This window comes from Oryza sativa, chromosome 8, assembly GCF_034140825.1.
Source record: "Oryza sativa Japonica Group chromosome 8, ASM3414082v1".
Taxonomy (NCBI): domain Eukaryota; kingdom Viridiplantae; phylum Streptophyta; class Magnoliopsida; order Poales; family Poaceae; genus Oryza; species Oryza sativa.
The window spans coordinates 2,587,543-2,659,631 of NC_089042.1; the positions used below are offsets into that span (position 1 = coordinate 2,587,543).

Here is a 72,089-nt window from a genome sequence, read left to right on the forward strand (position 1 = left end):
CCTTCCCTCGGATGCCAACCGCCCGCCCACATCGCCTCCTTCCGGCGCCTCCTTACTCGACTACTCCACCCCGCCGCCCTCCGCCGTCGCTTTGCCGGTTGCCATCCCATGGCCGCGCCCCTCGCCGCACCTCGCTCTGTCACGCTCGGGCTCGCGCGCATGAAGAAGAAAAGGGGATCGGGGAGTGTGAGAAGAGGGAAAAGAGATACTGACATGTGGGGCCCATGTGGGTCCCACGCTGACTCAGCCGCCACGTAGACCAAAACCGGAATCAAAACCGCCGAAGGACCTCGGGTGACTGGTTTTATATAGTTAAGGGACCATGTATATCTGGTTTTGCGGTTTAAGGACGTTTTTTAATCCCGATAACAAGTTGAGGGACCTTCGGTGTACTTTTTCCAGTAGGAAAACGTTGTCATTTGGGCGGGGTTTTTAACTATTTGCCACTCTTACGAATGGTGCTTAATGATTTGCCACTAGGCCCACATGTCATAGACACATGAGGGCATACATGTCATTGATAGAGTGTGGCAAATCATTAATTGCCATGTCATAAGAGTGTCAAATAGTTAAATTTCCCCATTTGGGCTCTTGCGATCCATAGCTAGGCGCCTAAGGCCCAGGCCCATAGCATAGAGTTTCTGATGCTAAGCAAGTCTAATCATGGATTGTTTCCCTTGCTAAACCGGGTTTTAAGGGACTGTTCAGATTATAGCCAAAATAAACCTTACCAAGTTTTATTAATGTTAAAATTTTAGCAATATTGCTATCTTGCTAAAAATTTTAGCAATATTACTATCTTGCTAAAATTTTAGCAGGATTTCTTATGTATTGATCAAATTTGACAACAAACTAAACGTTGATATATATATATATATATATTTTTGACAACTTTGCTAAAAATTGGTATGGTTAAAAATGACATCAAAGTGAACAAGCCCTAAGATAGGGATTAGAAACAGGCAAGGGATTCAAACCCCACAGGGATTTGGTGATATGGGAGGGATTCACTCAACTCCCCCGATAGGTTTCCCTTGGGGATTAATTCTCAAGCAAACAAACAAGCCCTTAGGACTAAAACAGCCCCGACTGGTATATATGCCGTTACTGGTTTTTAATACTGATGACACATACATAGCCCACCCACACTACATGGACTGATGGACACATGCGTACATACCTTGCTACACTAGAGAGAGTGGGAGATCCAAGACCTCCAGTCCGGTGTACAATGTACATAAGTACTGTACTTCTAATAATGAGATATGTAACATGTCAACGGTAGAAATTGAAATGGACGTGTGAGTACAAACACCCTAACAAAATTACTAGGCAGCAGCTGCATACTTCTACATGCCTGAGCTAATGAACGTCATTCCATAAAAAGATGCCTCTCCGAACACAATCATTGATGCAAAAGGCGTGCCCATTTCTTCCGCTTGTCATGAAAAAATGTCGTCACATTTAGCCTTTTTTTTAATCTTTGGGCAATGATGGTAACAAGGAAAGGGAGGAACTAGGAATTTAGTTTTAACTTCATATATAGCACTTAATTTGACAATTTGACCCTTTCCGAAAACTAGTTTCGCAAATGAACCGCGGCTAAAACTTATTTTAAAAATGACTCTTTTGTTCAGCGCCATATCGTATGACACTGAACTTAGACATATCAGCGCCAAATAGCACGGCGCTGAATGCACGTTGGCACGCCGACTCAGCCTCCCATCCACGGTGGCACTGTAATCAGCGCCAGTTGACGTGGTGCTGAGGTGTTTAGGTTCAACGCCATATGATTTGGCGCTAAACAAAAGGGACATTTTTGAAATAAATTTTGGCCGCGGTTCATTTGCGAAATTAGTTTTCGGAACGGGTGAAATTGTCAAATTTTGTGTCATATATAGAGCTATTGCTAGTAGCTTGTCAACATATAGGTTTAGAAGACTGCCATTTCATTAAACAAGGATTGCACATTCTTCGATAATGTCACATATCCTCCATGGTCAGTCATATTACTAGGTGACAATGCAGCACCTTTTTAAGTCACCCTCAATCAACCTACATTCCAAAACATTAATTTGTCAGTTCCACAAAATATTTTTTTGATCCCCAATAAGTAAATGCCTTGCAATATCCAAATCAAATAGTTCTTAGATTGAGTCATCCAGCTAGCTATGCCAAAAATAAATGCATACAAATTAAATGGTTGTTTGATTATCTGCTTAGATATCACATTATTATACTCTGAATTATAGATCTAGCTCCATCTGCTGATAATAAAACTAATAATGTTTACAACTATATAAAGCCATACCACAAAACTTACCAGGCATGCATAACTTTCGTGTGCCTATGATGCAACTAATTAACCACACGGGTTGAGGATAAAAATTGGGAATAAAAAATAGCAAGGCAAGGGATTATACTACAATAGCTCAAGTACTTACCCACTTAGAAGCATCAGAGAATTGTACAGGGAAAGTAATGTTTTCCCTAAATGAGTCAACAAGATTATGAACTTCAACCTGCATAGAAAAAAACAAAATAGGAGTTCAACCTTTTTTTCTTTTACGTTTCAATCTACCCTATAGTTCAACAAATGGTTTTACTCATTCACTCATTCACTCATTCTTTCATTCCTCACTCAACGGTCGAGATCATCCCGGTGAAATCCCAATGGTCCAGATCGCTCCCACCTCCCACCTCCCACCTCCCTCGCGGTCCAGATCGATCGATCCCTCGATTGCATGCTCCTCTCCGCTCCGTCTCAAACGCTCTCACGCGCCGCCGCCCCTCCCCTCCCCAACCCTAATCGCTCCCTTTCACGCCGTCGTCGCTGCCGCCCTCGACTGCCGCCGATCCCCGTCGTCGCATCAATCCTCTCGCCGCCACCGATCCCCGCCGCCGGCTCGCCCTCAACCCGATCCCCATCGCCGTCGTCGCATCCGTCGTCGTCCAGGATTCCCGTCGATGCGATCTGCTCCTTGCCGCCACCGATCCCCGACGTGCCTCTACCCTATCATACCCCTGGCCACAGACCATACTCAAGAGCAGGCGACATGCGCGGCGAGACCACGGTGGACGAAGCCGGGTGGTGCTCACCGAGGGGCTCGGCAGAGGCGGCGCGTCCACGCCGGGCTGCGACGGAGCGGAGTTGATGACGGCGTGGTGGCCGGCGTAATGATTGGATTGGAGCACCACATCTTCTCGGCCGTCTCGCCCCTGACCTCTATTTGCAACGCCGTGCCCTGTGCCCCTGTCTACCCACGCCATTTCCAACCTCGACAGCGGCCATCGCGCCCGCACTGGCCTGGGTGAGACACCCATACCAGCAGGCCACAAGCAATGAGGTACCTCTTGGTCTTGATATGCACATGCGCAATGTGATGGAAGTATCTGGTGGATGAATATATCTTGTTTACTTGAATCATTCACACTTGTTTATGGTTCATGCTCACTTTCTTCTCTCTCTCTAATTCGGTTTGATGGTAGCGTCTTCTCCCTTGATGCTTCCAGATTAGGACTGTTGAAGAGATTGTATACAACCAGATTAGGAGTGTTGAAGAGATTGGATACATGTCCAGAGGACAAATATAGGAGTGAGGAGTCATCATTTTTATATGGATCATATTTCTGAATTGATGAATTGATATGAGCACTTGCATAATCTGGTTTTAGAATGTTAAAACAGTTTTTATTCAACAAAAACAGATTTATTTGAGCTCATTCTCTTCAAGTTTGTTTGCACATGTAAATGAAATTAATTATGGTGGGATTGTTAAATCTCTTTGGCATACACACTTTATTTATTGATTTAACTGTAACCACATGCAACGACAGAAAAAGTTAATAATGAAGGATACAAATTTTTTAGGCAATCGATGCTTTGGTCCATAATCTGGGCAAACATGCTCATGGTCCCATAAGATCATATTAACCAATCGACACGGTTTTACATTTTGTCTATTCGAGTTTGATTCCAGGCTAGCTACTGTGATTTTGGGGTGTATGGAATGAGATGTATTGTGTCATCCCTTTTCTTTCAATATCAACATAATTCAAATTTACATGATCAATGAACTATTCATTAACTGTATTTTTCCTCTACAGGAAATCCAACGATACTGAAGCTTTTTTAAGAGGAATTTTATAGTACTTGAGAAGGCACCAAGTACCAAATCTCAGCTGTTGATTTCTTAAGATCCTATGGAATGTGTCATATTGAAATTATGTATTATGAATTATTTTTGAAATGTTGCAGCAAGATCAGCCTCTAAAATATGATCATATGATTGCAATCAGATAGTGATGAGCACATCAGTCAAGACATGAAGAAGATCATGAGATAAATTTGCCTGTTAAGAGAGCCTAAGTGGTAAAGCTCATTCAACCAAAGATGCGGCAAACATGGATGATGTTTTTTTAGGTTGATTTCAATAACTACATGCTGAAGTGCAAATCCGTATATGTGTCCTATAATCATATTCTTAAATGAGGAGATGGTCAGGGTACATTTTAAAGCAAAGGTGAGTAGAAGCTGAAAGTTAATTTCCCCTCCTTTGATGTTTGAGGGAGAAGATCCCTGTTGATGCATAAAATGGATGCATCAGAAGAAAAACGATGGTTGTTGTCTGGTGAAAAAGACCTCACATGCCTTAATTTTGGTTTGTTTCTTGTACAGACATGCTCAAGCGAAGAAAATATATGGTGTTGGAGGAAGAGCAAGATACGCGCTGAACGACATGATCGAACTGTAGCTCTTGCTCAGGTGTTCATCCTAATCCTTTTATATTTTTTATTTCTCATGTGCAAAATATTTTCTTAGATGAAATTGCTACTCCTTATGGCATTTAAATCTGATCATAGTTGCTAAATGTTTCAGCGAGTACAAAAGCCTAAGAAGGATTCGAGCAGGCAGCGCCAAACTTCTGAGATCAAACATGCTGAGAAATGTGAAAAAACAACACCCACAAACTTCTGACAAGAACAGACGAAAATTTGAAAGTGAAGTGGTTGTTGTGGAAATTTTAGTACTTACAAGTTCCCCCTAATGCTTGATTGCCATATGCGAACTTCTATAGGTGAAATCATATGGTGTCTCAAGCCATTGATGTTTTCCCTTTTTGCCGATGTGTTGTAAAGTGGCAGGGTTATGTAATTCTATAGGTTAGGTTAAAATTGACATCTCATTACTGTAATGCTGCAATTTCAGTGAGTGGAATATCAATTATTTGGGTTATTTAGAAAGATAAATACAGCTGATGGGTACACGATGTGATTTTGTATAAAGACAATTTGTTTCTTTCTCCTTTTGTCATAATGGTTAAAATTCATATTTGCGTATGTGCACATGCATCTTCTTGGTTACCGTAGCGTTAGCACGGGCATGCTACTAGTATTACAGAAACAAACAACATATTTTTTTGTTTTAGCACATATAGCTTTTAACATACCTTGAGATCTACTGTCAAACTTTTCCCCTGCAGGTATCCCCAGCCAAGAGAAAGAAGGTAGTCTTCTAACTGTTCACAAAATATAATTACATATAAACAATACTGTATTTGTAGTAAATTGATCAATAAAGACTAGACTTTTTATCACCTGAGGTAAAGTAGAACAACAACTATCCTGAAAAACAATCACATCCCCTCGTCTAATACCAAGCCTCTCCGCAATAGAATCAACTTTCACCTATGAAACCAAAAGAGTCAAATACTACGAGAAAAATATCTGGACAGAATAATGTTATACCAGATTCACAATGAAACCGCTGGTGATATTGTTGTCAAGACAGAGTTCCTCCAGTTTAGAGACATCCAGTAGTTCCACCGCCTTCAATTGCATGCCAAGTATGGGGCGAGCAACACGGCTAAAAATGAGTTGGATTTAGTGCATCAGTACCAGAAGATAAACTACACAATATTTGTTTGACTAATCCATGTACAACTGCTCCATAAGAAAACAGTACCACACCATCCTGGATTAAAAGACACATTGCTATAAGGATGTATTTTGTCTGTTCCATACTCCTACCAGCAATTCTTTTTTTTTTCAGTGTAGGAATGGGGTAATTGCCTCCATACCATCAAATTTGTTGCATCTTGTAAATATATATACCACCCAATCCTCCCTTTATCCATAATACCATTCACTATGAACTAACAGGTTAAAAAATGAATCAATCACCCATGATGGCTAGAACACAAAGTAATTAAGAGAGACATGCTCCTAGCAGTCAAAGATTGCTAGCATTCAAACAACATCAAAATCACATAATTGATACACTCTTGTGCCGTGAGCATTCCACCATGCTAGACATACTCTGCCACAACCATTCCTGTATTTCATAATTCATGCCCGCAAGACATTGCAATGACCAATGAGCAAGCAGGATCACGCTCAAATGATTGCCATGATGAGCTTTACTAGAGAGACCAGAAACATCATCAAACATTTTCTAGTGCTCGAAATAGTGCAACTTAACTGATGGGATGTTGACAGAGCGGCAAAAGGTGAAAATGTGTTGTTAACAATAATAACTGCCCATGAAATTTTTATTTAGATGACAACAGAAAAAAAAAAAGGAAAACAAACCTAAACTGATGCCACATCTCAACGCAAGTTCTGATTGTAGTGATAGAGGTTACTACCGGACCCGGGTTATTGTCAAATACAATCCCAATGATATTACCATCATGGTCAATCACTGGCCCTCCTGAACCACCCTGCATTAGAGAGATACCATAAAATTAAATGGGAAAATAACAATGCCATAAAATTAAATGGGAAAAATAACAATGCATTAAAATGATAACATAATAATGCATCAATACCTCAGGAATATCACAACTCAGAAACATATAGTGGTTGTTCAATAACATGGGACATTCCAGCCATGAGATTTTTCCATGCCTAACCATTAAGCACATGTTTTCATCCCTAGCCAATGCAAATACGTCCTGACCATAGGTTGTACTCGAGCCAAAAGAAGGGACCTGCAACTGGAAGTCTCCCATGACCTCTAAAAGAGCAACATCATAGTGAACATTGAAGGACAACAACCGTCCTTCTGTGATAGTGTTATCTGGCAGATGAACAGATAGCTGAAAAGTTGAGATTTGGTCAACTATACTTAACTTATATTAAAAAGAAAATAATGGACGAATAGGAAATCATAAAAACTAGCATAGATAAGTACCTTCAAGAAACACTAGGTGGGCAACGATAATAGAAATATGAGAAAAGGATATTTAAAAATAAATATCGTAAAGAATGACAAGCAAGAGGCATGCAACACATAATATCTATATTCTGTAACAGCAGCACATCTCTAAAGAAAAAGGCAGAAATAAGTGCATACTAAGATCTTAAAATATGTGTTTAGATGGTACTAAAAGGGTGCCTTCAAGAACACTCAAACAACACGCGACATTAACAAAATAACTGCAAAGGGACCACAAAGAGACATAAAGAAAATCAGTATCATAACCATCAAGACACCCTTTTACAATAGAACATAAACACCTTGTTGAGTTACTTGCCTTTCACAAGAAACAATACTAATACATGCGAGCTGAAAGTGCTACCAAAGCTCATTAACTTGATAAGGACAATGAACACCTTGTGCTACATTTAAATAAAGGGATGGCTGAGGCGCATGAAAATCGTAGAAAGAAACTGAAACTGAGTAATTGATTTTGAAAAGGCTTAAAATTATGATTAGGTGAATTATTCACTTTTGAGAAGTCCTGAGGATGAAGGGCTTTACTTCATTGTGCATTTGCAGCATAAAAGTAATTAACATGTTGGCAGATGAGTTTGGAGAACTGATATGTCAGTGGAAGGAGTTAGTTTTTGTATCAAGGTTATTTCCTGTTGCCCCAATTGCTGCTTGATGTCGTTCTTGATATATCATAATTTGGTATGTAGATCAAAAGCAACGGGCAGAATTTCTGGTGTGGCCTCGCATTAAGTGGAAACAGGCCTTTGGAATGCATATTGCATAGTGGCCAAGTGGGCAATATAACCAGATTTATTTTGCCAAACAGTCCAATATTCTACCAAAATACCTCGGGATTGATATTCAATTTCTAGAATTCAGCAAGTTCGGCTAAAATGAGCAATTTACTTCCCTACTTAACAATGATGTCAATGGAACTGACATGATAGACAGAGAGGAGTTAGATAGCAGCAATTTCTATGTTAGCTCAAACATGGTTGTGTTAAGGCGGTAAGGCGACCTGAGGTGACCCACCCATGCCTTACCGCTATAGCGGTAAAGTGCTAAGGTGTGGCGACGCCATAATATACGTGATTAGCAGCGATTAGAAGAGGGAGAGAAAAAATTAGCTTACCAGGCCAGCCCACAAAAGCCCAATAACCTTCATGCCAGCCAAAGGTCAAAGAAACAACCCTAACACCCACACCAGGTGCGTCTCTCCTGTCACAGCGCCACCTCCGATGTCGCTTCTTCCTCAAGCCTGCACATCGCTTCTTCCTCGCGCCAACTCTTCTTCCCATGCTAGCTCTGCTCCTCTATCTGTGCTCCTTTCTCCCCAGATTCAGAATGAATCCAGCAGTGCATCTATCTGTATGTACTCCTCTTGGGTAGATCTGGCGCTGCTCCCTAGAGTCAAAATGAATCTGGCACAGGGGAGAGAAGAAGAGAGTGGAAACCAGAGCTGAGGAGTAAGATGGCAATGACATGGATCAGAGAACAGGGAAAAGGGTGTAGTTGCTGCCACCTTCACCCCTCTCTTTCTCTTTATCTGGGTTATGGCGCTAAGCCGTTAAGGCTCAGGGATGCCTTGACCCCTCGGCACGCCCTAGCGCCAAAGCAACGCCTTAACAACCATGAGGTCAAATAATTAAAGCACTTGCAGACATGATCAACTACAACAAGGAGATGCAACATATAACATAGATTATACACAGAGCGCAATTCAAGGAGCAATTATGTACCTTGAGTGTTGGGTCATGTAATTCACCCTTGAAGTCACAGACGACAGAAGAAGAGGTCAGGATCTTGGCGCACTTGTTAGCCCCATCCCAACCAAAGACGATGCCAGTGCACTGGAAAATCAATCCCCCATCTGCTAGTCATCCAATCTCATTTATCAACAACTAGGAGAAATCGATCATATGAATAGCAATACCAATATGACTTTACCAGGCGTTATGGATGAAACACTGACAACGGAGCGAGCCACGCGTAGCACCATGGCCTTGTCTTGCGAACTGACCACGGCATCAGCGGTGAGGGGATCCCTAGGCTCATCCCTGAGAGTGGGGATATCTTTGCGATGAGGTAAAGAGAAGGAAGGCCGGTAGGCATGGATCAGCATTTTTGGAGTACGAACACTAAATGAAAAACTAGAAGGGAAAAAGAAAGGTTGGGCAAGAAGGTGAGGGATTAAACCTCGTTGGTCGAGTTTGGTGCATTGCCCCGGCGGTAAGCTGGGACAAGGCGGGTTTCTTCTTTTCCTGCCCGCCGCCGTTGTCTTCCTCGGAACCGGACCTGCCGACGTCGACGCCGATACGCCCTTTCTCTTCTTCGGAGCCGCTCCTGCCGGCGCTTTGCGGTCAGTCCTGCCCCCGCCGCCAGCAGAATCCGACACTCTAGGGTGGTCGGTAGTATCGAACCCTAGATCCCTCGCTCGAGCTCGTGTCCACCTTCCGCTAGCAGCCGGACTCGTTTCCGATGATTTAGAGCCAGTATGGCCTTCTTCTCCATTCGTGGCGGGGGATCGTGCCGCCGCCCCCGTCGACCTCTTCCGCAGTTTGGGTGGCATCGCCGCCGCTCGAGTGGCGGCGGAGCAGCGGAGGTGTCGCCTCGGGTTCCACAGGTCCTCAGGCGGGCCGCGCGAGCGGCGCAGGGTACCGGACTATTGGGCCTATAGGCTTACCGCCCCAACTTCTGAATTTAGCGCTAGAGTACAGAGTAGAGTTCTGCAACAGCCTAAAAGTCAAAATGGGATTAAGAAATAATATTCCACCCTCTATAAGGCAATATTGTATCCTAGCTATTCATTCTTCGCACCTCATTCAATCCTAAGCATTCATTTATTTCTCTTTCCCAATCCCACCTCCCATATCCCATTTGCCAAACACACCCTTTAGGTGGAATTGAAACTATTTGGCTGCGTGGAGCTGGAGCTGTGCCAAGCAGACCCTTAAGCTATTGGGTTGAACTGGTGGTGCATACAACTCAGGGCCTATTTGGCACAGCTCCACCTCCACCTCCACCTCTCTTGGAGCTGGAGATCAGCCAAACAGTTTCAGCTCCACCAAAAATAGGAGCGAAACTGAGTGGAGCTCTCTCACAAAATGAACTAGAGAGGTAGAGCTGGGTTTAGACAGCTTCACAACTCCACTCCAAGCCCAACTTCTGGAGCTAAATTTAGGAGTTGGAGCTCTACCAAACAGGCCCTCAATATGGTATAGGTTTTGAGTTCGAATCCTGGTTGGCACAATTAAATAAAAATCGTAGCCCACTCCTATTCCACGTTAGAGGCTTAAAGGGCCCTCGCGTGAGGGGGGTGTTCAAATATAAAGTGAATTGTCCGTTTTTCCTTATCAGCTAAGCTTTTAGGTTGAATTGGTCGGTGCATGCAACTCAATATAGTCGTCGACCAACTCCCCAAGCACCAGCCCCATCACCTCCATCAGCCCACCGCCCCGCCCTGTGCGCAGCAAAACCCACGTGAGTGGTGAGCAATGAAACACTAATTACCGGCGACGGCGAGGAGGGGACTAACCGTGCTTAAGCATCTTGAGGAGTCAGCGACGGAGGCCGGTGCGGGATGGAGGTGGTGGGAGCCTGGATTTGTAGGTGGATGAAGATGGAGATGGGATGGTGAGGTCGGGAAGGTGGGTCGGCGGGCCATCAACGGCGATGAGGGTGAGGCGGCGTGGGTCGTTGACGGCGATGAGGGTGATGCACCGTCACCGCCGAAGACTACACATGCCCCGTCGATCTTCGCGCGGCTCTGCCTGCGCAATAAGATCTCTGCCGCCATCGTTGGAGGGTGTGCCGCCTCATCTCCAGCGATGCCGCCCCGGATGCCTCAGCATGCTAGCCGTCGTGACCTCCTACTCCTCGCCGCCTAGCCAGCTCGCCCCCGATGCATGTGCTGCTTCACTCTACCTATGCTAGGGTTTGGGGATGGGGGCTGTGTGCGGAGGAAGAGCGGTGACAGTGAAACACGTTTGGGAGGGAGGGCGGTGCCGGAGCCGATGACCGTGGGAGGGAAGAGGGAACAGGGAGAAAGGGAGAGAAAATTGCTACTGTAGTATAAAATTGGCTTTGCTAAAATACCATCTATATCTATACTAATATAAAAGAGTAAAGTGTACGGGCGGTCCTTAAATTTGTAGGGGTGTGTCATTTAGGTCCCTAAACTCTAAAATGCATATCCAAGTCCCAGAACTTGTCGTAGTGTGTCATCTAGGTTCCAAATCGTCACAACCCCTTTAGGATCCTACGTGGCATTGATGTGGCATGCCACACGGACATGACATGGCATCATTTATTTTGATTGACAAATAGGACACATTTAAAATTTTTCCTTTTTCTATTTTCTTCTCTTTTTTCCCCTTTCTTCTCCTTTCTTTGTGACCCGAGCAGAAAAAAAAAGAAGAATAAGAAGAAAACAAAAAAGAAAAAGAAAAGAAGAAAAAAAGAAAAGGACATGTCATGTCCATGTGGCATGCCACATCAGCGCCACATAGATCCTAGAGGGGATGTGTCGATTTGGGACCTAGATGATACACTTTGACAAGTTCTGGAAACTGGATATGCATTTTGAGATTTTAATGACCTATATGACACAACCCTACAATTTTAAGGACCACCAATGCACTTTACTCAATATAAAGGCAGGAGTTTTGTCTTGCAATTCAACAAGTCAAATCGTTTATACCCAAGCCCCATCTCATTGATCGGTCAGGATCGTCTCACTTAGATTCAACGCCTCAACTCGCTCCCACCTTTCCCGTCCCCGCATCTCCCCAAATCGCACCGCCAGTATGTGTAACGCCCCACTTTTCGCGAGACGTTAAAAACTATTTAAATAAAATCCTATTCACGAAAATTCTGTTTTTTGTGTGCGAGTCTAAGTTGTGCCGTGGATCTCGGTTCCAATCTCCTTGTTCCCTCTCGTCAAAATCGAAATTCTCCACCTCAAAATTCCTAAGCCAAAATCGAGTTCCAAAATTCAACCTCTTCCTTTGAATCCTCGCCAAATACTTGTCCCCATTTCCCAAAAAATATCAATTCCCATTTTGAATCCCTTACTTGACTCCACCTTATGTTCCTGAGTCCAAGTACCAAATTCGAAATCCAAATCCAAACTCCAATTCAAATTCTCTCCAAATCAGTCCTCTTTGTAAAAGTCTACTTCACCTCCCTCATTCTCCCTTCCCTGGCCCATCTTCCCCTCTCGGCCCAGCTCCCTCCTGCGCGTGCGCCGCACGTGCTCGAGAGAGAGGCATCTCTCTTTCCTCTCGTTCTTGCTCGCTCTCTCTCCTCCCTTCACCGCTTCCCGATAGCGCCGATCAAACCGCGGCTGCCGCCCGTTGGCTTCCCGCGCGCCTGCGCATCATGGCCGACCGAGAAGGACGTCGTCGTCACCCTCTGGCCCTTTAGATCAAGATATCAATATAAGCTAGATATACTAAGCAAGGATTAATCAAATATTAAGATGCCTTAATAGATTAATAACAAGCTTAATATATTTCATATGATGATATCTTAACGTAAAGGGCAAATTTAGCATATCAATGAAGCATATAGTAAGTTAAATAACTAAATCAGATAAGATCGGCTAAAACCCCGATTCTATCTCTAGTGATGATCACGAGACAAGTTAGATATTATAACTATGGATATTACTTAATAGATGGAACTCAACCGATGCAGCATTAAGCATAAAGATAAAAATAAGATCTAAACAAGTTGATGAAAATCCCTATGAGATGGAGGATATACCCTATAATCTAAATTAACAGCAAAATCTAACTCTATCGGCTATCTTCCAATGATGGATATTGGCCGGTTTAGGGTTAGATTACGATACTAACAAAGATTATGAGGCATATATGATAACTCGACGATTTACATAAACAAAATTAGAGTGTCATAAAGATGTAAGCACTAATCTCGAGAACACAAGCCACCATAACAAGTTTTACCTCGTGTTGAAGATCGAAATCGATGCAGCTCAACCCAACAGCAAGAACTCGTCGAAACAAAGAGAATAGAGAAAAGGTGGCGATGGGCCGAAGGTGTTATTGAAGTGTGTTCTTTAAATTACATGGGATTGGGTTATATTTATACCCGAGATACATGACTAGTCCTTGCCGGACACGACTCTTATCTCGAACAAACTCTAAGATTCGGGTAAATCTTTACAACAGACTCTTGCCGAAACATATCTCTGAAGAAACTATTTCAAATATCATAATTAATAGATACAATTGCCTATTTGTGAGCTTATCTCCATCGTGGCAATCTTTGTGTAGCACGTTGATCGATCCCGAAAACAGTTACACAACCATCTCAACGAAATCGGCTACATCGGCTATATCGGCTATCTTCTGTTTGATTCATCTCAGCCGATATAGTCTTCAGCTGATGCCTTTCGTAGCCGATGCGCACTCTGTTCTTGGAAGATGACTTTCTGCTAAATCCGCTTCGATCCCGATGTTGAACCTGGTTTATATCTTACCAAATTTGGTTGTTAAGAGTACCCACCTTACTTTGCCGCCTGGATCGGTCCCACGCCTGCCTGAGTTGGCGCCGTGAGACCGAGGCTTGGCTCGGCTCCACCCTCAGCCGCACCGAGGAGGAGAACCATGGCAGTGGAGCGGATCACCAACCTCTGCCCACCGCCATCACCTTGGCATGTTGGCCCTAAGTGCGCATGGGCACCCGGCTCGGGTAGACTTGGGGACGTCGAATCATGGTGCACCGTCGGCTTGATCTCCACTGGAGCGGTGCGCGACCTAAGCCTGCCACGCACGAGCACGCCGTCATCGCTACTCTGCCGAATCGCCGTTGTCGCCTCCCTCACTCACGCCGGAGAAATCGGGGAAAATAGGAGAAAAAACCTAGGGTTAGGGTTTTGCAGCTAGAAGGTGTTTTCTCCCAGTCTCACAAAATCTCAGTCGTCTGATCAAGATCCTATGGACATCATCGATCACGTTGACTCACATCACCGCAAGCAATCGTGGACGTTGATTATGATCCAACGGCACAGACTAATGGGCTTGCGGGTGGTAACTGGGCTGCATGTGCTTGTTTGCGTTTGGGCCGCTCGCGCTCGCCCGTGGCCTGCTCGGCTGCCCGCACGCGCTATGGGCCGCGCACGCCTCCGTGCGTGATCAAGGGCCTACTCGCTTAACGGGCCGTACCGGCCGAGCCTCATGCCTTATTGGGCCAGCGCGCGTTGTTTTTGGGCCGTCGTCAGGTTTTAGGCCTTATCATTTGCCCTTTATTTTTTTTCACCCAATTTAATATTTACATAACTAATTTTTGATCAATGAGCCATCATTTTTAGATATAAAATTGATGTAAATTTTGTATTTGCCTTCTAATTTATGTCTAAGTAAATGGAACCAAGTAGAAGAACCCAATTTATGTCTAAGTAAGGCTTCCGGTAAAAGTTTTTTTTTTCTGCAATCATCTGTTTCTTTTTTGGGTAATCACATCCTTTTCCAAATCTGCAAAGCGGTATAAAATTTGGAGATATTTATGAGGTATGTACAAATTTGATATATTAAGGGATTTCCCGTTGGAACGCACGGGTATTTTTTCTAGTAGATTTCAAAATTAAAAACTGACAAAAAAAGTTTACAATCTCTTGAGGTGGTGAGGTGGTGCATTTACTGAAAATTGTGAGGTGGTGCATTCTAGTTGCTAACAAAACACATACTGTAGCTTACAAAACTACACAAACTCATGGGCCTCTCAGATTGATTCGAAACATAATTACCTACAAGCGCAAACACAAAATGGACAAAACTTAAAAGTATCATGATTATGCATGACTAATTTTAATTTGGCAAAGAAAACTTGTAGGTGATATTGGGCACGAGGGTATCATGTTTAAAGGGAGGAGGACAGCCCTAAACCCACGTGGCCCCCCCCCCCCCCGAGGAGGGTCGGGCCTGGGGTGGTGTGGCAGCTGCCCCCTCATTGCCCTAGGGTATTAAGACTTGAGGGAGGAGGCTGCCCCCGATACCCACGTGGCACTCCCCCGAAGGGAGTCGGGCCCGGGGTGGAGGGGCGGCCAGGTGGTTAGGGGGAGTTATGCGAATGGTCTTGTCACAATCACTCGACATGGTGACGTGTCTAGCTAGGCACGGTAACATGCCGGTGGACTGTATTCGAATAGCCGTGCCCGCGGTTATGGGTGATCGACCAACTCACCATGATTAGATTCATTCTATTAATTAATTTGACTTAATGAAGTACTTAATGAAGTTATGGGCGATCGACCAGCTCACCATGATTAGATTCATCCTATTAATTAGTTCAGGTGGTTTGGTTGGGCCTGTTCAACATGGATTTAGCATTGTTTAGTGGAGATTTAATATTTCTTTAATTAATCAACAGTTTTACTGTTTTCAACTACAAATGTTTGCAACCGCCTTTATGCAAATAGCAACAAACCCCTCTTTGTCTCCCCTTGCAACATGGATTTAGCGTTGTTCAGTAGAGATTTAATATTTCTTTAATTAATCAACAGCTTTACTGTTTTCAACTACAAATGTTTGCAACTGCCTTTATACAAATAGCCACAAACCCCTCTTTGTCTCCCCGTGCATGAATGCATTGTTGGTGTGGCTTGCTGAGTACGATAGGCCTTACTTTTTCAGGTTTACTTATTTGACCCTACTTTTCGAAATTGAAGTTTCCGTTTGACCCTTATTTGACCCTACTTTTCGAAATTGAAGTTTCCGTTTGACCCTACTTTGCCTTCGCTGTTAGAAATTCATCAAGGAAAAAGAAAAAAATAAATTTACTACCCTAAAGTGACCAAAATACCCCCTATTACTAATTAACCCTATCCCCATTCCATTCCCCATCTCTTCAAGCCACACAGTAAATATGCAAGGGCTCATTTGCAAAAGCAGCACTTAACAAATATTTGAGAATATAAAACAGTAGAGTAATTAATCAATGTTAATCAACACTGAACAGCACACCCATGCTGCTCAGGCTCAACCATGCTGAACAACCAAACCTGTCTGTACAGGTCTATCTCCAAAGCAGGAATGTACCATTCCAAACCAGGAGCTAAATTAATTACCACAATTATCACATTATTATTAATGAGCAGTGTAGGACTAATCACGAAAAACATTGTTAAACCCGCCCATAACCACGGGCACGGCTATTCGAATAGTTTTACTCTGGCCAGAGATGTACCACTGTACCCACAAGACACAACCCCACAACATGTCACCATGCACCTCGATACCACTACGGTACCTCGGAAAGGAGCTGTGACAGTACCCCTCGCATAACACAAACCACCACAGCGCACCGTTCCTGGATTATAATCACCCCCTTATAAAACAAGGCATGGACTACTCAGCGACCCTCGTGGGCTTATCTCCGCCACTTCTCAGTCTGGTGCCCCACAATGAACCATGCTATACAAAAGATAAAGTCGTTGCCCATGCTGGCTTGTGGTTGGCACGGTTAATGTTTCACAACCGAAACTCGTGAACCGGTTCTTAATTGTCATGAGCACGACCATCAAAACCATGTGCTCACAACCCACTATTATCAAGTTTTAATTTGCAATTAATTAATTAACCAATCACGATTGACCATCGTGAGCTATAATTAAATATCCATCATTGAGTAATTGTGAAAAATTAGTTATCCCAATCGTGTGCTAATGTTTATAAGCATGACTAAGCAATTATATCTAATACATCTAGTTGAACAAATATATAAATCCAACTAATCAAATTATAACCCGAAGTAATCAAGAAATATGGTAATCAATGCAAATTGGCCATAACAAAGGAATAGGTTCACACCACCTGGTGACATTCGAAAATAAATGCACAGTTGAAATAAATAGAGAATATAAATATAGGATCAACATGTTCAAAGGAATTGTGTTTGGGATCCATCTGACTTGCCTTTCAATAATGGGTCTTCAATTAATCTTCTTGAATACATCCGGCGCACTCGCAAACCTTCGAAACGACAGAAACGACAAGCTAACATGCAAAACAAGAAAAAAGACTAAAAAAACCAAATAAACAGTACATATAAAGTAAACAAACATGTAGATCATAATTTTAGATGAATTTAGAAACTTGAACGGCCTCATTCCGACTTCATATAAATTAATTACGAATTTTACTAGATTTAATCCAATTAAACCTATTAAAGAAAAGCCTATTCCAAATTAATTAAACCATTTACAAATGATTTATAACTAAGATAAAAGATTAAAACATCCTTCGGAAATAGATTAGATCATATTTGGTAAATGCTATTTATTAAAAAGAAATAATATGCCAATGAAAAGGGATAACACGACGACTTATATTGAGATTAATTTTAACCGAGAGTTGACCAAGATCCAACGGATTAGATTAAATCCAATATAGGGTTTAGGTAGACGTGGCAATGACAAGACAGCCACGCGAGATCATCGGACAGCGGACACGGGAACGACGATCACCAGTGAACTACGGAGCGATGGCGAAAAGGGAGAACACCGGGAAAAAGAGCACGAGACGACGGTCCTTACCAACACTTACGCGATGATGGACAACGACGGAAGATGGCCGGCGACGAGCTTCGAAGGGCGGCGAGGTACTATCTACAGCGGCGACGACTTTCCGGCGATCTTCGGCAGATGACAGATGGCGGACGGGCTTCTCCTCGCAGCTGCGAATCCAACGGAGGTGGCAGTGAAGCTTGGCTATGACGGAAGGAGCAGCAGGGCCTAGCTGGAGATCAAAATGCGGCGGCGAGCTCGGTCTTCACGGCGACGATGGAGCTCCGGTGGATTTCGGCTTCGGGAAAGTGGAGGCCGCTCTTCCTCTCTTCGCTGCGGTCCCACTGGTGATGACGGCGCTGACAGGAGATGGCGGAGTCGACGCCTACAGCCGGCTGGAACTGCTACCGGCGACGGAAAGAGAACGCACTCGCGGGGAGAAGGTTTCCGGCGATGGCGGAGAACGGGACTTGAGGGGATAGGTAGAGGACGACTAGGGGGTCCTTTATATAGGCACGGGAGCTCGGGTCCGGGCCCAAATCGACGGGAAAAACTCCGGGAAATTCTAGGGTTCTCGCCGGAAAAGAAAAGATTGATCCGCGAAATTGGAAAGGATTTCCATAGAAACTTTTGGGGATTTCTTGGGGAAATTGTAGATAATATTGAGAGGATTCCATTCCCGCAACTAATTTGGAAAGAAGAGCAACGGGGAGGCCGGATTTGGAAGGAGAGTCGGCGGCAACTGTGCACGGGCACGGGTGATCGGCTCAGGCTGGAGGTTGAAGATGTACTGTAGTGACAGGGAAGAGAAACAGACTTCCGGTTGGGCTTCTATTCCTTGGCCCGATTGAAGGAGAACAAAATGTAGACTTTGGAAAGAAAAGGCCGTCCAGAGAGAGGAAGGAAGGATGGGCCGAGGACTGAAAGAGAACTTTTCCTATTTCGGCCCGAAAAGGAAAAGGGGATTTAATTTACTTTTTCAATTAAATTAATCACCGAAATGATCTTTGAATTGTTAAAAATATTTCCAATGCTCAAATAATTTCAAGAAAAAACCTGAAAATAATTGGACACTCAAGTTATTTAAATAACTTGAAACCAGATCATTTAATGATTAATTTAATATGTGAATAATTGCTGTAATGCTCTTTGTATTATTAAAATTAGTAGTTGAGCTCTGAAAAATCCGAGAAAATTCCAGACAGTATAATTAATCATGGATAATTTAATAAAAATTAAATCCAACCATGCTTTATGTTTAGGAAATTTTATTTCCCACATTTATCTTCACTTGTAAATTGTCACACCCTGAAAATCGCTAAATTATAAATCGTTGTGAAAAATGAATTTTTAGAAATTATTTAATGATTAAAGTAAGTGTGTGAATAAAATCTATGAAAATTTTGAACATTAAATTGAGATAGATAAAATTTTATTAAATATTTTTAATATCCAAGTATTTTCTGGATTTTTCCCAGAATTATTTGAGCATTGGAAGTATTTTTAATAAATAAAAGATCATTTCAGTGATTATTTAAAATAAAAGGTTAATTAAAATTCCTCTTCTTTGTCTGGGCCGAATTCAGCCCACTCCTCTCCTCTCTCTCTTCCTTAGCCCGCAGCAGCCCACTCTTCCTCTCTTAGCCGAAGTCTAGTTGTTATCCCTCTAGGAATCAGACCTAGTAAAGAATAGGAAGCCCGAAAAGAAGTCTGTTTTGCTTCCCTCTGCTACAGTGTCGCCCCTAACCTCCAGCCGGTCGGTCTCCTCACGGCCGTGCCCGTGTACAGCGCCACCTCCCCACCAAATTCATCCTCTCCGTTGCTCCTCTTTCCAAATTAGTTGTGGGAACGGATTCCCCTCGATCTCCTCTACCTTATCCCTAAGAAATCCCTTTGGATACCGTTGTATATTGCGTGAATTCGACGCGGTTTCGAGCTCCGTTTTTCCGGCGAACCTAACTAATCCGTCACCGATTCTTCCCGAATCCGAGCCGATCTCCTCCTCCTTTGGCTATAAATAGCAGCCCCTCGGCCTCCTCTTCCGTTTCCCTCTTTTTCCCGAAGTTTTCCCTAACATTAGCCGCCTCCCCACGCTCGTCTTCTCTCTCCGCCGCCGGCAGCCGCTCCAGCCGCCGTTTGTAGCCGCCTCGGCCGTCGCCCTCCTGTTCCGCCACCTCTCTCGTCTCCGACAGGTCAAGAGAAAGCCCGGCAGCCGGTTCCTTTGCGCCGAAGACCCCGGGAAGCCCGTCGTCGCCATCAACCCGAAGCTCGCCGTTGTGTTTTGATCTCCGGCGAGGCTATGCTGCTCCTCCCGTCATCGCCAAGCTTCTCCGCCGCCTCCATTGGATTAGCAGCTGCGAAGTGAAGCCCGGCCACCCCTCCGTTGCCGCTGCTCGTCGCCGAAAGACCGTCGCCGCCGTGGACAGTACTTCGCCGCCGTTCGGAGCTCGTCGCCGGCCGTCTCCCGTCGTCATTCGTCGTCGTGCCGCCCTCAGTGAGTTCCCCGCGTCGTGCTCGTCGCGTTGGTGTCCTCCGTTCTCGCCGCCGTGACCTAGATCGCCGGTGACCGTGATGTCCCGAGCCTCTCACCGGTGATGACGTCATCGATGATGTCATAAAGCCCTTTTCCCTTCTAAAAATAAATCTTAAAATCAGTTTAATCTTGTAAAATTCATAACTAATTCATATGAAGTCGGAATGAGGCCGTTCAAGTATCTAAATTCATCTTAAATCATGATCTACATGTTTGTTTATTTTATGTACTGTTTATTTGGTTTTTATTAGTCTTTTTCTTTGTTTTGCGTGTTAGCTTATCGTTTCAGTCGTTGCGAATGTTCGTGAGTGCGTCGGAAGTGTTCAAGAAGATTAATTGAAGACCGATTATTGCAAGGCAAGTCACACAGATCCCAAACAACCCTTTGAGCATGTTGAACCCGTTTAAAGCTAATGTTTTATTTCAACTTATGCATTATTTTAGAATGTCATCGGTGGTGAGCCTTTCATATTTAATTATGGCCGAAGATGATTTTATTTTCCTATGGGTTATAATTTGACTAGCATGGACCTTATATATTGGATTGGTTCGGCTTGATGTTATTTATAGTTGTTTAGCGGTGCTTAGAAACATTAGCTCATTAATGGGATAAATTATGCTTCACTATTATTTATGGTTATATTTAATGGTAGTTCACGATGGGCAATCGTGTTATGATAATTAATTGATAATTAAAATATGATTAATGGTGGGTTGTGAGCACATGGTTTTGAAGGTCGTGCTCATGACAATTAAGGACCGGTTCGCGAGCTACTGTTGTAAAACATTAACCGTGCCAACCACAAGCCAGCGTGGGCAACGGCTTTACCTTTTGTATAGCATGGTTTATTATGGGGTGCCAGACTGAGAAGCGGCGAGAAATCCGTGGGGGTCGCTGGGGAGTCCATGCCTCTGGTTTTTTGAGGGGGTGATTATCATCCAGGAATGGTGCACTGTGGTGAGTTGTGTTGTGCGAAGGGTACTGTCACGATTTCCCCCTTTGCAGGTACTTCGGGGCATGGCAACATGTGTGGAATCGTGTCTTGTGGGTACAGTGGTACATCTCTGGCCAGAGTAAAACTATTCGAATAGCCGTGCCCATGGTTATGGGCGGGTCTAACAATGTTTTTTTGTGATTAGTCCTACGCTACTCTTTAATGATAATAATGTGATAATTAATTTGACTCCTGGTTTGGAGTGGATAATTCCTGGTTTGGAGGTTTGATCTGTACGACCGGGGTTGGTTGTTCAGGTTTGGTTGGGCCTGTGCAGCATGGGTGTGCTGTTCAATGTTGATTAATATTGATGATTAATTACTCTACTGTTTTACTATTCTTAAATCTTTGCTAAATGCTGCTTTCGCAAATGAACCCTATATTATGCCATCCTTTGGTATCCTTGTGCACTTGCATACTTGCTGTGTGGCTTGCGGAGTATTCCATGTACTCACCTTGCAATAATCATCAAACCTCAGTTGAAGAAAAAGGATCCGGAAGGAGAAGACCTTTGGCTTAGATCCCAGTTGAGCTGCCTGTGCGCGTGGAGCTGAAGCTTCGCTAGATTTTATTTTCCGCTACAGTTTTCTTCATGCTGAGGACTAAGTGCCTCTTATGTAAGTATTTATTGTTTTATTTATTTTGATGAATCTGTATATTCCTCGGCTGATTCCTGGACGAGGGTTTTAATGCACAAATTAGTTCGGAAATTACTTGTGAATTTCTGGGCGTGACATAAATTAATGAACTTTTAATATAAATTCTATTAATAATTTATTAAATAATTTATAAATCCTGAAACGAAAATTCAGGGTGTGACAATGTGCAAGACCACCCCCACACTTGTCTTTGTGTATGGGACTTTATTGGACAAAAATGAAAACAAAGACAAAAGTAAAGCAAAAAGGACTCACTTGGTTGGAAGACCAAGGAGCCAACTTATTTTATTTTATTATATTTTTATTATGTTAGGCACATTATAAGAATAGAATGAAATGAAATAAATAATCTAAACAACCTAGACCTAAGCGTGCCTATTAGAACCTAGACCTAAGATAATTAGAGGGAGGCCTAAGGACTCGTGACATTGAAAACTAACGGATCAAGGGGGACCTAAAGACTCCGGGTAGAAGCTAAAAGAGACTTGATCAACTTCTATCGGATCAAGGAAAACTTTTAAATGATGGCCATTTACCTTAAAGATGTTACCTTCGTTGTCGCGCAGCGTGACGGCTCCATGTGATGAAGCGTCGATGACGGTATATGGACCCATCCATTTACTCCGAAGTTTTCCATGTCCGAAAAGCTTCACCCAGCAATTGAACAGCAGCACCTTGTCCCCAGCCTTGAATTTTTTGAGCTTGATCCGCTTGTCATGCCATCTTTTTGTTCTGTCCTTATAGATCTTAGCATTGTGGTAGGCCTTGTCCCTCCATTCCTCCAGCTCAGAGAGTTGCATTTTCCTGTGCTGTCCGGCTCCCTTTAAGTCTATGTTCCAAGTCCGGATAGCACAGTGCGCCCTGTGTTCCAGCTCTATCGGAAGGTGACAAGTCTTCCCATAGACAAGTTGGTATGGTGACATGCCGATGGGCGTCTCATAAGCAGTCCTATATGCCCAAAGTGCATCAGGTAGCTTGTTCTTCCATGCCTTTCCCATCTCGTTGACAATTTTCTGCAGAATATTCTTGATTTGTTTGTTACTTGTTTCTGCCTGTCCACTTGTCTAGGGACGATACGGAGTGGCAATGTTGTGCTGAGCCCCAAGTTCTTGCAAAAAGTTTCGGAAGGTCTTATCGATGAAATGAGACCCTTAGTCACTTATCATCATCCGCGGAGTTCCAAAACGAGGAAGATAATCTCATGGAACATCCGGCGGGCGTGCTTGGTGTCTGCGGCCCTGCATGGCATTGCCTCTACCCACTTGGACACATAGTCAACGACCACTATGATATACTCGCAGTCATAGGACTTTGGGAAAGGTCCCATGAAGTCGATGCCCCACACATCAAATAGCTCGACTTGAAGGTTGTATATCAGTGGCATCGCATCTCGAGCAGTGATCCCTCCATGCTTCTGGCATCTAGTGCATATTCGAATGAATTCCTTTGTGTCATCATACATTGATGGCCAAAAGAATCCACTCTGTCAGATCTTTGCGTGTGTCCTGAATTCTCCATAGTGACCTCCATATGGGGCAACATGACACTTTTCAATGATCTTGATGCCTTCGTCTGCCGAAACGCATCTCCGTAGTAGGCCGTCTGAACAGACTCTGTAAAGGTAAGGTGCATCCCACAAATGACTACGGCTCTCGTAGATCAACCTCTTCTTATTTTCTCTCGGTGGTACATGCCCCGCGACCATGAAGTTGACAATGGTTACATACCACGGGTCAAAGTCTCTGACTTTCAACAGCATGTCGTCTCGCAGATAGTCATTTATCGGTAGCTCCTTCATGTTAGTGATTTGCATACGCGACAAATGATCTGCAACAGAATTCTCTACTCCCTTTTTATCCTTAATTTCTATGTCAAATTCTTCGAGTAAAAGAATCCACCTAATTAGCTGAGATTTTGCATCTTTCTTAGTGAGAAGGTATTTTAGTGCAGCATGGTCAGTGTAAACTATTACCTTAGCTCCCACAAATATGACCTGAACTTATCAATGGCAAACACTACGACTAGGAGCTCTTTTTCAGTTGTGGCATAATTAAGCTGAGCTCTAGTCATAGTTTTACTAGCATATGCGATAGCATGGTGTTTTCTATCCTTAGTTTGCCCAAAAACAGCTCCCATAGCAAAATCACTAGTATCGCACATGATTTCAAACGGCAGCAACCAATCAGGGGGTTGGATGATTGGTGCTGAGATGAATGATTCCTTAAGGAGTTTAAAGGATTTCAGACACTCATCATCAAAGTCAAACGGAACATCCTTAGCTAGCAAGGCAGTTAAGGGTCTAGTGATTTTAGAGAAATCCTTTATGAAGCGCCTATAGAACCCCGCATGACCCAAGAAACTACAGACTCCCTTGACATTGACAGGAGGTGGAAGCTTTCAAATTACTTCGATTTTTGCTCTGTCCACCTCAACTCCCCAGGACTATTCCTTCACAAACCATGAAGTGGCACTTTTCCCAATTAAGTACCAAGTCATTTTCTTGACATCTTTGTAAGACCCTGTCTAAGTTCTCCAAACAATAATTGAAAGATTTACCATAGACTGAAAAATCATCCATGAAGACTTCCATGATATCCTCGATCATGTCAGAGAAAATAGACATCATGCATCTTTGAAATGACACGGGTGCATTGCACAACCCAAACGACATTCTTCGATACGCATACGTTCCGTATGGGCATGTGAACATGGTCTTACTTTGATCATCGGGATGGATGGGGATTTGGTGATAACCAGAATACCCATCAAGGAAGCAAAAGAAGGAATGATTCGCTAGCCGCTCAAGCATTTCATCAATGAAAGGCAGCGGAAAGTGATCCTTCTTAGTAGCCTTGTTGAGTTTCCTATAGTCAATGCACATCCTCCATCCCGTGACGGTTCATTGTGGGATCAACTCGTTGTTCGAGTTTTCAACGACCGTCATGCCTCCCTTCTAAGGCACTACTTGGACAGGGCTAACCCACTCACTATATGGCACGGGATAGATAATCCCCGCATGTAGGAGTTTCAAGATTTCCTTTTTGACGACCTCCCTCATCGCATTGTTTAGCCTCCTCTGAGGTTCCCTAGATGGTGTGCAAGACGGGTCTAAGGGAATGCGATGAGTGCAGAGGGTCGGCTGATGCCTTTTAAGTCTTGGAGGGAATAGCCAAAAGCAGCACGATGCTTTTCTAAAACGGCAATAAGTCGGGTCGTCTCCCTCTCGGAGAGTTTGTCACTTATAATGACTGGAGATTCCGCATCGCCGTTTAGAAAGGCATAACGTAGGCCTGAAGGTAAGGGCTTTAGCTCAATTGGGGCTCGTGACGGTAGATCCTTTTTTTGGCGAATCAATAGTTTCTCCAGATTCATCCTCCCCTTCATTGAATTCTTCGATGAATTCATCGAGATTAGACTCTGGGGGCTCGAATGGAGAAAGGGCCATCACTTCCTTAATTAGCTCAGGAATAGGAAGAGGCTCCGTCAAAGAATTGGTTGATTGCAACAAAGGGACGGAGGTGGCGATTCTTCCTATTTTCAGGTTGAGGACACCGGTTTCGAGCACATCTAAGAGTTTCTCTATGGGATGGCCTATGAGTATGTCGAAATCAGAGATATCGAACACATGGAAATCTAAGATGACCTCAACGTTATTGTGCTGTGCGGGCACTCCAGAGATAATCCCTAAACCTATGATAGTAGAGTTTGTGGAAATTTGGAAGGTTTTGACGGTTGGTTCCAATGGTCTGCCCCCTAAGCAATCAAATGCAAAGGTTGCAGACATAATGTTGGTACCAACAGAGGGATTATAGAGAGCACGGACCAAATTTCCTCCAATGAGACATGTAACGGTTGAGGAGGGGCATCGGATCTGAATTGCTTCAGATAAGAGCTCTCATTCGCTCCACCATTCGTTACTCATGATGGTGGTCAACTTCTTCACCGTCTCTTTAAGCATAGCTTTATCGAGAGGTTCATTAGAATTTACCTTGGTCGGTGGTCTCTTCTCGCAGGAATAATTGGAGGTGTTCCCATAATCTTCGAAAAGATCCTCCTCGAATTGGAATGGAATTTTCGGAGGATGAATTTCTTCTTCCTCCGGCTCCTGCGACTGGGATGAGGATTCGGCAGTTGAGTCGGGTTCCGACTCCACGTGCAGAGGTTCCTCATGGATAATCTCGACCTTTGGGATGGCTTTGCTTCGGCCGAAAGAATCATTCTCTAAGATCAGATCTAAGAGTTCTCTTCCTTCGGTGGTTGTTTTGTGCGCCAACGATACTCCGGCGGAAATATCGAGATTTTCGGCAGACTCCTTGTCTAACCCGTATCGAAAATGTTGTAACAACACATGGTCGGGTAAAGACAAGTCTGGGCCAGACTGAGTTAACAGTGAGAACCTAGCCCAGGCTGCACCGAGAGATTCCTTCTCGTTTTGTCGGAAAGAGAGGATGTCTAATCGAAGATTGATTACACAAGTTAATGGAAAGAAAGTAAGGCACAAATTGCACTTTAGTTCCTCCCATTCACCGTGGAATTTGTTGACAGACAGAGTGTACCATTGCTTCGCATCATCTCTAAGAGAAAAGGGAAACAACTTCCACGTTAGAGTTTCATGTGTCATGCCTACGATGGATAGGCATGAACACACCAGCTCAAAGTCCCGAAGATGGAGGTATGGGTTTCCACTAATACCACCAGAGAAGGTTTGCTCTCGAACCATGGCTATAAAGCCAGGACCGATTTCGTAGCCATCTGAAACGATTGGTTTTGAAGAACATGATGGCTCTCAAAGATCAGCTCGAGGAGCAGAAAGATTTTTAATTGTGGGTTGCTCCATCGAGGAAAGGAATAAAAGAAGAATAAATAAAGATACGAGGATGACCTAGACTCGGACAAATTAGCAACCGTTCCCCGGCAACGGCGCCAGAAATGCTTGTTGGTATTTCTTACGACCACAGATAAATCCGCAAGCACACGGAATACCGCTGTAGCACTTCACCTTCGGGTGACCCCAAAAGGATATCGAACTCAGGGAACGTGTGTAATCTACCTAAGGCTAAGACGATCCAAGGACAACAACTATAGGTAGGCTAGGCAGGCTAGAGAGGACTTTCTATGTGTTTTAATTATCTAAGCTAAGTTAAAGGTAAATTCCTATCTGTTGCTTCGGGCACCGACCCCTGCTAGTCTGCTAGCGTGGTTCCAGCTATAGCTTTATGATGTATCCGAACGTAGAGGATTACTGTCGGCCCCCGGTTTTTAATACCAGAAACCTTATGTGTATTCTTGTACCAATCCCTGGATCAATAGTTGATACACACATACAAAGCTAGTACACAACATAAAGCGAGAGAAATTAGACTAAGGAGGTTAATACCTTTATCGTGGCGTAGATTGCCACATCCTATTAGATAAATTGCAGCGGAAGAACCAAAGTAGTGGTAGCCCAACAACATGCCCACAAGCAGTTGACTGGGGTCGCGACCTAGTTTCTGAATTGAACTTCATTCATCCTACTAGTAAAGCAAAGCTTACTAGCAAGGGCTTCTGCGCTTGTCTCTGAGGTATATAGAATTTAAGCAAGAGTGAGTACTTACGTACTCAACAAGTCATCATGGAATATGCAATAACATGTGTGGATATAACAAGGGCGGCTATAAGTCTAATTTGCATAAAGCCAGAGTTGCAATAGTTTACTATAGTTTCAAATGCCTTTCCAAAACTAATTTTTCTGCAAGTATATGAACTATGGGTTAGAGCCTCATACATGAGAGGATAACCCTTACATAACCCATGAGCTAACTCCACTGTGGGGATCCTTCGGTTATAGGGTACCTCAGCGTACCCACCGAAGATCGTTTGGCCTCTCCATGCCAAGTGCGGCGGGCAGGAAACCCGCGTGTGCTCTATAAGTCGTCGGAGCAGTGTGCTCACTCTTAGCTGCCCATTCTCATCACCCATCCCCATGTTTTTATAAAACTAAACTAATCCAAATGGTCATAGCTCCTCCCATGACCGCGGGCACGGCTATTCGAATAGTTTTCACTCTGCAGAGGTAGTACGCTTTACCCACACGCCATTACACTCCAACGCTTGGCCGTTCAAGGCATTAAGCGCAAATGTAATGACATGGCCTTTACAATACATTCCTACGGGCAATATCCTGGCAATGGCCCCCTTGTGCTAGGATAGGTGGCGCTCTCCCTAGGACGGGCCTCTGGTGGGTAGGTAACGACACATTCCCAACTCCTCACACTTTACGACCTACCTGAGCTCTGCCACAGGTTCTTCAACAACTTTGATAGTCTTGACGTCCCACAGACCTATCACTACGGGAATGTGAACCTATCCAGACTACCCTTGCCAAGCCCGGCTTGCAAGGCCTAGTCCGCCCATTATCGCAGGTATATACCCGAAGTTCAGTAAATTAGTTAGTCATATCCGTCCCATTCCAAACATGTGGTCGTACATGTACTAAGGCAGGGGATCTCAAAAGGAACCGGTCCTTAACTGACTTGGGCATGCTTCTAAAGACCCTCTACCCGGTCACTAACACCATGCACACCCAAGTCCTAATTAATCAGTCTATTTTATTTAAAATGCTATCCCAACCTGTTCATTATTCGTTTACCCAGTCACCTCCCAGATGACTGCCTCATCATATTTTAGTAGTTGTCAAATGACTGATTTTATAGATTATCTAAGCATGGCTAAGCGTGAATGTAGCGTATAATCAGTCATCCTTGTTTTGCAAAGAGTGGGGAAACAATTAGTTGGCATGGGTTGTTTATGAAGTGGTAGGATATTATGTATGAACCAATAATTCATAACCATAGTATATAAAATAAGGCATGCAATTTATAAACAAAACATTTCACAGACTAGGATCAATATGATCAACAAGTGGGGGTGTGATGACTTGCCTTGCTCACAGGAATTTGCTGACTAACACTAGTGTTAGCTTTCGCCTTCACAGGTGGCGCCTTCTTGTTCGTATCGAGCGACATCTAAATGAGCGAGAAGAACCAAATTCAACAGTTGATCACCCAAACAAAAAGGTTCCAAACTAAGGGTAAAACTACGCGGTCATTTCCTGTCTTATCTTGCTAGGCTCAGGGGGCTTCTAGAGGCTAGGGCACCGATAACTAAGGTTAGGCTAGGCTAAGGTTTAAGCAAACATACAAACACAATTTAGTCTTTTAGTTAACATTTCTCATGTTCTTGCTTTTAGAAGAAAGTTACTAATATTTGTATTCATAGAGTACTCTGGTTTATTATAGGGTTGAGTCATTTGTTTGGTAAAGCTAGGTGTTTTTCCACTATTCTGGGGTTATAGTATTTTTAGGTGGTTTATGAAAGTTTTACCTATATCTTTAATATTATGAGGGTTTCAAGTTTATTCAGTTTTCCTTGATTTGAGGTTGAAAGGACTAAGGTTTGACAGAATTTTAGGCTAGGGCAACTATGGTGTAACCAAACTTGGCCTTAAGGTTATTTTTGGCATGGTTATTTATTAACCTAGAAGGTGTATTTTAATTACTGTGCATAAACCTTACTGGTGACAAGTTTTATTTCTGTTCCAGCAGATAGGTCTTGATTTTACAAAGTTTTAGAGACTGGTTTCACTCGATTTGGAGTTAGATTGAATTAGTTATGAATTTGGAGTCAACTTGGAGTTGGTCAAAATGGACCATTAGAGTGGCCCTGGGCCCACATGTAAGCCACAGTAATCTTTAACAGAGTTTTAATTAGATTTTAGTTAGGGATCGGGCCCCACTTGTCATACTAATATATTGGCCGGGTGATTAACTTAATTCTTTGGATTAGTTTTTAACCAAAACTTTTTAGAGGTGGGGCCCGGTCGTCAGTCTCTACTCTCTTTCCTTTCTCTGTTCTCTTCTTCTTCTTCTTCTCCTCACACCCGCTGCTCTCTCACTCTCTTCGGCGCGACGGCGGGCTAGGGCTGAGCAGCGCGGCGGCGCAGGTGGTCGAAGCTCCTTGCGGCCGGGGAGGGGAGGATCCTAGGGTTCTTGCGCACCTATAGGCGGCGGCTTAAGGGTTGGGGATGTCCGAGGCGGCGCGACGGCCTGGGTGCGGTGGTGGCAGTGTGGCGGCGGTGGTGGGACGGCGAAGCCGAGGCCGGCGGCGGGGTCTAGGGGCTCCTGGGGATGTTTGGGTGTTTTGCAGGGTGGCTGGATTGGAGGGAGAGAGCGGGACAAGCGTATGCTTGCGGGGTGCCGGGCGACCATGGTCGGGGCGGCAAAGCTTGGGTCGCCGGCGAAATCCGTCGAGGTCGGGGCGCAACCGGTCGGTTGGAGACCTAGGGGAGTACTGCAGGTGCTAGGGGAGTCGATTCCCCCGCCTAGCGCGGAGGGAGGTGGCTTGAGGCGGCACGGCGTCGACGGCCTGACTCCGTCGCGGCGGCGTGGGCACGACGCCGACGGCGGGTCCTAATCGACGGCGAGGGGAGCGGGGTTGGGTACTAGGGTGCTAGGGGTGTTCACCGGCATGATGGCGACGGGCGGGGTTACACAGAGGCAGCGGGGTGCTGCGCGTGGTCTGGTTCGGGGCCGAGCAGAGCGCGGGTAACACACGCGCCCACGAGTGCGCGCGCGTGCGTCTCCGCAGCGCGGCTAGTCCAGCGGTTTAGGGGCACGGCAGGGCCAGCGGCTACGGCAGGGGTTTCTAGGAGGGGAGAGGGGGCGGCTGGTGCAGCGACGGTCACCGCGGACGGCGGGCGCGGTGGTTCGCCCATCGGACGGCACCGCGCCACAGTGGCTGGGCACGACAAGCATACAGCCGAGAGGAAGAAGGGAAGGAAGGGAAGGGGATGGGTGCTCACCGAGCTGCAACCGAGTAGCGGCACACCGAGCCAAGGCTGCGGCACAACTACGGTCGTCGAGGTACGGGTCGAGGATGCTTGAGCTCGTTGTTCATCCACGCGCGCCAGGTGTTCGATCGTGGTCGCCTGTGCTCACCGAGACAAAAACAAATGGGGGAAGGGGTTAGGGGTTAGGCAACAAGGTTAGGGGTTAGTAGTCAGTGAAGTCAGGGGTTAGTGGTCAGAGGTTAGTCGGTTAGCTGTTAGTGTTAGCCGAAACAGAAACAACGAGAAAAGGGGTTACTGTTAGGGTGTGTGTTCGGGCGTTCGTAGCCCACTTGTTCTCGAGCTCGGTGATGGAGCCGACGATCAGACGGCTGCGCGGCGGCCAATCCTGTTAGGAAACGATAGGCGAACAAATGATAAAGAACAATAGATCAATCATAAAAGACACGAGATTTAACGTGGAAAACCCTCCTAAAACAGGAGAGAAAAAACCACGGGCGCCAGCCAGCAAAATATCTTCACTATATCTGAGGTGAGGTTACATTGCCGCACAGCGACTTACAAGAGGTATATATATAGTGGAACCCTAAAAGGGATGATGATCCGTACCGCAGGGGCTCCGTCCCCGCACCCCCGGACATTCCCCAGGCGCACAGCCCAATGAATTTGGAAATGCAAATGAAGCTGGCCTTTATTAAGTGCAAATGAATTTAGATCACAACTCAACAAATCCGACCACTCGCTCAACCGTCGCTAGCCAAAGCCAGCAGCGGCAGAGCAAACGGAGGAAGGGCCGCTTGTGCGCGGGAATGGTGGTGGCGGACGAGCGATTGGGAGGGAGGACAGAGGGGGAAGAACAACGGCGATCGCCGGCTTATATAGCCTTCGGATGTGTGGGGACGACGGTGGCATTGAATGCCAACGGGCTGGGTGCGCCGGCTGAGGACGAACGGAGCGGCGGACAACGGCGTCCCGCGGCGACGGGGCGCGTGGCGGCCATGGATTGGGCACGGTGGGTCCCTGGTGACTGTCGCCGCTCGTCGGCGTGCGGGGAATCGCGGTGCACTGGTGTCCATGGGGCCAAGCGTGCGTGTGCGGCACGGATGGACTCGGCGTTCGTGATCTGCGTAGGCGCTCGGCTTGGGTGGATGAACGCGCCGGTGTTGGCGGTGGGCATGGAGCAGCGACAGGGCGATGGACACCGGAGCAGGTACGCGGGGGCCCGCGTGAGCAAGGTGGCGTGCGGCAGAGAGTCGAGCGGCGCCTAATTTCGACGAGATTCGCGGCGACGAGCGGTCTTGTCCTTGCATCAATGTGGTCCGGGATTCACGGCGGTGATCGCGCGATGGGAAGGGACGGCGGTGGTTCTCAAATGGTGACGAAGGAGATGGGGTCGAGTGGGGGCCGGTGACGGAGCGAACCCACGCGCGAGCAGACACGGCACCGCGTCGAACACCTGCGTGCGTTCGGTCGGGCTGTGCGTCGGTAGGGCTAGGGTGTTACAGTGTCGGCCTGGCGATTTCTCGGCGTGGTCAGGGCACGGTGGCCGGTATGTCAGCGACGGCGGCCGTGAGGTTCACGGTGGCAGGGCAGCGGCGGCCGGGTGGCATCGCTCTGCACAAGGAAGGAGGAGGGGATCAAGCCATGGGATTGGGCGACTCGGCTCGGCGGCTCGTCGATTGGCTCGGCTCTGGGAGTGGTCGGTACAGAGAGGGAGTTGGCTGGGGCTAGATCAGAGATGAGACAGAGGGAGGGCAAAGGGGAAAGAGGGGAGAGGAATCCATTCTAGACTTTAATTTATTAGGGTTCATCACTTGTTCTTAGTTTGGTTAAATTGAATCAAGGTTTTCCCCTCTATGGTATGATCTTGTTAAGAGGCTAAATCGAGAAAAAAAAGGGGGGGGGGTCTTTAGAAGGATTTTCTAATGTTTAATTATTTGCAAGATGTACTATTACCTCTTTTCTTTGAGTTCTCAATTTACTTTAAATTAAGGCAAGAATTATTTATGCTCCTCTTTATAGACTTTATATCTAGGTGATTTAATCTATTCGTTTGGTGAATTTTAGTCCAAGCACTATCATTTTATTTAGGGATTCAATTTGAAATTTACTTTCCCTGACTTGGTCTCTGTTGACCAATCGTATTCATTAATATCATTTACATGGATTACTACTTTATTTAAGTGCAAGGATAATTATTCTTGCTCCACTTTCTTCATAGTTAAATTTATGTTTAGAACATTTTAACTTGTTTTCCTCGGGTGGATTGATTTGGCTTTGGCCCTTCCATTTATTGGAGTAAATGGGTTAGGGTTTTGTTTTCCCGACTCGGTCCTTGTCGACGAGTCGTATTCATTAATATTGTTTGTGTGGGTTATTTTAATTATCTTGGATCATCTTTATTTTATAAGCTGGACCGAGGTTGCTTCGGTTTATTTTAAGGTTTAGAGAGTGATATTTAATCCTGGAGGGGATTAGCACACAATTTCAACCAAAGAATACAGCATGATGCAAAAGATTTTTAAAAGTTCAAAAAATTCCGTAATTTTCCCTTTATACGATTTTCAAGATGTTACAATTACTAGGACGGGATTCAGGGCTATCACTATCTGCCACCTGCCTCTGATAAATCCGTGGGTAATCTTTAACCTAGACAAAGGTAATATTTAACCTAGACACCACGTCTAAGTTATTAATTACTATTCTAATACTTGTACATAAACTTCCTTCTTTATCTAGAGTTCTAGTACTAGAGCACTTAGTACGAATACTAAACAATGAACCCGCAAAGATAGAAATCTATCTTACTTAGACATAGTAATTAAATAACATAAGAAAGGAACACAAATGCTTACTTTATAGAAGAAGTTCTCCGAACCCGGAGCAAAGTGTACTGACAGCTCCGGTACTCCTCCAGAATTCCTCCTAAGAAGCTACACTCGTCGAGGTAGAAGACGGATGAGCGCCAAACTTCCGGGCACTCCTCCAGAGCTTTCCCTCACTCTCTATCTTATTCTAATATACAAAAGATACGATAGAGCCTCTTGTAATTCAGCTCAAATTTGTGTGTTAGAAATGAGAGTGAGCTCCTCCTTTTATAGGCTCCAAATGATGGTTACTGCTATGGGAAATGACCAAACTACCCCGCAACCGCCATCAGGAAGTAATCAGGAGCGTACACGTGTAAAATGGTGATCAACGGCCGCAACAACGGTTCGGCCGATATGGTGGTTCGGCGAACCAAAAAATTGTCCTCCCGGCCTCTCCTTTGGCTGGTAGGTAGCTTATTGGCCCCCAACATCATGTACTTTGATTTGGCTCATATCTAAGTGGTTTTGGTTGACATATGGGCCATCCAATCCGTGTAAATGCTTCCTGAATGAGCGAAGGTGTATTTTGTCACATGACGGATGTGTTTTCTCCTCAAAATACCTGCATACACATATTTCACCAACACTAGTGGAAATGATTAGTAATAAACCCTACCACTAAGTTGGATACCACATTTTATTTCATTATATGCAAGTATTGACAGTCAAATATTACGATTTAAGGACCGTCAACATCGGGCTCAGAGCAGAGGGAGGGAGCGGCGGCGGGGCTGCTGCCATGCGGAGGGGCAGCAGCGCCGGCTGCTACCGCGCGGAAGGGAGGCAGAGGCGGTGGCGACGGCGTCGGCGTCGGCGTGGGCAACGGGGAGCGAGGCAGAGGCCGACGCACGGTGAAGGGAGGGTGGGGAGCCAGGCCTGGTGGTGGCAGCGCTCGGTGTCGGAAGGGAAGCGGAGGCGGCGATGGTGGCGCGTGTAGCAGGGAGGGAGGCGGAGGCAGCGGCGTCGGCATCGGCGCGCATAGTGGGGAGGGAGGCGGAGGCCGGCGCACGGTGAAGGTAGGGACGGGAGCCGGGCCTGGCGGCGGTGGACGGCGCCGCTGGCGCGTGGAGGAAGGAGGCGGCGGCAGAAGAAGAAGAGAGGAGAGAGGAGAAGAGAAGAAAGAAGAGAGAACTGACAAGTGGGTCCCACATGTAATAGGGTCAAATGAGTAAGGGCAAAAGTGACATTTTGTGTTTCAGTTAACACCGTTAGAAGCCCTTAACAGAATAGGGTCATACCGTATCTTCAATTTTGAAAAGAAGTGTCAAATAAGCAAAGTTGAAAAAAGAGGATCAAATTGGTAGTTAGCTTTCAAAAGAGATCAAATGCGCAATCGCCCCTATATATTTAGATCTCAATGTACTACTCTCATACTATATATTCCAACATACTATATATTCCAATTCCAAATATATAGTATACGGCACAAGTACACGAAACATTTAAACATTTTTCTAGACAAGGACCCATTTAGATTGCAGACGGATTGGCCGTGTTTGGAAAAATATGCTCATTTTCGCATATGGTCCATTTAAGGGTTCTAGGGTTTTCGATTTTTTGAAAAAAAAATTCAAAATTTTGTCTTTCTGTGCAGGCCACACAAGCACCCGCACACGAAAATCGCGTTTTTTGCAGACCCCTGGTTGCATGCGGGCCACCCACCCGCAAACAAAAACCGATTTTGACCACACGTGAAAATCTTTATCGTAGTAGTGCGGTACGGAACAATAAAAGGCCTTTATCAAATTCCTCACTAAAAGCAAAGGATAATAAATGAGCTCTAAACCAATTATAACCTTATGTGAAAGAGAGATAATTAAAAATGTGAATTGTTGACTCTTATATAAGAACTAACTCTACAGATGCTTCAAGATAAATACAATAAATTTATGGCGAGAGAAAGAAAGAGTAGAGAATAAATGGAGCTAACCTAATAGATAACCTATTATACACACATGTTAGCTTTAATATGTGTTTATAGGCTAATAGCTAGTTCTACTACTAGTATTAAACTTGCTCTAAGTTGCGTGATTTCCTATTTTTTGAGTTGATAAATAGCATTCCTTTTCCTCTCTAGAACTCAAACAAAACGGATTTTATATTAGGCTGGAAGATTCTAAAGTCATGGCCGGGTGGACATTTAGGAGATATAGCGCTAATTGTTGAGTAACTATTCTATCGCAAAGCTAGATGCGAATGCTTGCTCACTGATTGCGTTTTCTAATCACAGAACTCATGTAACAGAGGAACTGCATGCAGAGGTAAACATTTTTATTTTTCACGTGAACATTAATCTTCCCCGAAATAACAATACGCGCTCTTCGTCTTCTCTGAACCTCTGACGCGGTAGCTCGGTGTTCCCAGCCATGGCGCTTGGCGCAGGCTTTGCAAGCAAAGCAGACAAAGGCTTAGGTGTAAGGCAGGAGGAAGGAAAGTGAAACAAGATAAAAGTACAACAGAACGATCGCTACAAACGGTAGGAACCCGGCCTGGTAATTTTGCAAGCATATTACAGGAACGCCAGAACTGAGTCGCTATTTAAGATTGCAACAAAACAAAAGACGCGCTCAAATAATCTCAATGACGCCTTAGCTTAGGAGAATAAATTAAAGCATAAATTAATTAGAATAAATAGGAAGTACCAACGGAAGAGAGACTCTAAACCCTTCCCCAATAAGGTTTACACAGAAATCTTAGGAACAACATACCAACTAGAGAGCAATAAGGGAAGATAGTAGCTTAGCTCTCTTTTAAACCAGGTTTGCATGCATATTGTCTAAGACAATTCAACATAACATGAATAATTAAACAGCTAAAGTTTAGTTCTAATTAAATAGGTGGCTTAATTAAGAGGCTTCCTGGTAAGCTCTAAGGAGCTGGCAGGCTTCCCTGACATATACCCTCTGGCCTCGTGTCACAAACAAAACTCCCCGAGATCTGAAAATTGAAGAGAAATTGTGGCTTCATACAAATCTAAGAGATAGTATGAAGATCAATGAGTAGAGATAACTACCATTAAGAACTTAAGTCGTCGATCTAGTCATCCTCCGCCTCGTCATTAGAGTCCGGCGGGCAGCTGAAATGAAAACACATAAATAAATATTTGTGAGATTAAAAAAGTACTCCAATAGTAATAATGCATATATATAATTATTGTTTCGAAATCAATTACATCGACTTACATAATTGTTCAATGCAGTGGTTACGAAGCGTCTGACATCATCCAAACTAATACAGTATCCAAACTTGGTTTGTTTGATTATCGCATGATAGACAACAACACAATTAGAATCTCCATTCAGTATTGGGCTTCCAGAAAACCCATCAGAGCAATCGAACTGAGGAACCTCCATAAGCCGCATGTCATATCCTTTGACGTTCGATCTTGTCAGAACATCATAAGTTCTATTGTTATGACTTGCATTGCCCCAGACAGATGAGTTCACTCGGTGTGGCGGCCAACCATGCATGAGGACAAGCTCATCTTTCGCAGGAGGCGAAAGAGACATTGTGATAACAGGGTGATCAAATGGGCATGCAACAAACTGATCATCATCCACATCATGCAAGCGTAGCTGGTCCACTTCTGCTTCAAGAAGGAGCAAATCCTTCTGAGTATCAATTGCAATGACCGACGCAGCAGAATATGATCTCACCAATTCTGAAACTTTCATATCAGGTTGAGTAGACTTAAGATACTCCTCATGGTGAGTGCATATGATACTAAAAGAGAATGCCACATTGAGGTCTAGTATACTAATTTGATGTACCCCTTTCTGATAAACACTGTCAACCGCATGCGCAGTAGTTAGTATGTAGATAAAGTTGTCGTGTCTGTGAACGAGGAATCCCGTCTGTTGCCTTCCTCCAAACTCCGGTACGTCCGTTCTCTTATTCGTTGCAACCTTTGTCTTCTTCGGTACTTTTATCTTGTCCCTTTTGTCCTCTGGCAACAATGCTTTTGTCATTTCCACGTATTTAACCAGAGACTCATAGTTGTCCTCGTCTTCATAACGCACAACCACCTCAACACTGAAAATTGAGGGGGCAGTTGCAGTAGAAATCCAACTTTGATTCACATTGACGCTGCTGGTAAGGAGATTGGGTCGACGAGGCCCGTTGTTATTGTTCAGATCAGCCATTTGCTAGGAGAAAAGAGTAACAAACTGTGAGTTAGACAAATCAAAAGCAGTAAAGAATTACTATTAGAGCTAGCTAGTCCACAAAATTTCTTCTAGTAATGGAAAGTAATAATATAGACGTCCAAGTAAAGGTAACATTCTAAAGGGCGATCATGCATGTTTGTTTTGAAATTGCAACATTCATATAGAGATTGATGTCGCACCTTAAGTCAAATCAAAATGGGAAGATACTGGGGTGGCTTACAGGGGCTTATCAAGTAGCTAGATTTACATTAGGAGCAGCTAGGGTCTTAACTTCACCAACAGTAGCAACCAATCAGAAAAAAAAATATTTATATTGCTTGTGTTTGGGTGTAGCTAGCTAAAAAGAAAAAAAAAATCAGAACTTGTGAATTACTCACCCCCCCCACCCACCCAAAAAAACTTTATTTTTCCACTGAATCTAGATAGACTGTTGGGATTCGTGTACAGAAGTTATTTTGTTTTTTTACAGAGGTATCAACTCATCAAGTACCACTAGCCAAATACCCGTGCGTTGCAACGGATTATTTAAATGGCTAAAAATATTAAATCCTTGTTGGAAAAATATTAGTTTCTACTTGATTAAAACAAGATATATTTTGTTTTATGTACAGATTAATGGCTACATCCGTGTTAATGAAATGCCTTTTTATATGGTTACAAAATACGTACATGTCGATAAATTGAGTCTCTCATTTTAAATTATAATAAAAACCTAAAAGTTTGTGATTTTTCGTTAATTGGATCAAGATGACAAGAAGCAAATCGATAGAAAAAGTACGCACGTACACAATTATTCCACACATATGGTTATAAAATACGTACATGTCGATAAATTGAGTCTCTCATTTTAAATTACAATAAAAACTAAAAGTTTGTGATTTTTCGTTAATTGGGTCAAGATGACAGGAAGCAAATCGATAGAAAAAGTACGCACGTACACAATTATTCCACACATATGGTTATAAAATATGTACATATCGATAAATTGAGTCTCATTTTAAATTACAATAAAAACCTAAAAGTTTGTGATTTTTCGTTAATTGGGTCAAGATGACAGGAAGCAAATCGATAGAAAAGGTACGCACGTACACAATTATTCCACACAAATACTAGAACTATTCCAGACAAGTACAAAAGGTTGACAGATGATCACTCACATAATAGTGTTCACATGTTAGTGGTGGACGTGGTTGGCAGACTCATCACCGTACCACCACCACTATCTTTACAAGTAGTATAGAAACGCCAATAAAAAATTGCATATTGAAGACGCCAATATAGAGATATTAAGTCACTATCGAGCAAATTTTAGAACAAAAATTTTAAATACTACTCCCTACGTTTTATATTATAAGTCATTTGACATTTTTCATAGTTAAATTTCTTTAAGTTTAATCAAGTTTGTAGAAAAATATATTAATATTTTCAACACAAGACAAACATATTATAAAAATATATTTAATGTTAGATTTAATGTAACTAATTTAATATTTTAAATGTTGCTAAATTTTTCTATAAATAACTTGGTCAAACTTTACTTAGAAAAAGTCAAACGACTTATAATATAATGGGAGTACTTCGGTACTCTCTCCTTCCTTTTATATATGACATTGGTAATTGAAAAAAAATGAACTAATCATCGTTAAAAAAAAGAGTACATATTATAGACGCCACCCATTTTGTTTCATAAGTAGTGATGATATATATATTCATATCTAGAAGGCAAAACTCAAGACAATTCAACTAGGTGATATACCAAATGGATTGAGAACTGTCTCTATCACTCTAGAAACATACCAGGTTATTAATTAGTAACCGCTTAAAAATGAATCGGATGGCCTAATCAGCCAAAGAATAAGCCAAATTTTATTTTTTCAAACTTAATTTTCAGATTGATTTGAAATATTTTCAATGCAGTTTCTTTTTCAGCATTGGCTTTTAAGTCACCAAAAACACATATATAAAAGTTTTACCTACAAATTTATTTTTATTCCCTAATAAGCCAAAACGGCTTATTAGGGGATAAGCCAAACGACGAGGCCCTAGCGTTCTTAATCTTCTATCTTTATTGTACAGTTATAAGTTCAAATTAAACAAACTTAATGGAATCAATTAGTCGTCTCTGTAATTAGTTATCCAGGCATTTGAGAATTGAGACGTACGACAAATGAGAATGCATGACTGGTAACTTTTTTTGAAGGAGATTGACTGGGATTAGATTTTGATCAGAAAAGCGCATGCGAAGGTGTCGATCGATCTGATCAATGACTAATATGTTCAGAAGCTAGAGTGATATGATCATTCGTTGCTAGGTTTAATTAGCCAATTTGCAAAACGCTTTAATTTTGGGATCGCCGACTGGTTTACGTGCCAGATGCATGCATGTTCGATATAATAGGACACAGTACGTGTGTTTCTATGTGAGATAAAGAGAAAATTAGGCTGTTATGTTTTGAAAACTTGGGCATGAACTGCTATGATATGATGCTTGATTGGTAGTGCATCACTAATGCTAGCTTCTGTTTCGGAGCCTACAGCTAGCTGTGATCAGCAGGCCGGATTTAATTGTACAGGCGTGCTTTTCAAACTTAAAGGTGTGATTTTTGTAAAAAAAAAAATCTTGTGCTCGATTTCTTCTATCATATATATAGAACACGCCTAATCAAAAATTGCAGCGTGGTGTGCCGCTAGCTCTGCTCCTTCAAAATGATTAAAATGGGGAGCGAGGAACTATAGCGTTATTACTTTTGCCTCAACACATATATATACTACCTCTATTTCAAAAAAATAGTATAAATATGTAAAATGATAAGTTTAAATTATAATTTATTTAATGATAAAGCAAGTCATAAAAATGATATTTATTTAAATCATTTTGAATAAAACGAATTGACAAACATTGTGTAAAAAGTCAATGTCATCATGCATTTTGAAATGGAGTACATATGAGTACGGGGATATGCAATAGTCACACACACAAAAAAAAAATGAAGTATGTCTGTTCTTTCTTACTTAACTACCAAAACTAGCTAGGATTCAACCGTTTAAAACAAGAAGAAAAAGCTAGGGTTTACAAGCTAAACGGGAAAAAGTTAAAAAGAAAGAAAAGGAACAACGCATCCTAGACTAGACGTTTAAGGTACGTAGGGTTTATGCAAATTAAACGAGAAAAAGAAAGAAAAATAGCGCATCGATCTTAATTATTTGAGAAAAGAAAGGGTGCCTTAGCAAGTTTGAGCTAGGGTTTATATATATATATGATTAAGCTAAACATGCACGAAAAGAAAAGGAAGACAAACAACGTATGCATCGATCTGAAAATAAAAGAAAGCGCATCGATCTTTGCCGGAGGAAATTGGGCTTACCGATCGATCGATGAAGAGCGAGCAAGCTAGCCAAGAACAACGACCAGAGAGACTCTCTCTCTCTCTCTCTCTCTCTTTCTACGAGAAAGCAAGAAGAGGAGCAGCTGAGTTGAAGAGAAACTTTTGCGCCTACCTCTCTACCTCCTTTATCACACTGTTCAGTAGAACGGTAGAAGCAAAGTAAATACTCGTACCACCCACGACCGTTTGCGTGGGACCTAGCTAGCTGCTGCAAGCAATAACAAATACTTCCTCCGTTTCATATTATAAAACTTTATAGTATTGTTCACATTCATATACTCCCTCCATTTCAAAATGTTTGACACCGTTAACTTTTTAGTACGTGTTTGACCATTCATCTTATTCAAAAAATTTAAGTAATTATTTATTCTTTTCATATCATTTGATTCATTGTTAAATATACTTTTATATACATATATAGTTTTATATATTTCACAATTATTTTTAATAAGACAAACGGTCAAAGATGTGCTAAACAGTCAACGGTGTCAAACATTTTGAAACGGAGGGAGTATATGTTAATAAATTTAAATATATATGTGTGTCAAGATTTATTAACACATATATAAATGTGGATAATACTAGAAAGTTTTATAACCTAAAATAGAGGCACCAGTATAAGGGAAAATTGAAACCATGCCATTATAATTTTGCAAAATTTGATATATGCCATCCTGACCCACATGTCATTGACTCATATGGGTCTTACATGTCATTGAGATACCGATGGCATATCTCAAACTTTACAAAATTATAATGGCATGGTTCTAATTTACCCCTAGTATAATGACCATCGAAGTTTTACCTGCAGAAGCATCTGCTTGACTCTTGAGAGGCAGCAGGCCAGCAGCAGAAGAAAGGTAATACTACTAAACGGTCATTGATGGATAACATTGAATCACAAGCAATGCCTGCAGCTTCATTGAATACAAGGCGTGTTGCCCGGCCGGATCACAACATGCATGAATCGAAAAGGTTCGAATTTAATTGACGGCATAAATTTATTGACTCCTGTCGTTTAGCAAATCCCATGATTAGATGCACTGCTCCTTCGTTCGTCCTAATATATATAAGAGAAACATAGGACCTGTTCGTTTCCTCTAAAATAAAATTTGAGGTTAAACTTTTGGATTAAAATGGCATGCTTTTTAAACTGCTAAACGGTAAATTTCATGCGAAATCTTTCTATATAAAAGTTGTTCTAAAATATCATATTAATCCATTTTTCAAGTTTGTAATAATTAAAACTCAATTAATCACATGTTATTATCACCTTGTTTTGCGTGAAACACTTAACATTCATCTTCATCTTCAGAATATTCAAACACCACCATAGTACACATGTAAGCATTCACAACACACGCACACTCACACTTATGAACACCTTCGAAAGACTGAACCAACATATTTTTAAATTGACAAAGTCACCACAGGTGTCTCGCTATCGAGGGGTGCGTCGCCTACCACTTAACTAGCCGTAAATGCGAGCACACATATCAGATCTAAGATTTGAACCCAATTAGACTGGTTCCACCACAAGAGATCTAATCATTTGAGTTACGATCACTTCATGTATGCTATCATGGTCCATACTGGAATTTTTACAATTTGATCCTTTTAAAAAAACTTATTTCACAAATAGACCACTAGAAAAATTTATCCCAGAAATGGTCCTTTCGGGGGCGCCAGAGTGGCTGGCGGGGCGGCGCTGAGGTGGCAGAGGGAGTGCACCATAGTGGTTGAACCCCCCCCCCCCGGCAAGCCATTTTTTCCTCTTCTCTCATCTCTAGTGTAGAGGAGAGAGATGTGCAACTTTTTAAATTTTTTTCACACTTAGGAGCACATAAGAACAAACCGTACAAAAAAAACTCAAATAGACAAAATATGTGACTTGTAGAATTTTCCAAAGCTCTACCGAAAAGCTCCCTCGAGGCGTTCTCTTCCTGCTATTTGTTGTTTTGATTTTTCCTATAGTCCCAAAAAAGTAGATTAGATTTTGAACACTCTTAGTCTTTTTTTTTACAACTTTTACATCCTATAAAGAAAAGGTTAGAGTTTGTGTTTTTTTTCTGTTATATTTGGGTGTCATTTCTTAAAATAGGCGTAACTTTCTCATACGGACTCAGAATCAGGTAAATAATATATCCACGGACATCTACAGAAAAAGTTACATCCGATTCTCCCCTACTTTGCCAGGTTCGGCGAAATGAAAACCTCCAAGTTCTACTTGGAAGATTGTGTTTTCGAGGCGATAAGCTTTTCGGTAGAGCTTTGAAAAATTCTACAGGCCACATATTTCGTCCATTTGAGTTTATTTTTTCTATGGTTAGTTCTTGTGTGCTCCTAAGCGTGAAAAAAATTCAAAAAAAGTTGCACATCTTTCTCTTCTACACTAGAGGAAGAGGAAAAATTGCCGCGGGAGGGGGGGGGGGGTTGGTGCCAGCCACTCTGGTGCACTCTCCCTGCCACCTCAACGCCGCCCTGGCACGTTGGTAGGAGGACGGCGCCAGAGTGGCTGGCGCCGTCGTCACTCTGACGCCCTAAAAAGGACCATTTTCGAGATAAATTTTTTCAGAAGTTTATTTACGAAATAAGTTTTTCAAAAGAACCAAATTGTGAAAAATTTAGGTGCTCCATACTACTGATAAGGGGTACTGGTGTAGGTGAAATCTAACCATTTATTTGTTTGAGTATTATGTAAAATGGCATATAATATATAAATGTGAAAAATTACCCACCATCACATTGAGGTAAGTTCTAAAAGAAAAAAAGACATTGAGGTAATTAACTCAATATATACTAGCCATTTGGTCATGCGTTGCACGACTTTAGAAGCCCGTATAAAAAGCCCTGCATATATATACACTATAATTATGATAATTACAGTGTCTACTTTAAATTTTTTTTTTTGCAAAATCATAGGACATGATAAAAAAAAGTTAAATCTAGATGAACCTATATTTCCAACGAAAAGTTCAGACGTTATATTCAAGATCAGCCCTCTTGGTTTTGGTTCCACAACAATGCTCATTCTAATGCTATTACAGGATTAAAGAGAAGATGTTGCCTCCACATGTAACAGCAGGATAAAAAAAGGGCACAGTGGAGGGAATCAACAATGCTCTATCTTCCTTCAATCAAGTTGAAAATGTTACAAACTAAAATTAACGGCAAAAATAATAGTTTAATTAGTAAAAAAGGGTCACTATTTGGTTAAGTCCTCTAGATTTGGACCAAGAAGATCAATGACCATGATATTTATAGTCCCCATCCACTCCAAACAACTTCTGGTAGGCAGGACATCAATCTCTTTGTTCACCTTTTGGAAATGGCATGCAGGAATTGAGCATAAGGAATTCTCAAGTCAGCAGCTAAATGCTAACTTGCTATGGCCTGAGACTTTTATTTGCTAATTGGCTGGTAAAGAATTAAATCAATTCTGTATGGTGTATGCAGACGTGTCTTGCAGTATTAAAATGTGTTTTTCCCCTACTGTTCATACCGATTGTTAAGCATTTGGATAGTACTAATTTTCTATATCTAGCTGAAGACCGATATCCAAACCTGACCAGAACATTAATCCATTACCCTGAAAGAATATCTACAGCGCGCCATCACAAACAAATCAGGTACTCAAATTCCTTTTAACTCGTACAGTATGCAAGAATATAATACCTTGGTGAGTTTCTACGCTTGCAGGAATTGGCAAGCACAGCATCTGGGCGATTTACGCACCTCTTCGAGTAGTAAAAATGCCTAAATTTAACGGATCATCATTATTCATTAGTACGTGTTAGAGCAGGACATGGAGGGTGTAGCCATGACAGCGCCTTGTCACCGGTGCGGGGCCTGGAGGGCAGCGGCGCAGCGCCACCAATCGGAGCCGTCAGGAGCATTGGGAGCGTACGGGCGGGGAGAAGAAAGCCTTTGGTGGCGGCGGGGGGAGCTGAAGCGTAGGGTGTTCGAATGCCGGTGGAATGAGCCGGACATGGCGCGGCACCTGGACTGGGAGGCGCGGCACCTGCTCCGGCGGCAAATCAGGCGATGGAAAGGAGGGAGCCGGCGACGATGCGGAAGCGGGAGGAGAGAGGAGTCGGTGGCACGTCGACGCGAGGAACCGAACGTCGATACGGCGTTTTTTTCCTGTCTCTATCGTTCGCTTCTTCCCGACATATCCGGAATGCTCCGGGACCATTTTTGACTCTTTTACTGAGCTTTTCTTCACACGATGGATTGTACGGCAGTGATTTAAGTTGTGTTGCATCCAACAGTCACTTTTAATCTGATGACGTGGCGCAATATGATCGATGGTGAAAAATTTTAGTACTTGTTTTCACTACTTTAGATATACTGTAGTTTCTATTTCTATTTCAGTTGGTATATGCTTCCAAGCGTTAGTTTGTGATGTCGCTTCTTTAATTCACGAACACGAGATCATTCTCTTGTTTCTTTAATTTTCCGTCGCTCTGGTCCTGGCGCCCGTTCCATTGATATTTATCCTGGCGCCGTCCGTCATGTCCCCCGTTTGGCCGCAGCGCGCTGCCTGCCGTCGCACTGACGCCACCCACATTCACGCCGTGCTACCGACACGTACTCTCATCCCTCGCCTCACATCCATCATGTCCCACACCTGCGTAAGGGATTTTGATATTTTAGTAGATCATTCGTCTTATTTAAAAAATTTTAAAATTATTATTTATTTTATTATCTAAAATATTTTAAGCATAACTTTTTAATTTTTATATATATATAATTTTTTTTAATACGATGAGTGATCAAACAGTGAAAACAAAATATCAAAATTCTTTATATTAAATGACATAGGGAGAATCACTCTTCTATTATTCGATTTGTTCGATCAATTTTTAGAACTGATCGATGCATTTTTAGTCCCTGTCATTTGAGTGGTAAATTTAGAACTGCCGGGATCAGCGATTTTGTTTTTCCGTTCGGCGTCCAGACATTAAGAAATCCAGCGGTGTGTAGGCCGGTGCAGGCCTGTGGCTGTGGCTGTGGCTGTGGCTGTGGCGCTGTGTGGGTGTGGCAGGTATTTAGGATTTAGGTCTTGTACTTGTGTTGTTTTTTCCCTCAATTTTCAGATTTAACTCTTAACTCTTATGAATTGTGATATTGAATTATACTATCGTATTAAATTAACTCTTAACTCTTATCAATTTTCACATTCATAGTGTTTAGAATTTTTTTAGTTGAACCACCCATACCCTAAATTCATACGCCATTGCCAACTGGCCACACCTTAAGCTAAGGTTCTTTTTAGATGGGTGATGCTTGTGGTGTGCCTCTACAATAACAAAAAAAAAAACATAAGTTGTTTGAAAATTCAAACAAATTTACTTTTTAAATTTATAATTATGAATACTTAATTAATTATGTGTTAATGTGTCAGGGTTATGGATACCACATACCTAATAGTAGTTGACTAAATCTCGGCAGGACCCACCACATACCATGTCTTATATGGAAACAACCTTCGGATATAAGAGGAGTTCCGGATAAGAAAAAACAACTAGAGTTCTACATAGAAACGACAAGTACTACTCGGATTGTATCCATATTGGTTTCCCTAGTTCTACTTGGACAAGGAGACACCTATGGGTATAAATATAAGGCCCCCCTAGGAGGAGAGGAGAGACACCCACCACAATCTACGGAACAATAGATCAAGACACAAGATCAACATACAAGCCAACATGCGCCTAGACAAGACGCCGGATATTGACTTCAGGGATAATCACGGCTAGTCCCCTATGGTGTCTCCGGATACTGTCAGGAAAGACGAAAGCGCTATCTCTGATCTCGCCGGCCACGGATTTAAGGAGGAAGACTACTATGTTGTCGACTACGAGTCAGAACTTCAGACCGCCATGTCGACAACAGTTAGATAGGCTACCCCAAATATTGTACTAGTGTGATTATGGTGAATAAAAGGAATACCGGCTTCAGCCAACAGGATGTAGGGTTATTACCTGATAATTCAGGGGCCCGAACCTATATAAAAATCCTTGTCTCTGTCTCTTTTACCTAAGTCTCGCGTATATCCTAGTACCAACGATCCCCATACTATGCAAATACCGAAATCACGACGTCAAACATCGACATAATGAGCGTTGAAAATCAACATCCAACAAGAGGAATCGAACGAAGCCCGCATTGCATGTTTAATGCTATCTTTTTCTAATATCGTGAATGTCCTAAAGCAATCTGAAATCCATCTCTTTCTTTGGATGTGCCTTAAATGCGTAGTAGAAAATTGATGTGCTCAGAGTTCACTGCAGCAGTCTTTCAGTATTGCAGAATTTGCTTCTCTGAAAAAGACCAGCAAGACTGGGGCCACTGAGGCCTTGTTTAGTTTCTAAAATTTTTTTCTCAAAAAACGTCGCATCGGATTTTGGACACATGTATGTAGTACTAAATATAAATAAAATAAAAAATTAATTACACAGCTTGTATGAAAATCACGAGATGAATCTTTTAAGTCTAATTAATCCATGATTAGCCATAAGTACTACAGTAACCCACATATACTAATGACGGATTAATTAGGCTTAATAAATTTCGTCTCGTGGTTTCCAGACGAGTTATGAAATTAGTTTTTTCATTCGTATCCGAAAACCCCTACTGACATCCAGTCAAACGTCCGTTGTGACACCCAAAAATTTTCATTTCGCGAACTAAACCTTGTATGCTGTAGTTGCAGTTGATGAATGATTGACACATTACAAAAATAGATTAGAATTTTCAACATTTAAATTGACATTTGTTTGCGGGGATGACATTGAAATATTTTAAAGTAGCTTTGAGTTACAGGATTTACTAATTGGCCTTTTTTTTTCTCTTTCTCCAGTAGCACTTATTTCTTTAATCAAATTCTAGAAATACATGCTGTTTCATTAAGCTATATATTATAAATACTTGAATGGATACTTACTTCTCTGAAAGAAATTAGACTGCAACTTGGCAGAGTACAAGTTGGAAACGTTGGCTATCTGTACTAGGACACTGGGAACGGGAGCAGTCGGAAAGAAGCTTTGCTAAAGGATTAGTGGTTTAATTACTACTGCCGGTTTACTGATCCCTCTCGACTAGATGAAAAAATGAAGGCGTAATTCCACTATTACTGCAGCATGGATATATGCTCCGCTTCATGTCATTTATCCCATGGAGTATTTAGAGCAACATCCCAGGAAATTTCGGTGTTATTGGACAATAAGTAGGGCTAGAAAAAAAAATAAATTTAGTCACCACTTGCAGCCTTGCAGGATGTAGCAACATCATGCTCTTGAATTTGTTTGAAGTATTAGGCCTCTCACAGTGCAAGGACGTGGAGTGTGCCTTAGTACCGCCAGCTCGGATTTTAGCGTACCTGGCACCGAGACACGCGTCTTTGCTGGGCCGCGCGCCCTCTAGTTGGGAGACGCGTTATCTTGCCGAAAAAAGAGAGCGTGGGGAAGGAATCTCGCACTGTGGAGGTCGTTGCTTTGATTCAGCGTGACCTCGCCTCCTCTTTCTCCACCTTCACTGCCGCTTGTCCAGGGAGGTGAGGTGAGATGGGAGCCGGCAAGGCCTCGCCGCCGCCGCCATCTCCACCAGCAGCCACGGCACCTTCAAGAGCGCCGCCGCCTCCGCTGGGCCCCGACGACGCCGCCGTCACTCGGCCGCCGAGATCCACCTCCGCCCTCTCCTTCCAGTGCCAGGCTAGATCCGGTGGCGCCATCGACCTCCGCCCTCTCCTCCCAGTGCCAGGCTAGATCCGGCGGCGCGGCCGCCGGCGGGGAGAGGGGAGAGGCGGCGTCATCGACCTCTGCCGCTCGAAGCAGGGATAGCCCCCGGCGAGCTGGATCCGTGGCGCTGTCGTCGCCCTCCGCAGCTCGAAGCAGGGACGACCCCGGTGAGCTGGATCTGAGGCGGCGCCGGCAGAGGGAGGAGGGGAGAACCGGCGCCGGCGGAGGGAGGAGGGCGGAAGCCGGCGCACCGGGCATGTTGATGGGGGGGATTTGGTGGGGTGGTTGTCGTGAATGCGCGATGAGGGACGAGGATTGGGGGGATTTGGGTGTGGCAGATATTTGTGGGTCCCACTAGGTGGTGCTTGCACTGTGGAGAAAGTGTCTTCATCTTAGCTGTCACCTTGTGGTAACTCATAACCGGTGCTTGCACTATGAAAGGCCTTAGTCCAAGGCTTGGTTTAGTTCCTAACTTTTTCTTCCAACTTCCAACTTTTTCATCACATCAAAACTTTTCCACACACACACAAACTTCCAACTTTTCCGTCACATCGTTCCAATTTCAATCAAACTTTTAATTTTGGCGTGAACTAAACACACACCAAGATGATTTTTCTGTCTTTTGGCCGAGTTTAGTTCCAAACTTTTTCTTTAAACTTTCAACTTTTCTATCACATCAAAACTTTCCTACACACACAAATTTTCAACTTTTTCATCACATCGTTTTAATTTCAACCAAACTTCCAATTTTAGCGGTAACTAAACACACCCTTTGTTTGATAATTTCGTCAGAGAAACTGAGAGTACGTTCTGGCTTCTGAAATGGCCGTTTTTCCAGTCTGCTGCTTTAGCTAAGCATTTAACACTTGTATGCTCACCTAATACTCTCACCTCTGTCGATTATGTAATACTGTACCTATCCGTTTCCTCTAGGTTAGCATATTGTATTGTGCTGCAGTTCGCTCCAGCAGCCTCCGCTGATTAGTGATTAGAGCCGAATTTTATCTGTTGAACTTGCAGTATGGCTCTTAAACCTTTGCATATTTACATAGCACCAACCTAATGTAGCCCAGGCTGAAGCTTATAGATTAGCAACCTACTTTTTTTATTATTATTTTGAACGATCCGCACGTGACAATGTAAAGATTTATATTGATATAACAAGAAAAAAAATTATAAGATTATAACCGGAGGAGATCATAATCAGGAAAAAGAAAAAAGACCACTCCACCACATGCTAGAGGTTCCAAATACACTCCCTAGAGAAGCACTAGCACCAAGTTGGCCATCGCTGTGTGTGACTGATCACCGCTAGCTAGTCCTATAAGAGGATCACAGACGCTCCTGCCTTAAACCAACTTAACCAAAAAGGTCGACGACATACTCCTGACCACCCTCATGGAAGGTTTGAGGGTGAGAGCGAGAGAGAAGAAAGATCCACTCATCCTCGCGCCAACCTAGATCTAAAACCGAAAGAAAGCCGAAGGCCAAATCAAGAAGAAGGCAGCGAAGGCAAGGGGACATGACCTCCTAGGTGGTGTCTCCATGGAGGTTGTGATGCCAGAGGTGCCATCATCGCTTGTCCACCTTGGACTAGGTTTTCACCCGAAAAGTCATGCCAGGGAGGGAGAGGTGGCAGCTCAACAAAGCCCTCAAGAGGGAGGACGGCACCAAGAGGCGTCGTTGTTGTCGGCCCAAAAAATTAAGCTAGGCTTTTGCCCGCAGCATCAGCTCCCACCTAACAGTCGCTATCCCAAAGCCTCGCCACCCAAACAACCTACCCCAGCATGTGGGCTGGTCACACTAGCAGCCCTCCGCCGGCCCACACCCCTTTCATAGCCTCGGGTCTCTTCGCCGGTGCCACCCGCACCGGCCTCGTGCTGATGCCAATCGTCCATCACTCACGGCCTCCTGTCTACCGGCAGCCACCGTTGTAGCACCAACGCCGGACATTCGTTGCCCACAGCTTCCTCGTTGCTGCCCACCATCTAGCCACGTCGGCGTCGACCTCACGCTGCCGACGCCGTATCTGCTGCGTCGCCTCAGCCATGCATGTCCATCGCAGGAGCGCTGGATCCGGTCATGGGGCGGCCAGGTCGAGGTGCGCCCATGCCAGATCCATGGCCTCCACCACCGCCACGGTAGTGTCGTCGCCGTTTTCGCCGCATCCGGTCACCCTTCGCTCGCGGCTTCCTTGTTGCCACCCACCGGCCTTCTTCCACTACCGGCCGTGCCCCGCGCTACACTGGCGTCCCTTCACCACTGGCAGTCACCTTGTCCTGCCGCCACCTCGCCATTGTCGCCTCGATCCATCGGTGGGAACACCAGATCTGGTCATGGCGGCGCCGGATCTGGACACCGGCACCCTAGCCCCGTTGCTTCCTCGTCGGTGACCCGACCGCTACGACCGTGAGCGAGGAGAGTTTGTGCCCTGCTGTCGTGGTCCTTTGCAACCGCTTGGCTTTGCCGGTGGCTGCTCGGGTGGTAAGACGAGGGGGAGGAGGAGGAGGTGGCGGTGCTGCCGCAGCCCGTGTCGCCCAGGCAACCTTCTGATATCTATACTAGAACCTGACGCAAGCTGTGGTCGCCTACTATTCTTGTAGCTGTGAAATTTCCCCTACTATCATTTCATACTAATCACAAAATAATTTTTTTTTCTGCAAGTGAGTATTTCTGGTCATGGATACATGCACGTACGAGTAATCTACTCTATCCGCTATATATCCTTCTGTAATTCTCTGGCAATAGTTGTTTTGGGAGCAGGAGAATTGGATAGGGAGATGAAAAGCTGGTACTCTTCCTTAAAAAAAAAAAGATCTGGTATACTAAAAAAAAAAGGTTGTGTTCGAATCACGCAAGCAAGCCAGCCACGGCCAGTCGGCCTTGTGCTTGTTTAGGAATAATCGCTGCATGGTCTCTCTCTCTCTCTCTCTCTCTCTGTCTCTCTCTCTCTCTCGATCGAGAAGTCATCTATCTTCTATCTTATCTGTCTATCTATCTATCTATCTATCTATCTATCTATCTATCTTCTATTATATACTAAAAGTCCATTAAAATTCCTACAAACGCTCTCAAGCCGCCACGTGGCATTCTACAAATGCTCTTATAATGCCATATGGCACTCTAATAAATTAGAGAAAATATAAGAAATATCTAGCCATTGATTTATGCGCAAACATATGGATTAGATTTGTTAAAATCTCTCTCTCTCCTTAAAACCGGCTAATGTCCTTCCTATGCGCAACAGATGTGAAAAAAAGGAAAGAAAAGGACCGTTATTCATTTGTTAATGGGTAATATACGGCGGCGAGACTATCACGAACCAACAAGTCGGATCGGAATTATCTCCTGTGAACAAAATACAACTACCAAAACACAGATTAAGTCTAGCACCCCGTGCTAATTGAGTCGCCTATTGTCTACCAGCAGTCCAGCATGATTAGTATAAGTTTGATCAGTTGGATAGTTGAGAAGAGTATTAGAATGATATATTGACACATCTAAATATTTCGAATAAATGATAGATATATATTAAATGTTTAATTACCGTATAATTTAGATTAGTTGCATATATAAGATAATCGTTTAATGGAAACCTACCTATATTCTGTATTTTACAACACAACTACCTATATTCTCTTTCCTTCCACCTGTAAGTTTTTTTTCAAACTGTGCATATGTACCAAACACTCCTACGAGGCCGTGAAGAAGCCACGCCCCATGCCACGGCGGCGCCTCACGCTATCCATTGCTCCGCTTTCTTACCATCAATCTATCTATCTATTATCTATTCTATTATATACTAAAAGTCCATTAAATTTCCTACAAACGCTCTCATGCCATCACATGTTGCTCTAAAAAGCTCTCAATCTACCACAAGGCGCTATAATAAAATAGAAAAAAACTTAAAATTTCTGAGAAAAAAGAAAAAAAATCTATCCCTCCAAATTCTTAAAAAGTTGGTGGACCCATTAGTTTACACAATTGGATTAGATATGTTATAAATAGTAATCTATCCCTTCAAATTTACCGAGTAATACTTTCCATAAAAAAATTAACTAGAAAAGGCTGAGAAGGCATTGGTACGTACGAATTAACAACCACAACCGAGAAAAGAAGAAATGATATACAGCAAAAAAAAAAACATACTGTATACGTACGTACTACTGGAAAATTTTTTTAAAAAAAACATCGCTTTTTTTAAACTTGGATTTTCACTTCCTTTGTATTTTTTTTATGACAGCCAACGTTAAATATTTAGTGAAACTACCGAAAGAAAACAACGCTCTTTAATCTGGATTTTCTATTATACTTCCTATGTATTTTTTTTATTGTTTTTTATATATTGATGACCAATGTCATATATTTAGTGAAGGTGGTAGTATAAAAAATATATATCACTTAACAAACATGCACAGCCAAAACTAGATCTATAATATAATATAAAATATCAAATAAACGTATCATTTCACACTATTATTGTTGAGTATAGATAGCATTTATTTGCATCAATGGGTAATTAAAAATATTCATGACATATTGTCAAAAACACAAATAAAAAATGTATTGTCTAAAAATAAGTTGCATGTTTTTCTCGCTAAACACGGTTTGAATTTTAGCCGTTAATGACTCAATCTACGCTTTTGATTTATACGTATTTTTTAAGTACATAAGTAACAAATTTAAGGTTGAGTTGTAAAGTGTTTATCAGATTGGCTCCCTCATTTATATTGAGTATGTTCTCCAAACTACTAAATTGTGCGTGTTGTGCAAATACATTCTATACATTTTTTTTAAAAAAACTATTTTCATGTTTGTAATATTTAATACTTAATTAATTATATGTTAATGGCCTATATCGTTTTGTGTGCCCTACATAAGCTCAATCAATGAGATCGAGTGTACCCTAAGTAGGAGATAAATTAGATTATTTACTATAAAATTTAAAATTAAAGAACCAAGTTAACTATATTATTAAAAAATCATTACTTTGGATCAATATACGGACTAGCTACTGTTCACTAATCCATACATTTTTAAGAAAAAAATCAAATAGATTTTAGTGTCCCTTCCCTCTCTCTTAGCTATAAAACTAAAACAGAAACAATCAATAATATTAGAAATCTTTTAGAAACACAGCGTGCACGCACCCTACCCCGAGCTAGTACATTTTGAGATTGAAGAAGTTACCACGGCGCTTCGTTGTCGATGGGTACGTCACCTACCACTAAAAAAAATTATTAGTCGTAAATACCAACACCCATGTCAAATCTAGAACTTGAACCCAGATGGGCAAGCTCCACCACGAGAAACCTAACCAGTTGAGCTGCGCTTACTTCGCAATAACATTGGATATTAAAACAACCTAGTTGAGCTGCGCTTACTTCGCAATAACATTGGATATTAAAACAACCATAATTTTTAAGCTACATTTCTGCAATACTCCTATGCCTTTTAAACTGGTAAACTATTAGTTATAATCGTTAGATCTATCTTACATAAAAAAGAATGTATTCATGGTACATGATATTTTCAAAATATTACTGCGCAATTATATTTCGTCGTTATCGTATTCATGTTAGGTTGCATGGAACCTCTCACCCACCCTACATGAAATGTTCATATATGATCGCCTCTCAAACTACATCAATCATATTAGACTATATAAACGATATTAGACTATATAAACCTAAACATTTAGTAGATCTTCATGTTCCACCTAATTAATCCTTTAATGAACTATGATAATAGATATGCAATTTCAAAAACGCCTTATTTTACTTATTTTTACTTTCAATTCGTTGACATGTTTTTAAAAAATAAGTCTACCTTAATTTCAAATGATATAGAAGATTATAAAAAATTACTTATAGATATTATTTAAATATGATACAATATAAAACTAATAGGTTAGAAAATTATAAAAGCAATTAATGCCGATGAAAACAATTTATGGAGAAATTGTGGTAGATGTAACATTTCGCTCTTACAAATATCTCAAACTTAGCATAGGACACATACCCGCATAAATGCGCGGGCTACCTTCTAGTTTTTTTAATTTGTAAGAACAAGACCGGTTTCAGATGGAGCCTGTGGGTTTAATTTCATTTCTAGCGTGATATTTCGGCTCGGCCGGCTCCAGCAGCGGCGGACGCGCTGATCAAAACCATTAATATTACACTGTTCAATTATTTCGATGATTTAGAGTTAGGATCGGAGCATAGGTTTCAATATTTCTTTTTATAAGAAAAGGCTGATGATAATACACTAATTAAATACCTTCTTCGTATTTTAATATATGACATCATCAATTTTTTTTACCAACGGTTGATCATTTAACGACGTTATACATTAAAATACGGTGGTAGTACATGTCAGTTTGTAATATGGGCTTGTTTAGATTCCCTGGCAAAATTTTTCACCCTGTCACATCGAATGTTTAGATACATACACAGAGTATTAAATATAGGCTAAAAAATAACTAATTGCACAAATTGCGACTAATTTGTGAGACAAATCTTTTAAGCCTAATTGCTACATGATCTGACAATGTGGTGCTACAGTAAATATTTGCTAATAACAGATTAATTAGGCTTAATAAATTCGTCTCGCAGTATACAGGCGGAATATGTAATTTATTTTATTATTAGTCTATATTTAATACTTCAAATATGTGTCCGTATATCTGATATGACACGCTAAAACTTTTCACCGCTGGATCTAAACACAACCTACGTTGAAAATAACACAGCCTATATGTTGAAAATTTATGTTCAAGTGATCTTTTCAACTACTACTGTTGAAGCCAAAAGCACCTGATTAACTACTGCGGCAGCATCACAGCAACAGCAGCGACCAACCTACTCGTACATGCATAGGAATAGGAGTATACTGCTCGCTCGATAGGCTCCAATGGTCTGGTCTATGCACTGTTCCGCACTTCCGCGCGGCGCGGCAAAACTTTTTATAGTACACTAGTTCGACAGCTGTACCCAAGTGTATGACTTGACAACTGTCAAGTGTCTGCGACTTTTTATTTTCGTGGGACCCACGTATCCCGAGAAATCGCTGTCAAGAGATACACTTTGCCCTTTTTTTTAAAATGAGAACTATACACTTGTTCAAGCTCGTCTTCTGTTGCAACATACTCCTACTAGGCTACTACTCCCTTTTAGTTTTATTATTATTATTATTGAGAAAGTACGAGAAGCTCATCTGAAATTTGAATGATACGAATTAAAAACATATGAATAAGAAAAAGACTGGAAAATGAAAAAGAAATGCTGTTGAGGCTGAAGCGTGACTTGTTAGGTCGTTTTAGTACTACTACCCTCTTCTTTTCTGAGTAAGTTTTAGATTTTATCTAGGTTTTCATTAGGATGTTTTTTAAATCGCTAAACGGTAAATTTTTAAAAAATGTTCTATATTAAAATTGTTTTAAAATATAAAATAAATTATTCTTTTTAAGTCTGTAATAATTATAACTCAATCAATTAATTGTACGTTAATGGCTTTATTGTTTTTGCGTACGCTAATTTCACGCTTGACCAGTGGCGTCGAAAGGGGAGTTTCTCATTATGCCATAAAGTACTTTTCTAATTAAGATAAAAATATAGTTAGAGCACGTAAAACAAGAAAGTTATTAGCACATGATTAATTCAATATCAATTATTATAAACTTGAAAAATAAATTTATTTGATATTTTAAAGCAATTTATATATACAAAGTTTTAGCACAAAACACACCGTTTAACCGTTTGAAAAAGTGCTAATACAAATCAATAAATCACATGTATCTTAATCAGCAAAGAACACCACCCAATTCTACAATTATTCACCTCATATACAACTATTTTTTTTCATGTTTCATAATATAATATAAGACGTGCATGCATACAATTAACTAGCATCTCCCTATTTTCTAAATTTATTTTTTTTCTAAATACTTCATCTTTAAGATCTCTAATCTCATTATGTGTATGCATTGTATTTATTGAGGTGATCTAAATGAAAAGGTAATAATATTTTTTTTCTTGCGTTCGTGATGGTTATGTATTATATTTTGAGATGGAGGGATGGAGTGAGTATAAATTAATCTGATAGAAAATTAAATATCTGTTTACAAGATAACATATTCAAAACTTCTATCATTAATTCGTCAACACGAACAATACCGTAGGAATTTAACAAGAGAAGTTGCATAAAATGCTAATTTTGGCCTTTTACAAATCAATTTTTATGTCTATAATAGCATAAAAGCAGTCCAGTCTAGACGGAGTAAAACACCAGGGGCGCGCGCAATGGTCGCCTTGGACCAGATGAATTGCAAGGTTGGATACGATTGTAATATATATTTAATTTTCTATCAAGTTTAGCACAAAATTAATCTCTCTCTCTCTTTTTTTTTGGAAACGCAGTAGCATAAGAAAAAAGTTTACTGATGTTTATAAAATCTGCTTAGGCTGAGTTCTTTGGTTGAGGTTGGGAAATAACCTCTCGGCGCACGCTAAATGGGGTAACTTATTAGTGCATAATTAATTAAGTATTAGCTATTTTTTAAAAATGAATTAATATGATTTCTTAAAGCAACTTTCGATAGAAATTTTAAATAAACACATTGTTCAACAGTTTGGAAAACGAGGCATGTGAGATGATAAAGTGAACAAACGAGCATTATACAAATTCCTACTGTATAAATCTGCTTCTATGATTAATTCAAGCACACTCTACAAACAAAAGCACGATTAGTTCCTTTTATTTCTGAAGAGTTTGGCCATCCACGGGTAATAATCCTTAAAAGAACAGGGCCTTGGTTGCTTGTTACTGAGAAGGTAAAACAAAGTGAAGCAGAGACATGCCAACTAGCGAAGCGAGGTTCCCTCCAATTCTTCAGGTTCTACTTCCAGTTCTTTTTTCACTGCAGTAGATCAGTGCACCTAAAACAAAAGCCTTAGGAAAAGATCATCTTTCATTGAAGGTATTGTAAATAGTTAAGAAATACTACATTACTTACCAAAGCCATAATAAGATAGCTTCCAAATAGCTCAGTTTAGGTTCAGGCTTAGGAATATAATATCAACAAAATGCCATACTAACAAAATTAGTTTAACTTTAAGCCTATAAAACGTAATCTGATAGTTTTCTTCTGTCAAGTTAGTAATAACACATTTTATTACAGATAAACTTTACGACATCGGCAATAAACACTGCATATTGTGTGACACAAATTTGGTTTTAGTCTGGATAATACTCATGGATTCGATTTAACATCTTGCACAATATTGCCAAAAATATTATATTGACCAATAAATGGAACCAAAACTTGTTGCTTGCAATTTTCAGTAATGGAAATCTACAATTCTGAGCAATTGAAAATACAAGCAAATTTAACAGTTGAACCAAATTTATAAAAAAAAATGATATAGAAAGAGATACCCATCTCTGCAAGACCACCACAACACCTTTTATAATTTTGCATGATCAAACTTTGAAAAATACAGTGCAATGCGTAATTCACTGTCATGTAAGATAAAGGGATATATTGAATTACGAAATGACCACTAAGAGCAGGTACATTAGCAGGCTATAAGCCAGCTGCAAATATATTTTAAGGAAATAAATGAGGAGAGAGAAGAGCAGCGGGCTACAAATTTGTAGCCAGCTGTAGCACAGACTCCAAGACATAGTCTGTGTATGACAGATGGGATCAGATATTAATAGAGTAGTATGTAACTATTGTATGAATAAGCTACTATGAATAAGCTACTAGATTGACTATAGATGAATTGGAGCTAGTAGTTGGCTATACTATTAGACTTGCTCTAAGAGCACCCGCAATGGTAAAGTAAGGTGCTCTCTATAAAATATGTACATATCAACAATAGACTAGATTAATAGTAAACCACCTTAATAGTATGTCTGCATGGGTATCTATAGCTCTCTAATCCATTGCCTTGTTTTTCTCTATAGACTATCTACAGGTTAGTAGATAGCTTTGCTCTCTCTCTTCATTTAATCTCTTCCAAGTAGAAAAATATGCTGACATGGATCTCTTGTAGAGAGTTTATAGATAACCATTGCGGGTGCCCTAACTATGTGTCTGCATGGAATTAATCAATTATCATTATGCTTGTCCGTAGCATCTAGAAAACAAAGGTACACATCTTTTTATATACCCCTCTGATTTTTAGAGGAGCACTCTTCTTGCTATCAGTGACAACTATGTTTGTTGAACAGCCACCATGTTCATTTAACAAAATATAAAATGGCACAAATTTGAATCGGTGTGTAAATTGTTATGTGGGGAATTCTGTTCCAGAGACGTGGGAAGGTGGCGTCGAAGTAGCGGTGCTATGGTGACAGGATTTACTTGCGCGTTTGAGTTTGTCATCCCTATCATCCCTTCAGTTTAGCTCTAGTAGTTGTTATCTCCTTCAGTTGTAAGGTCTATTTAAGTTGAGGAATTCAGGAAATAAAGCAAGCAAGATCAATCTACCTAAACCCTAATCTCTCTCTCTCCATCACGGCTCCGGGGCGGCGAGGCTACCGGCCTCGTCCTCCCATCGAGCACACGTACGCGCTCAGGAGCTGCGGACCGTCAGTCGTAGCTCCTAACAAAATTATGATACAACTCAGAGTGTTTTCTTTGAAGGAAATATGGTAAGCACTGCAGAAGGCTAATTGAACGATTAATATTTAGAAAGACTTTAGTTGATACTCAGTAGGGCTATATTATGTTGGTGTGTTCTTTGCGAAAATGCAGTTTAAACTTTTTATCTGTATATGGGGGGCTACATAAACAGAGCTGCACAGGATGACAGTGGCTTCAAAAGTTAAAATACAGTAAGGTCATTAGACACATTGATGAAGAGCCTGAATACTTGTTGAGAATATGAGTTAACAAGAGTGCATATTGCGTGGCCTCAACTATTATATTCATACTTCCCATTTTTAGAACTGACAGAGAGGACTAACACAAAAAGGAAATCAAAAGCATGATAGGTTTTGTACTTCTAAAATGTTGTTCAACACAAACCTATACTCCCTCGGTACTCGCAAAGGATGTCGTTTAGGACAATGTTTAAATTAAACCTTAGGAATATAAATCATGAATAACTCTCAAGTTGTTGAGTTTGAAAATATAAAAATTATATAAATATATTTGTCTTGAAAAATACTTTCATAAAAGTATACATATATCACTTTTCAATAAATATTTTTATAGAAACAAGAAGTTAAAGTTGTGTTTTAGAGACAGTGTCGCTGTCCAAAACGACTTTCTTTACGAGTACGGAGAGAGTATATCAAGAGCCCAGAAAAGAGATACACAACCTTACCGTGAGTTTGTATCACCGAGAACTGAGTGCAGCCTAGAGGAATAGATGCCACAGAACTGGTCCAAATACACCGGCATGGGTTTGTGGAGTCATGGATGAAACCTGAGGCAAATGGCAGCCATTGTTGCCAAGAGCTGCCTGAGAAATGGGCATTGCATGCAGCTGTGAGCACAGGAGGAGCCCTTGGCGCTGGCAATGCCGGAGCAGCAGATGGTTGTGGATGTAGGCCCATTCATCTCTGGTGCTGCTTCAGGCTGTTGGGCAAGAAGCTCCCGGCAATCACCTGTCCATGCAACTTGTGTTAAGAGAGCTATACAGAGAAAACAGAGTCTACCGTGCATGAGTTACAGAGTTAATGATGACAGCATATGCAGAACAACAGATTCTAAAAGAACTCAACTGGCGGTGCAAAAACCACCCCCACAGCTTTTCATTAAGAAGAAGCATAAACCGACACACAGACTCGCCCCTATGGATTATCCCTTAACCTATGCTTTGAGGCTCTTGCTCTCTACACAAGGGCACACCGTCTAACTTGTAAACACATGGTTAGTTTGGTTCAATTGAATTCCATTATCGAAGAATCGGTTAATTTGGTACAGGTTGTTCAGTTTTTTTTTTTAACCTCAATAGGGCTGGCAGCATCCCAGTTGTACAACAGACACTGAGTCTACCTGTTCAGTTGCAGAATCTCAAACAGGCCCTGACAACCACATATCCAAAATACTGTCATCTTAGAGCTCAGAAATGAGAACCTTAAACACAAATGTGTATGCAGGATATGCAACAACTTCACTTCAATTGTTTCCTACAGCAATACAGCCACCCTCTCTCTTTAGACGGTTAAATGGATGCGAGACCACTGACTTATCTAGTAGTATACCACTGTGTTTTTCCTTTGCTGGCCACCACTGACTGTTTTCTGGATAATATTATTGAGACCTCACTTACAGCTTGCAGACTCGCGCGTATATGTTAATACAAGCTGCTGAAATCGTATGTGAGCTATGATGGACAGAGACATATCGGGAATAAAACTTCACCCTTGATCATGTGATGAGGCCTTCAAGAGTGACTTTCTGACTTGCATAAGGTAGTTAAAGACTTAAGCACAGATTATTGAGCAAATTATTCTATAAGGTAGTTAAACACTTGTGCAAGAGCAAGAGTGGCTCTTGAACAGTTTATCCGCTCAACAATCTGTTTCCTAACTACAAGAATATTTATATGCAATGAATTCCATTACAGAAAAAACACTCTCACATAAAACTAAAGGAAGAAAACCATTTATTGTATCTAGTATAAGGTGGTGATCCTGAAACTAAAAGAGCAGCTGGTATAGACAGGCCCAAAAACTAAATAGACCGATATGATTCAGCATATTCGACTTGAGACATACCCATCAGAAACTCAAAATAGCTAGCAGCTGTCACAGCTCACAAAATCTCCAAGTATCATAACTGTCATAACGCATAACAATGCAAGGAGTGAACTTCATTTCATACCTTGTAGAAGGTGCTAAAGGACGAACCCGGCTGGTTCAATGCTACATTTGAGATGGTACCATCGGCAGAGATCGAGGATGCAAACCAAGCATGGAGCCATGCATGGACCCTTCTGGGAGAATTGCGTCTCCCTATGTGGGGACATGCACGCGATTTTCCTAGCTGGTGATACGAAGTAACGTGCCACGTCTACGCACTGTGAAAGGCCTGAAATATGTCTATAGAAACAAGCTGCGATTTTTGCTACTGTATATGCACAATGTAAGCAGCTACTGCAGCTCCTATACAAGGATATCCATGTGATTTCGAGCTTGTTTGGTTGCTGCCCTGACAGCAAGTTGCCTGACCGAAGACATGCCTGAGACTAATTTGTGAGTGTTTGGTTGCTACCCTTAGGCTCCTTCCGCCTCGCCTGGCCTGATGTAACTCAGGCGCGGAATTAGCCTGAGCCAGGCGATGGGCTCCAGGCGCAGCAGCGCTACACATTAGCACCATAATCCCCTCGTTCCCGCCGTGACAACTCCACACGAAGCCGCCGAGGCCGCCGGCATGGCCGTCGTGCGAAGCCGTCGCAGCCACACGAAGACCCCTCCGGAGTGCTGCGTCATGCTTCACATGCAGATGCTCTTCTCTGATGGATGCATGGATTTTGCAATTCTATTCTTTACTCTGTTCTTTTTCCTTTTTTTTCCCTTTTTCATGGATGCGACATGGATCTGGGGATCTCTTGCTCCTGTTCTTCTCTCTTTTTCCCCTTCTTGATGATTTCCTTGCTGATCCCGGTGTCTACGCAAAGCAGTGCCGCCGCCGTGCGGAGGCATCGTGTCGCCAGGCAAGGATTTCTTCCGCCCGTGGTTGAATAAGCAAATCGACTTTGTAATCTGGGTATAATCTTTGCTTTCCTTTTTTTCCTTTTTCCCTTGTTTGTTCCCCTTGTTTTTAGATTATTTTTTCCTTTCTTTGCTTTATGATTGATTTGTATAGGGATCTGTTGCGCTAGATGAATTTGGTTGTAGGTCAGATGCAATTAAATGCAAAATTTTGTGTCGGATATTAATACTTGACATAATGGAATTTAGCGTATAATTTTTCGCCGGGAAGGCCGAAGGAATTTAGCGGTATAATGATCAAACATCTAATGGATTTTTTTTTTCTTAGGCACAAGTGACAACCAAACAAGCACAGCTCAGGCTGCCTAATCAGGCAACCTACATTACAAACTTGAATGCCACTCAGGCTTACAAATTTCTCAGGCATGAAGGTGAGGGCACCAACCAAACAGGCTCTGTTGTAAATTTCATACATGTTAGGTCTGTTGCATATATAGATATGCTAGTTCTTTTTGTCACTGAAGTGACCTGTGTAAATACCAAGAGTCCTGCTACGATGTTTTCTACTAGTAGTAGAAATTAATCAAAACCGTAGATCTTGTTTTATCCTAGGTTTAGATTTTTTATATTATCATCTTCTTTAGCGGTAATAGAAATGTTGAGAAACATAATTGTCCATAAAAATATAGAGACAGCTCCAAGCTGCTGTCGCCAGCAGCCATTTTCATTGGCTATAGCCGCAGCCGCAGCGACAGCCAGCAGAAACGAATAGCCTCATGGGTTCAGAGGGGTAAAATAGCCTTTTGCCACATCTAATATAAATAAGTGAAAGGTGAAACCCTTCACGTAAAATTGTTACGCCACGTCATCAACAAAACATGGCCCGTGCGATTTTCGTTCAGGTTGTTAGTAACCGTCGGATCCCTTAATGAGGGAAATCACTTCGAAGTCCTTCAAGAGATTCTTTTGCAAAATGATCCTCCCACATCCCTGCAGGAAAAAGAATTCATGTTTTCTCCCACCTCTGCAAGGTCACCAAGCTGCGAGTCTGCGACCCCTCCTCTCCTCCTCGCACGTGCCGTTGCCTCCCCCATGTCAGCTATCCTTGCACTGCCTCCTCTCCGTCCCGGCCACCGCCGCTTCTCCGCGTCCTCGGAGTCCCGTCGCCATCTCCTCCTCCCCATCCTCACTGGCGCAGCCGCATCATCCTCCTAATTAACGATCTACTACAACAAACATCTCTACCGCCGCCGATAACTTCCTTTCCATCCCCACTGCCGCCTCCATCCGCATCACTACCACCTCCTGCCATCCTCCCATCCTCGAATACATAGAGTATCTGAAAATCCACAACACAGTCTCTGAAAATCCCTATGGGCAGTCGTTGATAAGGATCTGGTGAGATGGAGGAGCTTTGCATACCACATGCAGGAAGTGAGCAAGGGATGTTCCGATTAGTAGCTGAAAATGTTCATGAAGATATCTAAGGTAAGTGGCCAAAAGGAGGCAGGGCAGGGTCGATTAAGGACGTCCTCTGGATCTTGCATTTCGAAGTGCAAGCTTATATGCATATGTTTTCATTTTCATTTTCTTTTACTCCTAACAGTATAGTAACAGAACAAATCATATATTTGCATTTACATGTGGTTGTAATTAGATATCTAAGTTCTTACACTACCCACAAAAATAAATAATTTCATATCATTTCTTTTGCATGATATCTGAACCCGAAATTGGATGCACCTGCTTGGTTTTCATGGATGTACTTAGGAGTTTAGGACATCTGTATTGAATATTGCAAAGGATCATACTGTAAATTCCATTCATCGGTAATGATATTGAGCCGAGACGAGATCCATCCCCAATCGACTATCTGAATCTGCTGCGTTTCTACTATCCCCTCCTAGAACTCATCTCAGCCATCCAAATCTGCTGCGGCGGCAATATTCATACAAGCATTTCTACTACACATATTATACACCTTTCAAAAGCTAGATGATCCTCCTTTGTACGAAATCAATCGGCACACTATTTGATTCATATTATACACCTTTCGAAAGCTAGATGATCCTCCTTGGTACGAAATCAATCGGCACACTAAGATATACAGCTTCTTGAATATGGGCACATCATGCAGTTTGAACATCAGATGAAAAGTTTTTGTCGGCATTCAGAATGGAGAATGCAATCAAGAGCTAGCCACCAGTCGATCAGTTGCGAGCACTGCCAGGCAACAAGAATTCTCGAACATTAAATTAAGAGAAAATTGGAAAGGGATAAAATCCTAACCAGCCGATGAGCACGAACTGAGCATACTCGATTACTCGGAAACTCTCTCAGTGATCTCTTAGGCACCAGCAATGTATATGGCCTAACCTGGTCTTAAGGTGAGTCCCAAGTGAGCCCCACTAAAATATAGCAATCTGCCCACAATGTATATGAAAGGAGTAGGCATTAAGCTAGACCCCTCATCTTCCAACCATTTCTTTCCTTTTCCTTTCCCCAGCCTTCCAGATCCACGACTCTCTCCCCAACACTTCCCCTTCCAAATCCACGAGCTCTCGGGACGGCAGGAGGAGACAGAGACCACGATAGCGGAGCTCGCAGGAGGAGCAAGCGCGTCCCTTCCCCCATGGGCATCTGGCGATGCTCGGCAACTCTTCTCCAATGGCAAATACGATGATGGCAACAGCATTCATGGGCTGATCCGCGAAGGTGGTATCCCTTTCCCCGAGCGCGATGGATCCACGACGACAGAGGCAGCGTCTAGCACACGGATCAGCGACGCGGCAGCGAAAGGAGCCTGTAGTGGCGGAAGCCGTCTAGGCACGGCTTCTTGCGGGAGGAGGTTGCGGTAGAGGCGGTCAGGGTACGACAGCTTGCGGGAGGTGGTCGCGGCGGAGGAGGCTGCTGCGGCCGAGGGGGTCTGGGTGTGGTGGCGGCGGCGAAAATCTGACGGCATCAGGTGTCCTTCTCCCCTTTCCTGTGGCGGCAAGCAACAAAAAGGGAGAGGAGTGATCCAGAGGAGAGAGTTGAAAAATTATTTTTTATCCTTAAGCCCAATACTTAGCCATAAGGGTGGCTCATCAAAAAACTCCCTATAAAGACTACTTTCACAGTGTATATGGACTCCTTAGAAGGCTTAAGACCCCCTCTATTTCCACATTGTGGATGCGCTTATGAAAGAGAATTTTTACGGTCCAACAACTTGGGTAGGTATTGAATTTGGGCTGTCCAACACAATAGAATTGATAGCTGAGATCTTTGAGTACCTCCAGGTACCATATGATTTGTGCGATCGTACCGGCCAAAATACAAGAAGTTGAAGGGTAAATATGTCTTTTCGCATTTTATATGAGGGTGAGAAAATATATGTTCGCGTGTTTGAGGCAGCGATGAGGGCAAAGCTCGCCGACAACTTGTCTTCAATCTCGTCGGTGACCTCTGATTCCAACGCTGCCCTTTCTCCAAGCTAGTCGACCGGATCCAGTCTCACAGACGATTTCCGCACCCCTCGCTTCCCTTCCCCAATCTCGCCAGCCAAATCCGGAGCAATCTTTCCCCAGGCTCTCAAGATGAATAAGGAGCAGCCCTCCCCCCAAACTCGCTGGATCTGGGCTCACCAAACAACCTCCATCTCCTACACCGTCCTCTTGCTAGCTAGACTCATGCTCACCATGGATCTCCGCCTCTCACGCTGCCCTCTCACCGGTCATATTTGAGCTTGCCACTGACCTCCGCTTCTCGCACTGCTTCTCATCAGCATGGGATTTGGGTTTGCCGACGACCTCCTCCTAATGTGCTGCCCTTCTCCCCAAGCTGCGGCATCAAGGATGCAGGAGCACATGTGCACTGGATGAGATGGGCTACCCTCGATGAGCTCGTGGCAGGGAAGCGATGTATTAGTTTTCATCGTGTCCCTATAGAATGAATGGCTTGATTTTTGTTTGGTACCTGATAGTACCAGTACCTGGAGGTATCACCTCTTGGACCGTAAAAAACTCTCAAGAGGAACAATGGATCATATTTACGTTGTACCCCTCTTTTTTTTTCTGATTTTGCACCTAACACACAAAATTAGCTAGGGTACTGAAATTGCTTGCATGACCTGCATGTGCAGAAAAGAATGTACTGGGTTTCACACATTACAAAAAAGATTTAAAATTTTGAGTTTCAGCTTTCAGAGCATGCTTAATTTTCAACCGAAAATATGTCGGTAGTACAATATTCGGGTTTGAAACCTACTGAAACTTACTCCCTCCGTATTTTAATGTATGACGCCGTTGACTTTTTGACAAACGTTTGACCATTCGTCTTATTCAAAAAATTTATGTAATTATAATTTATTTTATTATAACTTGATTTCTCATCAAATATTCTTTAAGCTTGACTTAAGTATTTTTATATTTGCATAAAAATTTTGAATAAGACGAGTGGTCAAATGTTGATTAAAAAGTCAATGGCGTCATACATTAAAATACGGAGGGAGTATCATGTTTCATGCTAGCTAGCTAGAGGCTTAGGCACCGATCCTATCACATTATTAGCAACAACTAACAGATATTAATTCAAGAAAAATTTATTTCCCTTGTACTCTTATTAATTTCCATAAACATATATACTCCGTATATAGTTTGTGCATGGATGTATATCTGCATGCAAGAAAGACATTCGTTCCAGCTAGCGCATTTCCGTCAACACTATTAGAAAAATCATTTTTCCCGATGTGAGGTCTTTTTCTCGCAGGCGGACATAACCCTTGGAGTTAAATGACCACCTACAAAAATATAAATCGGGGTGAAGTTCGCTATCCGCCTGCGAGACCACTTAAGTGGTGCCTGCGAAAATCTATTTTCGCAGGTGCACCTTATGTGGTCCACCTGCAAAAAAACGTACCTACCCAAAAAAATATAAGAAAACTATAATACTTATCTACTCCTCCAACCCCTCCCCACCACTCATTTCCCCACACTTATCTTCTCAACTCTCTCTCTCCCTCCCTCCACCAGCTTCTCAGCTCCCTCTCCCCTCCCCTCCCCTCCCTTCCTCCACCAGCGGTGGCGGCGCGCGGACGTGGCGGCGGCGGAGCGCGCAGACAAGGCGGTGACCTGGTGCGGCGGCGGCGGCTCCCCGGCCTCCCCTCCCAGATCCGGCTGGAGGGAGACTGGGGGAGGGCGGCGGCGGCGGCGGCGACGACGTGGGCGGCTCCCCTCCCCTTCCCTCCTAGATCCGGCCGGAGGGAGGCCGGGGGAGGGCGGCGGCGGCTCTCGGAGCGGCGGTGGTGAGGCGATTTTTTTTGTTTTTTTATTGGATTTTCACAGGCGGACCATTGCCCCGCCTGTGAAAATGGATGATTTTCACAATCATTGGTCTGCAGGCGGTCCTCCCCTCCGCCTGCAAAAATTGCTTTTGGCCACCTACAAGAATACTTTTTCTAGTAGTGCAATGCATTAGTGGACAGCATGGAAATCGATGGCTAAGAGAATTAGGATCAATCACCTGTGATTGAAACATGAGCAAGACAGGAGCCCTCACGGATCGAAGTTGTAGGGGGTGTTTGGGAGAGAGGGAACACCCCCGTAGTAGTCGAACACAGAGATAAAGTTTGGCACGAGTCACTTCCATCAATAGTTGCTCGCTGCAAACAATGCCTAGTACGTCAAGAATGAGAGTCAAGAATTAATGAGGACAATCGATTGTGCTCACGTCAGCAGAGCGTGGAATCCTGCCATCATACTAAATAGGCAATAGCATCTCATGCAACCCCTATGGATGAATGTTAAACACAGATCCCCAACCAAGCAAGTGATCCAAACTGAACTCCCAAAACCTCCCATGCCGATCGAGATTCCATTAGCACCTATCATCATGTTGAAATTAAGGAAGCTTTTGCTGTTTACATTTCTCGCATGTGCCTCTTAGCTAGATAGAACTGGTCTCTTTGGCACAGACAACTTCTCTAGCTTAGCTAGTTACCACATGGAGATATCGAGTCCTGTGACATTGTGTCCATTTATGTTTGATGGTTCTGTATTTGTGTATGTTTATCGATGAGTGTGTTGGCGAAACTTGAGAGGCGATAATGCAGGGTACCAAACTTCATAGAGCCCTTTTGTGGTCATAGTATCGACTATATTTTGAGGTATAGAGATGCATCACACAAACTAACAATAAAAACTGTGATCCTCAAAACCTTAAGAAAAAGATCTGTTTTTTATATAGTTACTTTTTCACCCAAAACGAAAATAAAAAAGAGAATCTTCCGCATTTAAGAAAATATGTGCAAGGCGTATTCAACAGAGCCTCTCCTGGATCAGAAATTCCAAGTTTGAACCAACTTTCAGTTTTTGGATCATGCTGAATTTTTCAAGTCCCTGAATACAAACTTACGAAAACATCTAGTTTTTGGATCGGATGAAAAGCATAAACATGCTTGAAAACTGTGGTCCAGGTGTGAAATCCCAAAACTCATTTCTTTTGTATCTTTTTTTTAGATAATGGAAATGGGTTACATCTCTGGCCGCTGCCCATATGGGCACACAGCCAAATTTCTTTTGTACCTGTCAAAGTAGTGTCAAGACTTGTAATCAAAATGTATTAAATTTTAAATACACTGAAGCTTAAGCTTCCCTTCTGGTACCAATCCTACATATCTCAATGTAGAGTTCTCTAAGATACCATTCCTTATCATTTTTTGCTGAAATTTGAGGATACGCATGCAATCTAAATTGCACAGGTAAAAGAAGTGATCAACAAGAGAATAATGCAGTACACATCCTCGCGATTTGTCGCAGAATGAATACAAATGGCTATGCCAACTGTGTAGGGATGATTATTTATCTACTTTGACTTGGCGCGATCATGTTGTCGAGCTCCATGAACACAGATCGATTCAGAGCCAAGCCAACGCTCTCTTTGTGTCCTCAAATAGAATTCCCAATGCCTTCCATGCTGATGATCGGATATATATGCCATTGTCTATAAGATGTATAGCAGTGGTGGTGTTTCTATTTATCAATATATATAGATGGAGTGATCAGTGCATTATTTGTAGCTAGGGATGCTAGGCAAGGCAGGTATTGGTGGCAAGAGCGTATGTGAATGTGCCAACCGAGTTAGGGTTGAAGTACACACCAATAACTTGAGCGTATCTGAATCAGATCTGAAATCAACAAGAAGGCTTCATATTCCAATCGAACCACCGTCCACCGATGAGCAAGACCGGAGCATGCAACGTATCCCTAATTTTTTGAGAAGGGTATTTCTGACCTGACCTCTATATCCAACCGGATATATGCAACTTTTTTTAAATTAGGAATTAGCCCTCAAATAACCCAATCTGCAACTCACTCCTATGAAGATTTGAACTCGGGACCTTAGTGCTACTCAGGTCACTACAACCACTAAGCTACGTGCCCTTTCACAAGCATATCCCCAATAATCTCAGATTTTGTAGCATGACCTATCCAGAGGCAAAGGTATCATGACAATGTACGGAGCTGAGAGATCGATCCCTCTGCACAAGATCTTTGATGATTACAATTCCTCAACACTGAATTTCAGTCTCTATCATATTCCATTGGTTATCAACAAGGAGCAGAGGAAGTCAAGTGTTTAAGCTTATATGCGATGGATTCAACCTGGCCTTTCAGTTTGGATCAGAATATCAGCTTTGGGTGCCTAGAGACAGTCTAGTGAACGGCCGGTTTGTTGAGCTGCTCCTGAAGCATATGAGCACACGTGTTCCGACTCAGCAAGTTTCTTCCTTGACTTCACTTCCTGATGCTTCCCAAGGCCATGTGTGTGTATCAGTATCACACAAACCATATAGCTCTATATACATTTTAGCATCGCGAATCTCATTTATCTTTTTTGTTTTTGCGGAGAATATATATAACAGATTTTCATACTGTGTTTTGGTACATATACGTGAGACCTTATACAACCTTTTAGTTCGGCTACTCTGCCTGCTTTTTAACACTGTGACCGTGATCATTTGTGTTGTTTACAGGGGCAAATTAATTAGTACTAGTACTTACCTCTGGATCTACTAAATATCCATTATTTGCCCATGTATTCGGTCAACCTCAAATGTTGCCTATATATTAATGGAACTTAGTTATGTATCCACTTATAATTGTTGGGAGTGTTAATTTTGGTTGTATGCATCTTAGTTATTCAGAAGCCGGGAGTATTTTAAAGATAGTTGTATTGTATCACCTTGATATAATTATTTTTATTTGAATACAAGTTTAAATTATTAAAAATGATAGTCGTGGAAATACTGGGATATGATAATACGTAACAATATAATTCTCTATAATTTTAATTTTTAAAAAATAACTTGAATCCGAATGCAAATCAACTATTTTGTGCTTGCCTTCCTACTCTTTCTTCTGTCTCATTTCCCCTTCATCTTTCCTCCCCCCTTAATTAAGAGGATGCCATTTTGCCCCTTAATTATTTCATACTGGTTCTATTGACACTATTTTGCCCCCCTTCAATATCCATCCATGTATTAACACATAAATTTGACAATTAGGATGAAAAATAGGAAAACTTGGCCAGATTTGGAAAGAACCTGACCTTCCATATGGAGACAGTCCGACCGGTGGCACAAGGATGGTCATATGTATTTATTTGGCCGGTCAGACAAATAGCCTTGAGTCCGAGTTCAATTAAGGCAGTTTGTGTGTTTCCTTGTTTGGACCCGAGTTTTCTTGAGTCCTACTCCTAACTGATCTCAAAGCCTGATTGGATGTGGAGAAGGCCTGTAGAGGAAAGACCAACCCTTTTATAAGGGCTATGGCCGATTCAATTCTAACACTTTATCACAATCCCTACAATCTATCGAATCGTTCTTTTACCTTTTGTGGAGATTATGGATATCCCATATCTACACGGCGATACTATTTGGGCTGGATATAGGATACCGAATATGTATAGAATATCTTATTTGTATCTCGGGTTTGTTTCTTAACTTGTACAACAAGGAAACACCTTGAGATTTAGTCGGTCACGGCTGTATTTAATCTATATCTGTGTATTCCGTTAGGGATATTGATTATCTTTTGTAACCTGGACTCCTTCCCATATATAAGGGGGGTCCGGGCGCCTCTAGGGGCAGATGTTGATTTTCTCTAAATCATACAATCAATAATATACTCGGCGGATTCATCCCCGGACAGGAGTAGGGTATTACTTCTTTTATAAGAAGGCCTGAACCTGTATAAATCCTTTGTCTCCAAACCCATACACTTTTCCAGCTTGATAGCCACCCCCTTTTATTATTGCCGAAATCTAGTTTCGACAGTTGGCGCGCCAGGTAGGGGTAGCGTCAAGCTTTTCGCCGATCAGTGCAATGGGTTCCGTCTCCGGCATCGACGACCTCGTCTTCCCACCCGGACAGACGTTTCGGTTCGGCAGCCTCGACTTCATCACCAACAACTTCGGCAAGATTTCTCTCCTCGACTCGGAATCAGACCAGTCGGGA

General features: G+C 42.4%; 1 protein-coding gene and 1 non-coding gene across 7 annotated transcripts; both read right to left on the reverse strand.

Annotated features, from left to right (window-relative positions):
- Window positions 1-1,068: 1,068 nt before the first annotated feature.
- LOC9268118 (putative protease Do-like 14) lies at window positions 1,069-9,861 on the reverse strand. 6 transcript variants are annotated; one of them, XM_066303559.1, is made up of 12 exons: window positions 9,416-9,861; window positions 9,167-9,292; window positions 8,959-9,089; window positions 8,742-8,840; window positions 8,352-8,640; window positions 6,831-7,100; window positions 6,592-6,722; window positions 5,749-5,866; window positions 5,599-5,688; window positions 5,451-5,519; window positions 2,445-2,522; window positions 1,069-2,055 (listed from the first exon to the last, which is right to left on the reverse strand). In XM_066303559.1, the coding sequence occupies exons 5-12, from the start codon at window positions 8,382-8,384 to the stop codon at window positions 2,047-2,049; spliced, it is 798 nt and encodes a 265-aa protein (XP_066159656.1). In that variant the 5' UTR covers window positions 8,385-8,640; window positions 8,742-8,840; window positions 8,959-9,089; window positions 9,167-9,292; window positions 9,416-9,861; the 3' UTR covers window positions 1,069-2,046. The 6 variants fall into 6 exon arrangements, 5 of the variants coding, with proteins under 5 accessions (XP_066159656.1, XP_015650526.1, XP_015650523.1 ...); XM_015795040.3 differs by lacking the exon at window positions 9,416-9,861 and having other exon boundaries at window positions 6,831-7,081; window positions 8,959-9,069; XR_001548356.3 differs by lacking the exons at window positions 8,352-8,640; window positions 8,742-8,840 and adding an exon at window positions 3,100-3,520 and having other exon boundaries at window positions 1,877-2,055.
- A 26,409-nt stretch (window positions 9,862-36,270) lies between these two features.
- On the reverse strand, window positions 36,271-41,309 carry LOC107282030 (uncharacterized). Its single transcript, XR_010734606.1, has 4 exons — window positions 41,163-41,309; window positions 36,814-37,776; window positions 36,645-36,707; window positions 36,271-36,568 (listed from the first exon to the last, which is right to left on the reverse strand). It is a non-coding gene; the product is annotated as an uncharacterized protein (transcript).
- Window positions 41,310-72,089: the final 30,780 nt, after the last annotated feature.

Bases quoted from the DNA above. Each gene is read 5' to 3' on its own strand.
- LOC9268118 (XM_015795037.3), bottom strand. From the start codon at position 9,788: ATGCCACCCAAACTGCGGAAGAGGTCGACGGGGGCGGCGGCACGATCC. The intron at 5,689-5,748 runs GTATAACATTAT...TTGGTTTCATAG, and splicing joins GCGGTTTCATTGTGAATCTG to GTGAAAGTTGATTCTATTGC. The intron at 2,523-5,450 runs GTATGTTAAAAG...TTTTCTATGCAG, and splicing joins GTTTGACAGTAGATCTCAAG to GTTGAAGTTCATAATCTTGT.